Source organism: Oryza brachyantha, chromosome 10 (assembly GCF_000231095.2).
Source record: "Oryza brachyantha chromosome 10, ObraRS2, whole genome shotgun sequence".
NCBI classification, from domain to species: domain Eukaryota; kingdom Viridiplantae; phylum Streptophyta; class Magnoliopsida; order Poales; family Poaceae; genus Oryza; species Oryza brachyantha.
In genome coordinates, this window is record NC_023172.2 from 1,200,822 (window position 1) to 1,254,925 (window position 54,104).

The window sequence follows — 54,104 nt, forward strand, 5'->3', positions numbered from 1 at the left end:
TTATAACGCATCAGAGAAACCAGAAAATCCGTGAGGTGCTCCTGCCCTATTTTTCAGTTGAGGGCTTTTACAGTGCATTGGAGGTACCGGAGAGACACCTTTGCCTATAATGAACTAGACTAGAGAAAACCCTGCGTACGTGTGTTGCCATGACATAACTAAGCATGAGCTGTAAACTGGATTTGCTTTGTTGTTAAACGATTTGACAATGTAAACCATCCGTATATTATCGAATGCTAAAAATATCAAGATAGAATATCTTGGTAAGAGACCAAAAGGAATAAATAATTGAGATGATGTGTTAAAAATTCTAGGAATAAATATGATGGTGTGCATAGCAAGAAAACAGACAGTTTGCACCATAAATGAATGATCCAAAGGCACAAACAATTAGAATGATTTGGATTCATTAACTATGTACCGTATAATGTTGCCAAGTGGATTAACAAATTTTAAAACTGAATCATAAATGAAATATGGTAAGAAACAACTTTATTTCTTATTACATCGAACAAACAGAGGCAATCGACACATCGTCCGGGTCACCGGCACGGCCATGTAGATGCGCTATTATGGTTGTGCTGGATGCAATACCCACACACCAAGTTTTTAATACAGTTCGAGAGGACCACCGGACGCTGTCATATTGTCCAGTATATATGTAGCCAATTGATAGACATAAAATAAACCTGCAAAAAGGGTTCCAACAACATTTTCGGTTATAACAATATCATCTCGTCGTAAGCAAGTAGCTCATCATAACAAGTTTACTACTACAAAACCGGTCATTATGTGACGGGCCTAAAACCAAATTTTATGAACAACAACGGTCTGGTTAGTGATAAGTGATCGCTGATGAGGAAGACTCATCAGTGACAGGCCAAAGGTCATCACCGAGGAGCCTTATTTTTTAATAGGCCAGAAATAAACCCGTCCCTGATAGCATATCCATAACGGGCACAAATTCTGGCATGTTAAAGAAGACAATAGAACCTCTCAGGACCCATCATCGATAACTCATCCATGACGGGCATATATTATGGCCCTTCACAGGTGATAAAAAAACACAAAAATAATTTGAGTAAAATTAATCTTTGATGGGCCCATATTGTAGCTCGTCACGGATGATTCATCTGTGACGGGTGCTTATTACGGCCATTCAAGGATGATGAAATACACACATATATATATGTGTGTGTGTGTGTATATATATGTGTGTATTTCATCATCCGTGAATGGCCGTAATATATATACACACATACACATATGCATTCACATAAATATATCGAATCACAATCACATAAATTGTTATCATGCTGACGTTGAAACTAAAGAGTCTGACTCTTTTGAAGCCGTCACGTCCATAAATTACATCAATTTCCAAACAATAACATGTATTGAACCTTGGTCCAGGACCAACCCAAATACATACTATATCAAATTAATACATATCCATTATCTTAATTAAACAAATAAAATAAATAGTCTTAACGATGTAGCGGAGAAAAAAAACTATAATGCAGCTAAGAGAAGCACAGCTGCTGCACAACCCAGCACTTTAGCATAGCAACCCGCGTAATCTTCGAGCGTTTCCTCGTCACATGTAGCTTTGGCTTTTGGCACTACGAGAAACTATTTATTCCGTGATGAAATTTGATGAAATTTTCGTGATGTATTTAGAGATCGTCACGGATATGCAATTATAGATACAGGACCCATACTATCGTGACAGTTTATCGATTTCGTCATGAACCGGCCTAAAACCTGCGATGTTATAGCAATTTCATCGCGATATACAAATATAATATTAAAAACTGATAATATGAGAAAAAAAATTGGAATAGAAATAGGAAACAAATATAATATTAAAAAAATAATATGAGAAAAAACAAAATTAGCAATAGAAATAGAAAAAGGCAAAAAACATGGCAGAACACAGACCCGAACAGCAGACCTCTAGATACGATTTAGAAGCGCAGACGCTACACATGAATTAATTTGTGGCATCATAGCGTTTTTTATTTCGGAATTGCTATATGACATTTCTTATTATTTTTTGGCCGCCTCGTCACGGCCCACCCGCCAGGTCACCCGCCTCACGCCCTCCCTGCAGCTCCCCGATTGAGCCAGCGGTGGCGGCGGCGGTTGCTGCTCCCCTGCACGGCGGCGACGGTGGCGGATAGTGCTCCCATGCGTGGGGGCTGCTGCTCCCTGCACGCGGCTACGGTTCCCAGGCATCGGGTTTCGGGACTGCTCCTATGCAGCGGCGTCGACGGCTGCTTCTCCCCTACGGTTGTTTCTTCTTCACCCAGCAACACCACTCCTACTGCTCTAATGGCAGGCATATGCTCTTCTTTTCTCTCTCTCATCATAGTAACGTGCAAATGCCAAACCATTATGTATCAACCTTGTAGATTAATAACTGATTAGGTCAAGCTTCAAGTTTATTCATTTAGTGGCACCAAACATCAGATTGTGCTTGTTCAAATGCCTGACATAGAATGATATCTTTTTGTTTCATTACTTTCTGAAACAGTTCACCAAAGTTCAGATTTATTCATTTAGTGGCACTGAACTATGATGAAAATATTGTTGTTGAACTCTTATGTATAACCTGTGAAATATTGTGTCTATTAACACTCCCTCCGTTTCAAATTACTTGTCGTTTTAGGTTTGTCCTAAGTCAAACATTTTAATCTTTGACCACTAATTATAACAGCTCATATGGTTTGATATTATATTGTTGACAATTTTAGATTCACTGTGAGAAGTACTTTCATAATATATAATTAACATGGTATTAAACTACACAGAATTCTAGAAATTAATGGTCAAAGATTAACATGCTTGACTTAGGACAAACCCAAAATGACAAGTAATTTGAAACGGAGGTATTAGCTGAAATGCTGTCAAAATTTTCAGTTTTTTTTGGAAACCGCTAAATGCTTAGCTGCAGCTATAGCCGGCTATAGCTTCTCTTAGCTGTTGGAGAGCCCAACAGCTAAAAGGCTTAGCCCGCTATTTAGAACTTTGATTTTTCATCTAATCATCTGCACTTTTTCGAATGCTGGAAACTTTTGGCTGAAATGAAACCTTTCTCAGTTTTGACTACAATTTCTAGAAGTTGTGCTGACATCCGGGCTGTATTAGCAGATCTATTTTTACAAGGGAGATAATTGGCATCACATTGTTTTTATTGAGTATGTTCATTTTTTGTTTTCCAACTCTTGTAACTCGTTTATTGCCTTCTAATTCTCTGAATGCAGCCTTTATATTACATTGCCACAACTATGAGTATTGCATAAGCTGTGTCGACCTTGGCATCCTAATTAAGGATTATTGCTCCACGTATTTCCTGTTTACTGTTAAACAAAATCATAGATTTTAACTGATCTGTGTACAACTGGAACTTATAAACATGAAAAGTGAAAAAGTTAATTCTATGGGAACAAACATCCTGTTACACAGAAAAAGTTTCTTACAAAATATTCTTACAAAAAAAACATTTCGCTCAGTATGATTTGCGATTGGTACAGAATTTGTCCCATTTTGTCCAGGCATAACGCATCAAATATGATGTGAGTCATCAAACCCCTCAATTAGAAACTCAAGAATTTTATATGATAGGTATCTTATAGTCCTCAATTTTCCATACATGACAGTGCGAGAACTACTTCGTAACAAGCTAATTATGCCCAAACATTATAGTTGATATGCACTTCGAAATAAAATAGCAGCAAATCTGCAAGTAGATAAGCTTATCACCTATATTCTCTCCAACTGGGAGCACAAAATATCTGCAAGAATAATGTTGGAGTAGCAAAAATCATTTCAGGTTATCTGTATACAGTATTTGTATAGTATCTTATGCAGAATAGAAGCACTGAGGCACATAAGTTGCCACAGGATTAACCACCATGTGGCAGGAAAAAAATACAGACCTGCTGCTATCAATAACAGGTTCCACCGGATGTGGTTCGTCCTCTCTAAGATTTGTTTCTTCTATTTGTACCTGAACATATTAATTTCACCATTCTAATCCATATTATACAGCAAGAACTTTACACTGTTCCCATCTTGTTTATACAGCACAAAGTTTGCACTGTAACACATAAAATTATTAGCAGATAGAAGATGTGATTTATTCAGTGTAAAACATGTGGGAACAGCTGCACTGTTTGAGGTGGTCTTACTATATGCTTAACATGCTTAAACCCAACATGCCTTGGAACAGTATAAAGAAATGGTACGTTTTCTAATCTTTACCATTATCAAAAAATCAATGTATTATCCAAACATACCCTGAAATGTGTCTAAGGAATCAACATTGGTGATCGCATGAGCACTAACCAACAGCACTCTTTCTGACGGCCTCGAGGATGAGCTTGTCGCACCCAGGCTCTATCCATTTGGTGATGAAAGACGGCAGGTTCAGGCGCGGGCTGCTCTCCAGCAGCAGCTCGTCGTGGACGATCTGGTACGCCGCGTCCTTGGATATCGACTTCTCCCCGAGCTCGTACCTCGGCACCGGCTACTGCACGTACCTCGACGCGAACATGGCCGCCGCCGCCTCGCTGGCATCGCCGAGCTCCTTGACGTGCATCAGAACCATACCCGTGGCTCCTCTTGATGTCTTCCTGAAACGCACACACGACGAGATTTAGGCCCTGGCACCTGACGACACGACGGGAGAGTAGGAAAAAAAATATACATGTTACCTACACATGGCTTAGCGATTCTACAATATTATTGATCTAGATTTAAGTGTATTATTACTATCAATCAGGTTGCTATCACCGCACAAAACTCATGTTGCTCTTAACCAAGAGTAGATCACCTGTCTTTATATTTTATCTAGAAATAATAAAAAAAATCTACCAAGGTCAGCAATGCAACATTTGTACCGCTAGCTAGCTAGGCTTAACATGTCGTGAGCACGAGTTTGTACATTCTTGTTTCTTGATTCCTGTTGCCGCTTTGTTCAATTAGTTAAGATTGTCACCCTCATCTTTTCGCATCTACTTATACTTAAGGTCATCTAACTAGCGGCATTGTAGTATTCTAATTATGTGTAACATTTTTTGTATTTAAACTATTTATGTTGTTATATTTGCACATTTCTAACTTGTTAAATTAATCGTTTGTTGATGTTATAAGATATTATTTCTATATATGTATTGTATTTTAACTAAATTAGTGTTATTTACAGCGTTCGAAAACTTTGGTAAATGATGTTGACTTGTGGACTACCAACGAAAAATTCTTTGATTAGCCACCGCGTTCGTCAATCCAAACACACATCTAGGGACATCGTACTTGAGCCAAGGCTTTGCTTTTGGATGTCTACTGGGTTGGGCTGGCTCAGCCGTTGAGATGGCCTGCTTTGCTTGGGAGCTTAGCTGCACTAGATGCTGAGCTAGTTAATTAATTAGGGGAAAAGGAAGCGAGAGTTGGGTTTGGTTGGTTCAGCCCGGCCACTAACAATGAAGTTCTGGAATTGGATTTATTTTTTAGAAAATACTTTGACTTACCCAGAAGTATTTAGCACGTCATGTTTTGGACACACAAGGCAATTGATTATGTTCAACACGTTTTAGATCCTTACGATAGCACCAAGTTTAAACAGATCGAACTTCTCATTCAGAAAGCTACTGGGGTCCATTAGTACTTGTTGAAAATTTTAGACGTCTAAATGTCTTTTGAATTATTCGGAATCTTAAAAACATAACAGAGCTATGCCCATAGAAATCTGTTTTGGACCTGGGCCTTATAATTAAGTATAGTGATCTTATAATATTAGGGATGATCTCACACCTCAGATAACTCATAAAGAGGTAGCCTCGTTGAAAATATGGTTTGAATTTTTTTTTGGATTAAACAGTTTCTTGTGTAACCACAATAACTTCATGTGCTACACATTCATCTACAATTAATATTGTGTTCTTTCTTAATTCTTTTTGTGAACTCTTCTATTATTTGCATGGGCAAAACTTTTGTAGTGAGATCGATCGTAAGCATGGTCAATAATAATTGAGAAAATTCTCTATGTAGCCCTAAAAATTTACTCAATCTGTTTGATACTCTTGAATTTACCTTATTCATAACGTACCCTTGAGTTTTTATTTTGATCCCCTCCGTACCAGTTTCGCTAGTTGGCCGTTAACTATTTTTAAAATGACTATATTATCCCTCTGGTACATATGTGTTACGTACTTGATAAATTTTCATATGAAAAATTAACTTATACTAAACTAAAAGGATATAACCATTTAATACCAAACTTGAAATATAAAAGTTAATGTTTTGAAGTTTTTTAAATTATTATTAAATTCATAAATTAGTTTCACCATAAAATTGAGAACTAAAACTATATGTTATTTAGGTTTAAATTTTTGTGAAGATGTATGAAATTCATCAAATTTGATTTGAAGTTTATTTAAAAATTTTAAATATGTTTTTTAGTTTGTGATGAAATAATTCCATCCCCTTTGTCTTTCACAATAAATAATTTACATATCCAACATTTCTACCTTTTAGCAATATACCGAGGACAATAAAGTCATTTGTAAAATAACTAACGGTGAAGCTAATAGTCAACTAACCGAATGTGCATGTAAAAGATCCAAATAAAAACTCAAGGATATATAAAAGATCAAGCAAATCTCAGGGGTGTAAATCTCAGGGGTGTAGAAGTGGTTGGAAGAAATTAGAGGGACATACAAAGAATTAGCCCATAATAGTTCTAGATGTAATAGTACGGTGTAGCTACTGCTATGGAACGACTGGCCAATCGCAAGTATCACAGTATAAACATTTTCATATCACCAAAACAAACCATCGGAAAATGTACACTTAATTTCGCATCAGCACAAATAAACAAATAAATACTTGTAGAAATCATAGTAGCGGCTGGCCTTTTACGTTGACTATAGGACCGCGAACTCATGGATCGACCTCGTGCTTAGCTTGCGTGTGTATATATGCGGGTGTACATATGGGTCACGCGGACTCGTGGTTGTTAGTTTATTTATAAATCGATGAGTAAGTGTGAGAGGAACCTGATCTCTCTAGGAGCGTTTGACTTGTCGATGTTGTCATGTTGATATGTTCTATGCTCACTGGTTTTCTACTCGGCCGCCTTAGGCGGCACTTCTTCCCAGCCAATAATACCTCGTTCATCGTATGCTTCCTAAACGATTAAACAATGTGTTTTTAAAAAAACAATGTCGATATAAAAGTTGTCTAAAAAATTCAGATTAATATGTTTTTTATTTTTATAACCGATAATAAATCAATTATATATTTTTTCACGTGGGCTATATAATAATCCGAGTGGTCTCAATTGAGGAAAGGATTTTGATTACTCGATTGCATATTCATTGCTTTCTTCAATACCACCTATATAGTCATGAAAATTTTAATGAGATATATTAATATGCGATATATCAGTCAATAAACATGAAAGTTCACATATTAATGCTTCTTTTCATATTTTTTATTTTTTAATAAATGCTACCTCTATTTCAAAATATAAGACTTTCTAGTATTATCTATATTTATATGGATGTATAGTGTATTTAGACATATATATAAGAGAAAAACTAACAAATGTAATTGATAAACACTTAATTCTAAGAAATGTCATTGACGAATGCAAGTTCTACAAAATATCATCGTACAAACAAATTTGTCTAACAAATCCTATTGTCGTTAGGGTTCCGTCAAGTGTTATAGTATGAACGGTAAATTTAATGGCAAAAATAGATGGAACCCTAACGGCGATGATATTTCTTAGACAAAGTCTTGTTGGATAACATTTTGTAGAACTCGTACTCGTCAATAACATTTTTTAGACTTAGATATTTGTCAATGTTATTTTTTAGATTTTTTTCTATATAAACAATATATGTTGATATATCGATGAATATAGACTTTTTACCGCACGAAAAAGAACAAGTATTTAGGTAATATGCAATAAGAAAATGGACGAAAAACCACGAGGGATGAGTAATTAAAAAACCATCGAGCACGAGTAGTAGTACCACCGCATGCTTGCACATGCATGCAGCGATCTAGGAGATCGATCGCGCCGCGCGATATCTGGCGGCCACATGATCCAATCCAAGAAACGCGCGCGCAATTCATATCTCACTTCTCACCACCTCTCTCCTGCAAGCTAGTTCCGATACAACGGCATAAAATATCATTGCTCGTTGACACTGCACCGGCCGTCACACTTACCCAACGCGTACGACCAATAAACAAATTGAAGCGAGGGCGGCGAGGGCTACAAGGTGCGCCCCTCTAGCTCGATCACCTGCCGTCGATCGATCTCTTGCCGGTGAGAGAGAGGGATGGCGGCGGCGGCGGTGGCGGAGCCGTCGATGACGCTGCTCGAGTTCCTCCGCACGCGGACCCCCGCCAGGGGCCCCAAGCTCGGCATTGGCGAAGGTCAGCTCCCTTCCTACCTACCTGCCGCCATTGCGATCTCAGATAATCTCCCCCTCTTCCTAGTTTAGTCTGTTCGTCCTTGTTCTTTTGTTCGATCGGATAATTCTTGAGCTGGAATAATAGATGCACACACCCTCTATTTTAAATAACTAATATCAAAACTATTCATTCATTCTTAAACATATATTGGTATCTCGTATTCTTTGCGCAAGAAGTTTAGCACGTCTATAAGCAAAAACTCAAAACTTATGTACATCATATTCTAACCATTTAAGAGTGATTAATGGTCAAACCGAAAGCATAGCAGTTATTACGCTGTCGGATATTTTAAAATAGAAGAGTAAATTAATATTATATACTTTATAAATGCATGTAAACTTCGTACGTCTTTCATGTATTTAACAATCAACAAATATAAAGTTTCTTTCGATTACAATGGAGAACATACATATGCAGTACACTGTACTCGTACAAACCGTTAATACGCATCCTAAACCGTGAGTCGGATATTAACAAATATCACTAGCATTAAGTCTTAATTTTTGTTTATTTCTATTAAAATAATTTATAAACTTAGATTACTATCAGTGACAGCGCACCTCTCAATCCTGAAGGGAATCATTCCAACCTTTCCGCCTCCGATTTGTACCTTTTTGTTTGTTTTTTTTTTGTTGCTTTATTAAGTAGGAGTATTAGGTAGCAGACTCTCACATGTGGACAAACATGCAACGAATGCAACTAGAACAATTCCGAATGCCTCCAACGTGTCTCATTAATTTCTATCGATACAGATAATATATACGTGCAGTGATATTGCTGTCATGCATACATAATATGCTGATTACTTCTTCTTAGATGTCCATTTATAAGTAATGAAAAATGAAGATATCCTTATTAAATTAGAGATGTTTATGGGTGGGAGGATATATGGGTAAATGGGGAGAACTTTGAAGTAGAGGTGGTATATACAAGTCACAGTGGGTCTTACGACCGTTTAGTTCGCGAAAAGAAAATTTTTTGGCGTCACATCGGACGTTTTACAGAATGTTGTAAAGGGTTTTCGGATATGAATGAAAACATAAATTTTCGGATATGAATGAAAAAACAAATTTCATAGCTCACCTAAAAACTACGAGAATAATCTTTTGAGCTTAATTTTCGTTGTTAGCACACGTGGGGTACTGTAACGCTTATGGCTAATCATACACTAATTAAGCTCAAAAGATTTATCTCACGATTTCTCATATAACTGTGTAATAACGCTTATGCCTTATTTGCCGATGAGCGCGAATCTTCGGGAAGCTTCCTAAGCTCTCCTTCCTCTGCCCTGGTCTAGTTACGGTCATTTCCCCGTCACAACCTCCCTTTCTCCTCCATCTTCGGCAGGCGGCAGCTTACCTCTAGCGAGAGTGGGAAGGGGTCCGGTTTCCCCACTCTCCTTTTTTTAAGTTAGGTTGGTACTTGGTACACCCTTTTTGTCAGGTTTTCTTGTGATCATCCTTGTCCCATAATATTAGTAATCCTTATCCCATAATATCAGTAGTACTCTGAATTACCATGCTTGATTATTTGCAATTCTGAATATATGAATATTATGATAAGTTATATTTTAGGACGAAAAGATTCGTACAAGCAGTGACAATAACACCTCTGTATATCTTTGCGCTTCTGCTTGGGTTTATAAGACAAAATTTAAATTTTTGACTTTAATTTAGAGTTGATTTTAAGATTTTTTTTCACTGAAGTATTATATTCAGACTTGGTTTTTAGCCATTTAGATGGCTAAGAATACGTATATAAAAATTTTATTTACAAATTATTTTTTATTTCAAATATGTCATCAAACAATGCCCTCCTAGATGTGGTTGTTTTTTAAAGTAAATTTTGTGAGACTACGTGTATTATGACCTAAGTTGCACCACACCTTATAGGTTTTAGCACATGGCATATAGCTTTAGACCTAGAAATAATGGTCGAAGAGTTTCACATGACCGTACTTAACCAATTTAACTAAGTGTTATAGCAAAACAAAATTACTATACATACGATTATTTTCGAATGATTAGCATTAGCATACGAGCCGACGGGACAGACGAATAGCATGATCACTTGAGGCAGTTCACGGCGAGCTCCTGCCTCACGCTGCTGGGCAGCCTCCACCACTGCGCGGTCACCACCAGCGAGGGCATCGGCAACTCCAGGGATGGCTTCCACCCGGTCCAGCGCCGCCTCTCCGGCTTCCACGCCTCGCAGTGCGGCTTCTGCACCCCGGGCATGTGCGTCTCCATCTTCTCCGCGCTCGCCGCGGCCGACGGAATTGCCTCGCCCTCGCCCTCCTCCTGCGCACCGCCGCTGGGGTTCTCCAGGCTCACCGCCGCCGAGGCCGACAGGGCCGTCTCCGGCAACCTGTGCCGCTGCACCGGCTACAGGCCCATCGTCGACGCCTGCAAGAGCTTCGCCGCCGACGTCGACCTCGAGGATCTCGGCCTCAACTCCTTCTGGAACAAAGGCGCCGCCGGCGGACGCGCTCACGTCAGCAAGCTGCCGGCCTACTCCTCCTCCAGTGGCGCCGCCGTTGCCACCTTCCCGGAGTTCCTCAAGTACGAGATTAAGTCATCCGCTGGCGCTCCGGCCGTGCCGGTTACCGGCGGCGGAGGAGGTTGGTTCCATCCTAGGAGCATCGAAGAGTTCCACATGTTGTCTGCCTCCAACCTGTTCGACGAAATGTCCGCGAAGATCGTGGCATCAAACACTGGCTCCGGAGTGTACAAGGATCAGGACCTCCATGACAAGTACATCAATGTCTCGCAGATTCCAGAGCTTTCAGCCATCCACAGAAGCAGCAAGGGCGTCGAGATTGGAGCAGCCGTGTCGATCTCCAAGGCCATCGAGATACTACTCTCATATGAACGAGGCGCGGTGGTGTTCTGAAAGATCACCAATCACCTGAGCAAGGTGGCCACGCCGTTCGTCAGGAACACGGCGACCATAGGAGGCAACATCGTCATGGCACGGAGGTTGTCGTTCCCGTCAGACATTGCAACTGTTCTCCTCGCTGCAGGATCAACTGTCACCATCCAGCAGGTGGCTTCCAAGAGTGTGTGCCTCACTCTGGAGGAGTTCCTGAAGCAGCCTCCATGTGATTCCAGGACTTTGGTCATCAGCATCTCTATCCCAGATGGGGTTCAGACGACGGCATCGCCTTCGAGACGTTCCGTGCAGCTTCTCGTCCATTTGGGAATGCTGTCTCATATGTCAATTCTGCATTCCTGGCAAGGAGTTCGGTGGATGCGGTATCAGGGAACCGTCTTGTTGAGGACGTTTTCCTGGCATTTGGTGCATTCGGGTCCAAACACGCCATCAGAGCTAGGAAGGTTGAGGAGTACTTGAAAGGAAAATTGGTCAGTGCACCTGTGATACTTGAAGCAGTTCATCTGCTTAGAGGTGTTGTATCACTAGCAGATGGCACGACACATCCTAAATACAGAGTCAGCCTAGCCATCAGTTTCCTGTTCAGATTCCTGTCTTCCCTTGCTAATGGCTTGGATGAGCCTGAAAATGCTGATAGTGTTCCCAATAATTCATGTACCACTAATGGAGCCACCAGCGGTAAAACTGAGTCGAAGGTTGACAGCTCCGATTTACCAATAAAGTCAAGGGAAGAGATGGTCTTTTCTGATGAATACAAACCTGTCGGAAAACCAATCGAGAAAGCTGGCCCATTGCTCCAAGCTTCTGGTATATATACTCTTTCTTTCTTGTTACGATATATGCACAATTTTGTAATATTAGTTTTGCTTTAACTTTTTTTTGAATGAAGGAAATTTGCTTAGTTTCTTTGAACTACTGTAGTCTAAAATTTTGCAACCTATGTCTAGAACTCCTTGGAGTTTGATTACCTGAAATCCTGAACTTGTCATTCAGGTGAGGCAGTGTACGTTGATGATATCCCTGCTCCAAAGGATTGCCTCTATGGGGCATTTATCTACAGCACACACCCTCGCGCTCACATAAAAGGTGTAAACTTCAGATCATCTTTGGCTTCACAGAAGGTTATCACAGTTATCACTGCAAAGGACATTCCTACCGGTGGTGAAAATGTTGGATCCTGCTTCCTCCCGATGCTAGGAGATGAAGCACTTTTCGCTGATCCAGTTTCTGAATTTGCTGGTCAAAATTTCGGCGTTGTGGTACTTACATCTAAACCACCTGAACTTTTTTTTCAGATGAGCCAAAACTAGTTAGTAATATTTGCGAATATTCAGATTTTTTTTATAATATATTGAATCTTACCATGTCTTGTTCCCTTGCTGTTATTCAGATTGCTGAGACACAGAAGTACGCCTATATGGCAGCGAAGCAAGCTGTCATTGAATATAGTACTGAAAATCTTCAGCCACCAATTCTGACAGTAGAAGATGCTGTCCAGAATAACAGCTACTTTGAAGTTCCCTCATTTTTAACTCCTATGCCAATTGGTGGCTTCAACCAAGCCATGTCTGAAGCTGATCACAAGATCATAGGTGGAGAGGTAGTACTTTTTCTCCAAACATGCTAAAGCTCTAATTTTGCATCTCTATATATTAGAACAATTTCGCTGTGCATCACGATCAACTGAGCAGTAGGTGCTTAGAAAGAAAGGATTGTATGGTGTCAGTTACTGACAATTCTAGGAAAAATACTTACACCTTGTTTGTTTTTTGGCACGTACAGGTGAAACTTGTATCCCAGTACTATTTCTACATTTGAGACACAAGCAGCATTGGCTATCCCTGATGAAGATAACTGTATAACAATCTACTGCTCGACGCAAATGCCTGAGCTTACTCAACATATTGTTGCAAGTTGCCTCGGCATTGCATATCATAATGTCCGTATTATCACGAGAAGAGTTGGAGGCTTTGGTGGAAAGGCAATGAAAGCAATACATGTAAGCATTTGACTGACCAACCCTTTGCATTTGCAGAAAAATTATATTCTTAAACCAGTGGAATTTCCCGTCTAGTGGAGTTAGTACATGTTTTATTGCCGTAAGCTATTTTACAAGAGAGTAAAATGCTCGTACGTTGTTACGAAACTAAAAGTATTGCTTCAGCACTTAGAGAACATATTTTGAATTCCCCAGCTAATTAGATATTTTCAGTTGAGTTTTAAGAAGAGAATAGTGAGTGGTCCCACATGTTTGAATGTGAGAAGTCGGTGCGGTGTTGGGCGGTGGACGGTAGATTCACTGCCATCTGCCACTACTACTCGTCTCCTCTCTTTTAGAGTAGTATACATGAACCAACCATTATTGATGGGCAACTGAGATCTCTGTTTTGCTATCAGAACAGAGATTTTAACTGCTGATGTTGCGCTAGACTTAGATCTGAGTATTTCCAATGCAGAACTTCTAGACATAAGTTTGACCAGAAGAACTATTGTTTGACAGGTTGCAACTGCTTGCGCTGTCGCAGTATTCAAGCTGCGGCGCCCTGTTCGAATGTACCTCGATCGCAAGACGGACATGATAATGACGGGAGGGCAGCATCCGATGAAGGTGAAGTATTCCGTTGGATTCAAGTCCGATGGCAGGATCACGGCCCTGCACCTTGATCTCAAAATCAATGCCGGTATATCAATGGACTTCAGCCCAGTGATGCCATCCGCCATTGTTGGTGCTCTGAAGAAGTACAACTGGGGCGCTCTCGTGTTTGACATCAAGGTCTGCAAGACGAACGTCTCGTCCAGGTCGGCGATGCGAGCTCCCGGCGACGCGCAGGGCTCGTTCATCGCCGAGGCCATTGTCGAGCACGTCGCGTCTGCACTCTCGTTGGACACGAACGATATCAGGAGGAAGAACCTCCATGACTTTGAGAGCCTCAAGCTGTTCTTCGGGGATAGCACCGGTGAGGCTTCAACGTACAGCCTCGTCACCATCTTCGACAAGCTAGCCTCGTCGCCGGAGTACCAAAGGAGGGTCGCCATGGTGGAGCAATTCAACGGCAGCAACAGGTGGAAGAAGCGGGGCATTTCTTGCGTGCCGATCACCTACCAGGTGAGTCTCCGGCCAACTCCGGGGAAGGTCTCCATCTTGAACGACGGCTCCATCGCCGTCGAGGTCGGTGGCGTCGAGATCGGGCAGGACCTGTGGACCAAAGTGAGGCAGATGACCGCTTTCGCGCTGGGCCAGCTGTGCCAAGATGACGGCGGCGGCGAGGGCCTCCTCGACAAGGTCCGTGTCATCCAGGCCGACACCCTGAGCATGATCCAGGGAGGCTGGACCGCCGGGAGCACCACCTCCGAGGCCAGCTGCGAGGCTGTTCGGAAGTCATGCGCCGCGCTGGTCGAGAGGCTAGTGCCCATCAAGGAGAGAGCTGGCAACGTACCATGGAAATCCTTGATTGCCCAGGTGAGCTAGAAAATAAAAATCTCATTTTTCAAGTAGTAAACTGAAAGCATAAGTGGCGGGCAGATCGTATTTTCTGAAACATTACTGTTGTTAGTCTGTCTGACGCTCTGACAGCGTTGTGAATTGATCTTCGCTTTCAGGCAAGCATGGCTAGCGTGAAACTGACGGAGCACGCGTACTGGACTCCTGACCCGACGTCCACTAGCTACTTGAACTATGGAGCAGCCATCAGTGAGGTACATTTTTTAAAATAAAATTTTCGTATGACCGTCTAGATCACATCAAAAACCAAGAGTATGTACCATCAAGGGTTTAAAAGGGTTTCCGTACATTACTGCACTACAGACCTTGATCCAAATTACACCAGCAGCTCTGAAAGTGTATTTTGCTAATCAGAAATCTACATATCTATGAACTGTATTCTCCAGGTGGAAGTCGATGTATGACTGTGGGCAACCACCATCCTGAGGAGCGACATCGTTTATTACTGTGGGCAGAGCCTGAATCCTGCTGTGGACTTGGGCCAGGTCAGTCAGTCAATTATTTTCGCTTTTGCTTAATGTTATAAGTCAAAATTTAAACTTTCGACCTAAAATTTAAAGTTGATTTTAGAGTTTTTTCAATATCATTTATTTTTTAGACTTTTAATTTTATATCGCTAAAAATACATATATAAAATTTTTATTCATAAATTATTCTTGGTTTGCAAATATGCTGTTTCTCACTTGATATCAATCTGCTGCTACTACTAATTGGAATACGTTTGAAGCATTAATTAATTGGCTCTATGCATGTGTCAATATAAATGCAATCTGCTAGTTAGCTAAAATTTTGGTGGTCGATCCTCGATCGATCAGGTGGAGGGCGCGTTTGTGCAAGGAATCGGCTTCTTGACGAATGAGGAGTACGCGACCAACTCCGACGGGCTCGTCATCCACGACGGCACAATGACGTACAAGATCCCCACCGTCGACACCATCCCCAAGCAGTTCAACGTCGAGCTCATCAACAGCGCCCGCCATCACAGCCGCGTCCTCTCCTCCAAAGGTATACTATCGTCTCGATGTCTCCTCCCTTTGCTAGCTCTCGCCCCCATCAAGAACAACACTACTGAAAGTTATAGCTTTTCAATATGCATCGCAGCGTCCGGTGAGCCGCCGCTGCTGCTGGCGTCGTCGGTGCACTGCGTGATGAGGAAGGCGATCAGGGCGGCGCGGAAAGAGTTCGCCGCCGCAGCCGGCGGCACTGGGCTGGCGGGCGGCCCAGAGCTGTCGTCGTTCCAGATGGACGTGCCGGCGACGATGCCGGTCGTCAAGGAGCTCTGCGGCCTCGACGTCGTCGAGAGGTATCTCGAGAGGTACACCGCGAAAGCCTAGAGATGGCTCCGTTGGCTTGGCTTGTAAGCGCTCGCGTGTTCATGCGAAATACTACCTTTTGTTTGTAAATGGACATCATTGTTGATATTTGTATAACGTTTCACCATTAATTTTATTAAAAAAATATGTAAATACTGGTTATTTTTCTGACTCAGTTTAATTTCTATATTTGTATAAAAGAGGAGACGGGGTGACAGTGAGGGATGAATCTGCTATTCACCCATACACTAACTTAAAAAATGAATGTCTCACATGTTAACCACCACCACTTGCTCTATTTTTTCTGTGAGGAATAAAAGGACTACTAAATTAATGTGTCCAAACACCACTAACAAATATATGCATCAATTAAATGATAATATATGTTAGAATTGATTTTATAACATGTTAATGATAATATATGTAGAAAAACTATTACCATTAAAATACTTTAGTATTGTTTATATTTTTACATATTACAGCAATTTTTGAACGAGAAGAGTAATTAATTACTATATAAAAAGTAAAGGCCTTGTATATTTTAAACGGAGGAAGCAAGTTTTGGAGAAAATATATTTTTTTTCAGTTTTGACTATATACCAAGATCATATATATTACCTCTGTCCCTAAATGTTTAACGACGTTGACTTTTTTATGCACGTTTGACTATTCGTCTTATTCAAAAAATTACATAATTATTAATTATTTTTACATCATTTCATTTATTGTTAAGTATACTTTTATGCATATATACAGCTTTACATATTTTAAATTTTTTTTAATAAGAAGAATGGTCAAACGTGCATAAAAAAATCAACGTCGTCAAACATTTAGAGACGGAGGGAGCAGTAAACCAACAAATTCCAAGTTGGACTTGGCCAAACCAAGACCTAGCCAGCGATGCCATCACCTTCTGGTTGATAGCCTATGCTACCAAACACCAGGAAGCTACCGTGTGCCACAAACTCACGGTATAATGCTGAAAATACTAGGGAACGACGTTACGTAGAGAAAACTCCAGGGAACGATCAGTCGGTAGCCTCACACCATTGCCTTGTGATAGCTATGTGAGAAAGCACATGTAAACTCGGGATGATGGGAAACTTACCGAGTGAAATCTCGGCAAAAAAAAGAGACGCGGCATTCCGCCTCCAGTAAATGGCACAAGCCAACGGAAAGAAATGTTACCGAGAGCGAGAGACACATGGCGAGGAAGGAGACAAGTACCAAGAGAGCAAGAGACACACGGCAAGGAAGCAAACAGGTACCGAGAGTTTTTAGTAGATGCACACTCACCACCATTGTGCACCTGGCTTTTGTATAATATACATACATACAAGATGATGCTATAGTAATACGAGGCAATTAAGAAATAGATAGGTACACATTATTTCGTACAACCATGACTGGCACGCAAACAAATTGACACCACAGAATAATCACGTGAACATTACCCGCCGATTCTCTCAGTGTTAATAACAAAATGGTATGATAATACAATACAAATGGATCTACAACATACCGGAGACACATGATGCAATAGAATCAGTTCTTACAACCTCTCTCCTAGTGAGGCAATATAATCCTATTTGACTAACCAAACGTGTGCACTGGCAGCTCAAATGAACTTTAGTGTCCTTTGCCGCATCATATACCTGAGATCGACATTTTACAAAAAAAATTAACTGCCAAATAATATTACTGGAAAATGAATCTTTATAGAAAGTATGTTAACTACTAAAAATGAAAATACAATACATGCTAGTTTATGAAAGGTCAATACTTGTGGGTAATTTATAAAAAATGTATTTATTTGCAAATGCATGTTATAACAAACATGAAGTGTAGAATTCAACTTAAAAGTAGTTGTCCATACCTTAGAAATATTCATCAAATAAGATATCCCTGGTGGCAGGACATTCCTCAGATTCATTACATGAGTCCATACATTAAGATTCATCACCGTCGTTGTCGTCGTCATCATCATCTTGAATAGATGATCGAGTGAGAAGCTCCAAGTCTTTGTTATTGCAGATGTCTTTAGTATCCCTGCTAGTGGAAGCCTCCTCAGAATCATTGAATTCTTGACCAAGATCAATTATAAAACTGCCATATAGGCCATCTTCCTGGAAATAGTGGACATCATTGTTGTTGGGGACAAAATCATAATCTTGATCAGTGGGCACTTCTAATCTCCCAACTGGCTGCACTTTATAAACAACTCACCAGTTCGTAAGGTCTTGCACAGATTTGCATGGGTATGGCATGTAATACACTTGTGATGCTTGATGAGCTATAACAAATGGCTGAAACTTTGGAAGGACCGATGCATGAGCAACTTCAACAAGACCAAATCTTGGCGTGTACCTCACTTGGCTTGGGTCAAACCAATGGCAATTGAAGAGCACAAGTGTGAGAGGTTTGCTGCCATCAAAGCTGATTTCTATTATTTCTTTTATGTAACCATAGTACTCAGTACTATCAGTACCATCTCCTTCTCCTATAGTCATCAAACCACTGTTTATTGTAGTTGCATTTGGCCTCTCCTGCTCATACTTATGTGTTCGGAATCGATAACCATTCATATCATACATATTATATAACAAGACTCGAGTGTGGCATCCTCTAGCCACTTGCTTCAAATCATCACTCATAGACTCGTCTATCGTACTCTAGATGTGAAATAAAAGGAAATAACGTCTCAATAAATTGGTGGACAATGCTGAATACATAAACTATGAAAATGTTGAAGAATATATTTTAGAAGAACATAATTATTATTAGATTGTGAATATAGATGCAATTAAGAGTTGTTGTAATGCTAACAAATCAAAACTGAAACTAATAATTTAGATCCATGAGAGATTCAGTTTAGAGTATTTGCAGTATAACTTTATTCTTTTGATGGGGATGATTACTTAGATTGGTGCCATAAATATTCATGAAATCCTTTACATATTGTTCAAGCAACATACAGTATATGTACACATGCATGATCTTATAACAACCTGAGATAGGTCATAGGTAGATTTCCTAATGATGTAAAACAATATGCAGGGCTAAAGATATCTTTATCTGTTTAATTGATGTAGTAATTAGGTTCATAGTCACTATTTACTTGAGTTAAAATAAAGTATGGGTAAAGAAATTACTTGCTCATAGAACCAAGATACAAAATTAGGACGACATCTCCCGGCACCATTCTGTAAGATATTTTCTTGTTGTTGCCTAGTTGGGACTCCTTGTGCAGTCCACTCCTTATCTATAAATTTCATGCAAGATAAAAAAAAAGTGAACCAAAAGGTAAAATTATATGCTTTATGAACTATATGCAATCCATATAAACTTTATACCTAATGTAGTCATCCACTTCAGGAAGGTTCGTAAGTACATAAAGCATGGTAGCATCTCACTCTTCGCCAGTTAAATGTCTAGAGACTCCTCGGCTAGTAGAATCCTCCTTGATAGAGAAGAGACTAAGGGAACAATTAGCGGACTGGGTAGTGACATTGTATTGAGGAATAGGATTATGAATCGTCTGCACTAGATCAGCAAAGTATATAGATGTGAAGTTTGAGATTTCATCCAGTATGTAGACCTCTTCTATGGATGCTTCAACACGAGCTCGGTTTCTAACTTTGCTCTTAAGATATTTTTGGCCTCTTTCAATGGGGTAGTTCGAATTGTACAGGTCCACCCATCCTAGCTTCATATGGTAAGTGAATCATCAAGTGCTGCATTGGATTGAAAAATCCAGTTGGAAAGATCTTTTCTAATTTGCAGACCAAAACAATTACTTGAGTCTGCATGTTTTCCATCTCTTTGGGATCAAACTGTTTTGCACAAAGTTTGCGATAAAAGAAGCTTACCTCTGCTAGCACTTCCCATACATGAGTTGGCATGTAGCCACAAACATTACTGGCAAGAGACGTTCCATCATTATGTGGTAATCATGACTTTTTAACCCATTGAGCCACATGTTTTTTAAATTCACTCCTCTCCTTAAGTTTGATCCATACCCATCAGGAAATTTCAATGTTCGAAACCACTCAAATACTTCCTTCTTTTGATTTCTATTCAAGCAAAAGTCGGCTCTTGGCTTTACCCATTGACCATATGGTTGTTTTTGGATGAGGTTCAACTCAGGCCTATTGCAAAGTGCTACTTGGTCAAGGCGCGAGCCTTGATATTGTCCTTTGTTTTGTCTGGAATATCAAAGCAAGTATTAAATATTGCCTCAGCAACATTCTTCTCATTGTGCATGACATCAATGTTATGAGGAATTAGTAGTTTGTGAAAGTAAGGGAGTCTCCACAAGCTAGATATATGTGTCCAATGGTGAGTTTTGCCATAGTCTACATATCCATTTCCATTAGTAGCAGAGACAAGGCTATCTAACCGAGCACGAATCTCTTGACCAGAGAGATGATGAGGTGGTTCATTAGTAACAACAGTGTTTGTCGTAAAAGAGCTTGAATCACTTCTAGAACTATGATCAGTTGGGAGGAACTGACGATGACAATCAAAGAATGAGTACTTTCCCCCAAATTTCAGCCTTTTTCCTTGGAGTGACTCCATACAGATTGGACATGGCATCTTTCCATGCACACACCAACCACAGAATATGCCATAAGCTGGAAGGTCATGGATAGAATAAAGGAAGGCGGCTCGCATGGTAAAATTTGTCGTGGTGGCACAATCATATGGCAATACACCATGCTGCCAAGCATTCATGAGTTCATCAACCAGGGGCTCCATGAATACACTGATATGTTTACTAGGATAGTTCGGCCCAGGAATTATCAAACTAAGGAACATGTTATGCTGCTGCATACAAATACCAGGTGGAAGGTTCAAGGGAATGACAAACATAGGCCAACAACTGTATGAAGCCTTGCGATGGGAGGTTGTTTTATGGGCAGGAAAGCCTTGCCCTGTGCGTGGCAACACTCTCGCAGAGCTGAGTGTTGAGAGGGGGAGGAGGGGGCAGTGGGGAGACTGTGTGCTGAAGGGAGATGCGTGGCGCGGAGGCGGCCTCGACGGGGAGCAGCGCGGCAGTGGCGGTGCGCAAATCAGGCGGCACCGTCGATGGACGCAGCACAGCGGTGCCATATCGGCAGCAACATAGATGGTGGCGGCATGGCGGGGAGATGGGGGACATGCGAACAAAGATTGGGAATGAGATTCGTGACCTAGCCAAGAGAAATTTTGGGTGCCCGGCAAATATTTGGTGCGCGCGGTTTCTGCCATTAGAGATCAAATAGATAATTTTGTTATTGGATATGGTAAAACAGCCGTTGTTCACTTGGCTAGAGCTCGGGGTCACTAACCAAGAGGTCGTGGGTTCGAACCCAGCCTGGTAAGTTTTCTTTTAGAAATTTCGATCGTATTTTTTATTCATTTATTCTCTTTTTTTTGTCGACTTTTTTCTTTCTTTAACACTTCCTCATTGGATATGGTAAAACGGAATGATTCCTACGAGTTGTCAAAGAGGATACCTCACCGGTACTACTTATAATACCATATCAGTGCGGTACTATCTAATACTCAATTGATACTAGCTAATACTACAGTGGTATAGCACTGCAGCTAGAGATGGCAATGGAGCCCGTTACCTGAAACCTGTAAAGTTTTTACTCTATTAGGAGGCAAGTACGTTTTAAAAAATGTATCTGCGGATCTATTAACAGGCAAAAACTTCACCCAATGGGTATGATGGGTGCAGGTACATTCTTTTGATACCCGAACCCATTAACCCGCGGGTTCAAACTACCCATGGGCCAGCCTAATAATGTGACATGGCCTAAGGCCCACTACTTAGAGACCCTAGGTATAAAAGAAATTTTACATATTACTGTGACAAACTCAATCTTGGCGGCAGCTTCTCCCTCTTGACCGTCGGCGGTGGGTGGCGGGACCACGACTTCTCCCTCTCCCAGGCGGCTGGTGGTGGACCGGCGGCTTCTCCGATCTCCCTCTTAGGCCGGCGGCGGCGCCTCCCTCTCCCTGGTGGCCCACTACCACACATGCATGAAATGGGTATGTGTACCCAACAGGTACCCGTCATCCGTACGGGTGCGGATACGGGTATAAGATAATTTTGTATCCGCTAGCGGGCATGGGTATTTTAATGGGCAAATTTAATTTCAATGGGTACCGATATAGGGTGTGTGAACCCGTTGGGTACATACTCGTTGCCTTCTCTAGCTGCAGGGTTGCAATCTATATTAGTTCCCATCGTGCAAGCGGTGATGGTGGTGCCATGTGTAGGCTGCAATAGTCTATACCTTTCTACAAATTTGGATGGTGTTCCGTCGTTTATCATTTCTCTAAAAACAATCAATGGGACTCCGGCTCAAAAAACTTGGTTGAAATGACATAACAAGTTTTAGTGAGACTCTATCTTGTTTTGTTGTAGAAAAACCACCCATCTTATTTCATTTATTTATGATATCAAGGATAATTTACTATTATGTAATATAAACTTTCCAATGCAACGTATGCTTCTCAAATTAATTTTATATCAACCATAATTTATCATTTATGGCTCGACATGTAATTTATTTTAAAAATTAATTTTAATTTATATAATTAAAATTAACTTGACTCAATGCAACGGACATACATTTTTTCTACTCTAATCTAATAGAAATGTATGGTGTCTTTTGCCAAGTACGGTAGTGGTTGCCTTACATTCCAACCACTGTTCAGTTTTGTTCAGCTATATATCTCAAAATTTATTTGCATGGATTTCCAAAATCTTAAGGTTAGATTGGGATTATATGGACACATTTTTAAATAATTAGAATGACAACATCAACATTACCAGTTTTTTTCCCAAATCGTGCAAGCATTGCATGTGATGTCAGGCATTCGATGCAACCTATGAAATGATATCATCCATTTAGGTTTGCATACACAGGTATTCTCTCCTGCAGCTTCTACAATAATATAACTTACAGTTCACAAGTTGCAGTGTATGCCAGCATATATGACCAAAAGTACCGAACTTCCAATTCACAAGTTACAGTGAATACCCACATATGACCTACAGTACATAAGGCAACAGACAGCCAACCTAAGGCAGCAGACACAGCCAACAGCTACTAGAGTTCCATATAAACTTAAGTTCAGGTAAGACTTAGTGAAGTATACCTAGGTGATTAACTAGAAAAGACTACTTAGTATGACAGCCACAACCAACAGCTGACCAACTTCATGGCTATGACCATCGAGGTCAGTTTAGTTACAAAACACATCCATGGTTTCAGGCATGTATAACTAGTCGATTCTTTTCAGCTATACAAAACACTCCTAATATTCTTCAGATCTTGTCTGCTGCGGTGTGCTAAATGTTCACAATTGCACCGGAGACAGCACCAGCCCCAACATGTTCAGGGCCTGAGTTTCCAGTCCAAGCCACACCAGATAAAGTCTGCGTCATGGTTCAAACCAAATGATTAATATTAGTCATCTCAAAAGTTATATGGCTAACAATTACTTCCTGCACAGGTAGACCATGTACCAAATACTTACTAGGAGAGTCAACATGACAGGTAAGGGAGCTAAGACTGAAGGTAACAGGTCTATGTTCAGCTTACTTTGTATCGCCTGCAATCCATTTCACATATACACTACTTAGTGCAACCAACCTAAAATAATGGAAACACTGCTATAGCTGATTCAACTCCACCAAATAAAATAACACCACTTACTCTTAAAGCAGCTTCAAAATATGTTGATTTCCGTTGAAACGCTATCTTTTCCAACTCCCTCTCCTTGTGCTCGAGCTCCCTCTCCTTCCGCTCCTGCTCCTTCTCTTTTGCCCTCTCTTCACGCTCACGATCCTTCTCCTGTTCCCTCTCCTTCTCACGGTCCCTCTCTTCACGCTCTCTTTCCCTGGCCTCACGCTCCTGTTGTAGCTGCCGCAAAAGGTCTTCAATCTGATTTGTGTTGTCCTGATCTGTCCTAGATCTTCTACGAGGCCGTGGATCATCAGGTGAACAGTCACCGAGGACTGTTGTTGAGTCAATGAATCCATCCTCGATCATGAAACGTCCATGCTTTTTTCCACCACCAGCCATGTGAACAGCCACTGGATCAATAGGAGAGGTACGCCAATCACTGTCTGGCCCATGCAACTGAACATAAGCTGCACGGTAGGCCTCCTGTTACAATCAGATCACATTTTGCATTAAGTTCAAGTGTACAAATGATGAATTAACTCCTAAGTGTTCATCATATTATTCATGTCTGATAAATTTGGCATTCCTGGTCAACTTACATAGTTGATAAGTAATATAAAATTGTCATACGTATGCATCTGTACACAAAATTTTCAAGTCTGTCAACTAATTCCAAAATAATAACATGCTTTGCAACATTCCCAAATGTTTATTGATAGATATTCAGGCATAAGTGTTTTGACGACCATAATTGAAAACACAGTCATGAGAGAGATAAAAAAGTACTAACTGATTTGGGACAAAACAAAATATTCAACACTTACAAGCTTTTCAGCTACATGAGTGTCCTAGCTGAATTGCCCATCAGCTTGATTTTCCTTCCTTCCTTCTGCATAGGCCTCTAGTACAGCCACCGGTCTCTTTTTCTTCATCTCCTATATGACATGGGTACAATATATATTATGTCAAATTCTGTTGGGACATGGGCATAATACATATTATGTTAGATTCTGCTGGAACAAGATCTGCCACATATTTCAACATATGCACACACACAAAATTCTATCGAAAATGGCTCAAGTTAGCACTGCCTTGGCGGTGAGATGGCCCTCTTATCCCTGCATATCCTATGAGCATGAGATAGCCTGCCATTCTGGATTACACAACCGTAATTGAATCAATTGTCTCCATGCATTTTTTGACTTCATTTATTATCAACGATCACTAATATCACTAATATCAACGATTACACCACCGTACCTATAGGAGAAGCAGAAACATTTATTAATTAAAAATTTGTTCAGTAGATGACAATAAATTATCACCGATCACTAATATCACCTTTAGGTACTCCTTCTCTATTAGATAAGTCCTGCATGCAATTGACCGAGAAGTTTTCATCTTTAAGAATTTCCTTTGGTAATTCAGCACGGCCAGGATGCGAGTTTCATAAAATAGGACCTGAAAGAGCCCCCTGACACCATTGTGGATGTTGTTCTGTTCCCTCTGCCCACCTGAAGTAAAGCTGCAGCTATGGAAAGTTAAAGGGCCAACTTGACATAACAAACTATGGTCTTTATATACTTTAGCTTATTGACATTTCATTGTCCGAACATGCCAAACTAAAAACACATGGAAGGTAAAATAAAATGTCTGATGTTCTTCAAATTGGAAAATTTGGTTTTCAAAAACAAACCTAGAAATCTTCCTCAACCTGATGGAGACGGCTTGGTAAGCGTATTTGATTGGCTTCCGGACTATCTGGCGCTACCCTGTAATGTTTTCAGGTCCATGCTGGCTCATCGTTACCTTTAAATTTGACAATGCCAGGGAACCATTGTTTAAGAAGTATTGTCAAGATGCTATTGGGTACCCGAATCTTAGTACGACTTCTCTTCCATTGACTGCATATAAACAAACATGTCAATCGACCCTTCTTATTCAACGGGATGGAAAATAACAAAATTTTACCTATCTCCTACAGGAGTAAGCACAGGTTTGTCATCCTCTCGGGTAGGACGTGGTGGCACCCATGTGGGACCACAAAACTAACATTCCTCATCTATTTCTTCCTCTGCCAAAATCTCCTCATCCAAATCAGAAGAATGATTAGGTTGGTGTGAATCTAAGGACCCTGTTTTGCATCTCGGCAAGGTAGCACCACTCACTGCCTGATCTGAACAATTGGAAGCCTCACCACATCCTAAGCTCAATCGCCGCATATTCTTATGAAATTAATATGAAACAGGTCAAATGACATTACATACTACATAGAAGAGACATGCCATACTAAAATGTAGAAACAAGGTTAGGAACAACATAGCATTGTAGATTGTCACACAATATGACACTAACATTACATCTCCATTCAACCAGTAAACAACAATCTAAACAAGTAGGGATGTGGCAAACTCTCAGCCGAACCAATAAATACCCATCACCATGTACAGAAATATGAACACGCATTATTCAAACACTACAAAACTATCACCCACATCATTTTGTAGTTACCAGGTTATTTTTCTTTTTAGAAAGTAATGTCATGTATTTCATATAGTACTTGATGCCACCACATACCTAAAATTTCTGGATTTAGACAAGAAAAATTGAGGTGTATTTTTCAAAATCAACAGCTATCTTTGTACGATGCAAGAACCACAACCAAATGGCATACACATACCCAGATTTCTAGTTGCTTGCAGCTGTGTTTTCAGCCTGATGCCATTGGTGACTTACTGCATAGCTAGACGATGATGCACGTACTTGATGAACGCGAGCACTCCAAAGTGGGCGGCAAGGGACACTCCGGCAGCCGTGTCGGCCACGCGGATTATGAGGCCTGGCGTTGCGCCCGCCGGCGCCGGCCGCGCTGCGCGACGGGACCTGGTCACACGTGTGACAAGTGGAGAGGGCAAGAGGGGAGAAGTCAGTGGCGGCGGGGATGGGAAACGATACGTCGATAATAAGCAAGGTTTTATAGCATGGGTCGTGGTGGGCTGTTCCCGATAGCAAAAAGGAATAAAACACTCGAGAACCTCCTGTTACAAGCGCGCGAACGAAAATCATGGCGCGCCATCTGCGCGCGGAGGCAGAAATCACCACGCGCTACGCCAAAAAATTCACGTCAACAGTGTTGTCCATAACGGCAACCCAAAAAAATCTATCTCCGTCATGGGAGGATTGGTGGGTCCCATGGTTACCTAGTGTTTTGGTATAGAACATGGTATTTTTTTGTATCCCGAGTTTTTTTCTACGTAATACTCGGTATGTTCTAAATGTTACCGTGTAGAACATGAGCCTCTCGGTATTTTGCCGTGTGCCACCAGGTACTGTAGGTAATAGGTTTAAGCACTGGGTAACTCCACGATCTCTGGTAGTGCTAGCCGATGTTACGGTGCAAAGTTAGGGAAACTTCATGAAATTAAGTGGTTGTGTCATAAAGCGAAAAAATCACACTTAAGATTTATATTTTTTATATTGGTTGCATATGTGTGTGAGAGGGGCAATAGTCATTTTAGAAAAATTAACAGTCAACTAACGAAACAGGAATATAAAAGATGAGACGAAATTTAGGTGGATAGTAGGGATTAAGGAAAAGCTCATGGCCACATAAGAAATCTTCTCTAGTATTTAGTACCTTTCTCCAAAAGGACTTTATTTTTTGCTCACTTTGTTTGTTCTACAAATACATTATTTTTAATAAATTGTTCCGTTGATGTTTGGTAAACTAAGGGATTAATGCATTGAAATTTGAAAAAAAGGAGAAGACAGTTTTGTATAGGTGTGTGAGTTAGGCTAAAAATAAGGTCATTTTGGAATAGAGAGAGAGTATAAAAAACTTGTAAACTTATCTTTAGAATCGAGGTAATACTTAGTGAATCAATTTCTTCCTTTTTCATCTTCAGATAGTTATATTTGCCTTAACCTCAAATTGTAAGGGACATCATATCCCCAAAACACCCAACCTTTCGCGGCTGTGTATATGTATGAAACCAAATTATTGTTGTCAGTTACGTTCATATCCGCTAGATAACGGGAACTGTGACACACTTTAATCCACAATGCATTTTTTTGTAGCGTGGAAAACTCTCCTGCGAAAATTCAACTGCCGAAGTATATTTAAACAAAGCAATTAACTAGCCAATTTAATATACATTTATGTAGTTGATTCCGGTGCCCACATCATGCAAAAATTAAGACACTAAATAACATAACATATTATGAACAAGTGCGATGGAATGATTAATATTTGATTACTTTTGTAAATAACATAGCGTCGGCTAGATTTTGTGGTTAATATATAATATGCTAGCTAGGGCAACTAATTCCTCACAAAAAAAGAAAATAATGCGATGGACTATATGAATACTTCATCTTTATCTTTTTGTTCTTGCGCTATCTAGTATATATATATATATTAGCAATTTTACGATGCTTAAGAAGGTAAGAGAACACATTACTCACAACACACGCACACTCTCCCCAAGAACAAAGCCGTTACAAACGGCTGGAATATTCGCTCCAACAAGGAGTCGAATCCAGGACCTTTGGTGCTACTAAAGTCCTTGTAACCACTAGACTACATGCCTTTTCGCGATTGCCAGCAAGCCTTTTTGATCATTAATTTGTTAGTTCTGCAAAATACTCCCTTTGACACCGATCTCACTACGGATGGAGAAGGGCCGCTTGAACACAATATTTTTTGGACAATTAGTTCTAAAGGCAAAATGGGGCCATATATTTAGGGGGAAAATGGCCAAAACATGTTTTCTTCATTATTATATAACAGAAACATCATGCATGCACATGCTCAACATATCATCCAAAAACCAATTTGCTTGTGTTTGTAGAGTTGTACCATGATTCGGTGTTGATCTCTAGTTCCAAATTAAGTCTACTACAACCTTCGTTACCTTCGTCCCAAAATAACTTTATTTTTTCTTTAAAAAATAAAGTAAAAAATAAATATATTTAAGGATGGAGTGAATCTACTAATTAAGCAACCAATCATCAACCCAATTTGAGCCATGGAAAAAACAAATAAAAGAACAAAAAGATGAGATGGGAGGGGATGAATCCATTTTCCATTGCCTATGCTGTAGCTCATAATCGAAACTTTTAATGTTATGATAAATCACAGTTAGTGTTTTCAATTCCTTTTGTTTCGTACTAACATATTATTGCAATGTTTGTATAGTGGCTACAATCTCTATGATACAGTGCAGAAACTTTAATTTGTTTTATCTAAATCTTCAGATCCAAGAACACATGACTTCGGAACTTCAGATTAGTTGCATAGGTCTCCCTCTCTATGTTTTTTTTCCTACAATGAAATCTAGCCATATTATGAATTTATTGATATTTTGATTTTCCAGATCACGGATAGAAATCTAAATCTTAGGGACAAGAGGATTCAAGAACTAAAATACTGACATGGCTGCATCCTTCTTGCTGGTGCATTTACACTTAAAGCCTTAGACGAATCCATAGCAGTTACCTTTTATTACTATAGTTTAGATATTAATCTCTAAATCTAATCTATGTAAACATAAATGTATAATCACCAGAAAATACGTCAAACTTAAAATTTTAAAAGTATATGAGTGTTTGAGCCGAATTCTTGCACATCGCATTCGTTTTGCATTGCAACAAAATAAGCATACAATTGATAGATAGACTGGTTGATGTTGTTTTAATTTGATCTTTTCTTTTTTCGTGCTTTCTACCTCTGCTAATGTTTTATCCTCTGTACTCCCCATGTCTTAAATCAGAAGCCTCTTTATTATTGTAATAATGTCTGCAATTAACTGATGCTCACACAACTATTTTTTTAATCTTCTCATCTGCACCGTTTGCCTCTATTCCATTATAATTTTGAAAAAAATGTTCACGATCGCGAAATTCGGTCCTGTATCTTTGGAGTTCTTTTTGTCAAATGTAGTGGGCAGTCATCAGAATAGTTACATATAATTAAATATCTTCCTATTTTTGAGGTATTTCTATGGTTCATTGTCTAACATCTTGAATTGAATATAGTTTTCGCAAAAAGCAATTCTGCTAAAAACGTGCGGGGTATGACCTAGTTTTACTGAATATAACAGGGCTTGCAGTTGTGTTGCTAGCAGATAAATGATTGCAGAAATAGATCATTGGTTCACAAAACAACAAAACATATAGTCTCACAACAACGTGCTCACTAAACAAAATTAATTGTCTCGAGCACATTTCACAAATTATCCAGAACTCAATTGATTAAATGATAAACCATGTATCTTTATTCAGATCTGATCTAAATTCTGCCAGAAAACCAAAATATTGAAGCTCAATCTCCCCACTCCCATCAGATTATCCGTACTTGGTACCTGTCAAATAAAAAAAAACTTCTAGCTTGTCACTATATTCTGCTTAAAGGTAATTACTTGCATTACAAAATACTGAAATTTTGCATATATATATGACACACCATGAAAAGTTACAGGTCTAATTACTTGCCCAATTTTTTTCTGAATGCAACAATGTACATATTTTGGGTTTGCTAACTATATACTGTGAAGACATAAAATTTCACAGTGATATATCCAAAAAATCACACGTCAATCTGTTATTGCTTCAGGTATGAATGAAACATGAGCTATATATCAAGGTAAACATTTTTGTCTGTTTGAGGTATATATGTAAAATGAAACAGTGCTACAGTAATGTAGCCATTTTCATAGATGCTACGATACATTAGGCACTGTGTAGTCAGCAAACCCATCGATAGGCTAATAAGCCTCAATCGTCAAATGTTTGCAGTATTCCTAATTGATGACAATGAAGATATATATAATCAGGTCAGGTGTTGCCCAAGGTTTTATGCCATAACTTAATCATTCAAACAATATTCCACTAAGATTATTAAGGAGAGTTTTGCCAAATGAAGAACTAATTAATAAACTTTGGTGGTTAAATGCACCCATTTTTCAACGTATATGCAAGACATACAGATAGTATAGAAGTACTCATGTACAGTATGACAGTAACTAGCTACCTTTTCCATATCAAATTACTTATAAGGTGGTCCCTTTCCCTGTAAGTAATAATTAATATGCATAGAACATACCAAGTAACAACAAGAGACCGAATTATTACACTCCCCAATAGTATTAATATTTACGAAATTATATGAATTAAAGCCTGGCAAAACTCGAAAAATAAAACAAACCGTAGTAAGCATTTTTACAGAAAGGAAGTATGCATGGGAAACACCATGGAAAGCAATTGAAGGTTTACTTGCGGGAAAATTATTTTCTGAGTTATGCATTTTGGGGATGCTAGCTAGCTATATACGGAAGAGTTATAACAGCAAGATTCCTTTCAGAAACAAATAAAATATAAGATTGCAAACATAAACTTAATTGCATTACTATTTCTGAAAATATTAATGTTACTTAGGTGTTTATTACGGTGTAAATGTTAGAAATACGACAGGCAAATAAACGATGAACACAGTAGATCAATCACAGAAGACACGAAATTTAACGTGGAAAGCCCTCCTAAAGTAGGAGAGAAAAAAATCACGGACGCCAGCCAATAAAATATCTTTACTATTTTGATATGAGGTTACAACGCTGCACGCCTACTTACAAGAGCAAAATATCTTGGCTTCGGCCCAAGCCTCCCGGTGACGGGCCTCCGCTTCGCTCCGTCGAAGTCGGCCTCTCATACTAGGGATTTGCATCATAACTCATCAGTAAAAATGAAAACCATTCGGCTAGCTAAACCTAACAACGTCACCACTCACCATCTGTCTACTGTCCAGCATCACCTGAAGCATCAGTTCGTCCCCCTGTAGGAGGATGAACAAGGTCAGGGCAAAATAACAAATCTAAGAACATTTCAAACGCATGATACCAATTAATTTCGATAGATGAACCTAGTTTATTCCATACACATCCCAATTAGTAAATGACTGTAAAAGTTTGAAACCTGATCCTGATGTACCCTTGTTCTTCCGATCAGGGAATGTTGGTTCACCGAAGACTGTTTTCCCAGCTGCAATTGTCGTTAACATCGATCAATTATTTATGAAATACAAAATTGCAGAACATTTATTTGAGAGTGCAGAATGGTAAATATAGAGCTTAGAAAGATTGATGTGTAAAACATCAAAGACGTCAACCTTTCTTCTAACTCAAAATCATTACATTACATTGTTGGTTTTGTATGTAGGCGTGCTTTGCAGTTTGCACCAGTTCTAAGTGCTGTTTGTCATTTTTCTGGTTGCTGAAAATGATAATTTTCCAAAGAAAAAACACGCTTTCTATGGTTCCTAATAAGTATGAAGAACATCGATCCTCTCTAGTTTATATATGTGGTATATATACCTGAGGTGTAGAAGCTGGTGTAGGGAAAAACATGGCTGTAATTGGCACTAGCAGCCACTCTCCGGGTGCGTTTTGTCTCAACATCAATCGTATACACTCCCCTTCCAGCGGCATGCAGTAAAACTGCATTTGCCTCCGCGATGAACCCGATCACGTCTACGTTTGGGCTAATCATCGAGATCAACGAATTGTTCTCCTTGTCAAAATCTTCATGAGACAATGGATCACTCGATCCAAGGCACTGACTGCCACTGGCCTCGTTATCGTGCCGCATTGTTCGTTGAATCCCTCTATTCTCGTCGTCGTCGTCGTCATCATCATCATCATCAGAGATGGTATCATCGTCGTCATCATCATCATCATCTTCTTCAGAATCATCTGCAAGTCCACAGGTTGCAAGAACATTGACATTGGATGGGAAGAAGTGGTCGATCGAAATCACGTTTTGGATACTCCACACCCTTTCGCCGACGAGGGCATCGCCAGAGATATCCATGTGGAAGAAGATGATGTGCGAGCCCAGCACACCGGTGAATCCTAGCTTCCCATCCTTGGTCGGGAACAGCATGAATTCCGACAAGTCCACCGGCGTCCGAATCAACGCGAGCTGTTTCGTGTTGAGATTGAATTGAAGGACGGCGCTGGATTCGCCGACCAGCCAGTGGACGGCGCCGGCGACGAACGCGCTCGGCATGAAATCGAAGTCGCAGGTGCCTCTCATGGAGTACACCTCGCTCCACTCCTTCGTCGCCGAGCTCCACACCCTCACGCAGATGCGGTCAAGGTTCCACTCGTCCGGACAGAAGCATGGCAGATCGGTGAACGCGACGACCACATGGAACGCCGCCCAGTGGCAGTCGTCGTCGCCGGCGCCGGCGTGTACTTCGCAGCCGCAGATGAGGGAGGCGCCGCAGCTATCGTTGCTGGTGAAGTAGCACCTCGGCGTGGGGATCACGTCCTGGCTGCGAGTGAGAGGGTCCCAGACCAGGAGCTGGCCGTCCTCGCCGTCGTCGAGGAGCACGCGGCCGTGGCGCGCGTCGTGGACGAACGGCCGGCGTTTCCCTGTCCCTGCCGGCGGGGACATGCCCGCCACGCCGCCCGCCGCCGTGCTGGTGAAGAACGGGCAGGAGAAGCCCTGCCTGTTGCAGAAGAAGCCAAGGAGGGGAGGGACGCCGCCGTGCGCGCCGCGGAACGCGCGGAGGAAGCTGCCGTCGCCGCCGCTGTTGCCGAGGATCTGTCGGCGCCAGTTCCTGGCGACGGCGGCGGCCACCGCCAGGTACCGCGGCGGCGATGGGAGGCGGAGCAGGATGCTCTGCAAAGCATCATTGGGCAGGTCAGACAGCTGCAACTCCTTCTCCTGCTGCTGCTGCTCCTGCTCGCCGCCGTCGACATCGACACAGACAACTCTTTCGGCGGCCATGGTACTACTGATCTCAGGGGATCGAGAACGAACTCCGACGAGATCGATAGAAAGTGAGGAAGAAGTGAAGGGCACAAATCGATCGTAACAAAGAGGACAAGGGTTGCAGTGAGGGATGCCGTGACGGCATGGCGAGAGAGTACACGAGCAGCATGCGTGCGTGCGTTCGTTCGCCATGGCAGGCAGGAAGCAGCGGAGATTGACACGGCGGACGACACGCGGTGCGGAAAATCTGACGCCGAAAGCACCAGCTAGCTAGCGGCAGTACGTCCTCCTGGCCCTTGCCGAGGATGACGACGACGACGGCAAGCTAGCTATCCACGGCATGCGATGACGCAGCTAGCTTCGATCGTTCACTTTGTTTTTTTGTTTTTTCTGCACTTCAATTTTCTCAGCTCGCCTCGCAGCCAGTATGCTTTTACGTGTGACTGACTTTGCCTTTCAGCCAGAACTGGGGATTTCTTGCTGGAATTTCTGCCAAATTATGCCTGATTTGATTTTTGTTTCAGTTAGAGATATACAATGCTAATTAAAGTTCTGGCGTGTTTTGTGTTCGCTAAATTACAGTATATATGATATCGAGTCATCGAGTTGGGATTTGACAGGGAGATCAGCTTTGCGTTTAGAGTTAATTGATTGCCAAGTAATTAATAAGCTAGCCTGCCACGAGCTAAAACTTAATTGTGTGATCTTATACCAACTATCTGAATATTTTAAAAGTTCAGCAGCTGATGATCATAGTTATTGGAGCGGTAAACAGTACTTGCTCGTACCAAGCAAAGTGATTGCACGTCCCACGAAAATATACATATGAAATTTTATACTGGAAAATATGGTAACTCGAGATACGTTAAAAAATAATAAAAAGCTCATTAATTAGCTATACATACGAAATACATTATACTTCTCGAACGAGCTTTTTTCTATCCTTGAGGAGGTACCACTGTTTTATATGTAAAATTTGGTATCTCTACGTACCTTTGATGCTAGAAGGTACCAAATTTTACATAAAAAATAATGGTTCCTGCTCAATGATGGTAAAATTGCTCTTCTCAAACAGTAGATACTACCAAGTTAATTTTTGCATCATTCATGCAGGATTTTCAATGCTACCAGCTAAGCCGTGTTACTGCAGAAACCAACATTGCCGAACCATTATAAAGAACTGACCCCAAAATGTGTGAATTTTCTGTTGTGCCATAAATAATTATCCATTTAATTAATTTAAATATATTTATAAAATATGAGATATTGCAATATTTTTGTGAGGAAGATATTTCCATTTTTCAATACTTATGTATTAATTGCTTACGAAAATTGCTAGAATTTCTTAGCCTGACTTCCGTTAACTGGTAACTACAATAATCCAAGAATATATCAGGTTCAAATCAACATAGAAAATGTGCATCTTCAGAGACCAAATTGAGTACCATCTGTCACCTATTGCAAGATTTCATACACTTGAACTTAAGGCTAACAATTAAGATTCACTATATGCATCCAGATTCCATATTTTATGCATAACACATTGAATACATAAGGTCTTGACTTGAGTTAAAAAGATATATTGGCTGGTCAAAGAGATGCGGTACATATATAGGGAAAAGACCGGCCATTTCTTATAAGGACAAATTTAACAATGCAGGAAATTTGTACATGATATTCAGATGGTCGACAGGTAAATGATCATACACATACAAAATACCATCTGAACATAGAATTATTTTTATAACAATAAACAGAAAATGGAAAAGGATATAAAATAAAATCTATCTGAGTATATATAGCAGGGCATGCCTGAGGATAGTTAGGAAAAGTAACACATAATGGTATTCAAGTTATGTTTTGAGATGAATTACATTTGACAATAAATCATTCATGTATAATTAGTACTCAACATCACATGGATTTTTCATCTAGAGCTTGTCATGTGACCAACTATGTTTATGAGTCAAGGAACATATTTTCTTAACTTGGTTAGGGCTATGTGTAAGTAATACTGTGCCAATAAAAGATACATTCATTAATTTATAAATATTCATACGAATACATTGGTAATAAAAGATACATTCAGTGTAACTCTTTGACATCAAGATATCGTATTAATTGTGTAGTGTCAGTAATTAAACAGATTAGTAACATGTGCACTAGAAAATAGAAGGTGTGACCAATTACTAAAGTACGAAAACACATATTTAAGAACCTATAATAATCTTTTGCATCGAACAAAATAACATTAGGTACAAAGCATCTGCAGTTTGTAGAATTCGTACTGTCATGCATATGCATAAAATTCTACTGTATCAGCAGTTGAATATATTATAGTTACTTGCATCACATAGATGCTGTCAAGGTTCCACTCTCCAGGTATAAGCATGCAGTACAACAAAAATGCCTTCTAAATACTTTTTTTCTAATACCATAGAGGCATTTTTCAAATTTTAGGCATTTTTAAAAATGACTCGTTAATGCCTTCTAGTCAATTTCTTTTACATGAAGAGAAATTTAATAAATTGTGTTTATATCTCGTGGCACTTTCTTAGAGGTACTTTTAAAATCTTATAAAAGAGTAGAGGCATTTTCTAGAGACATTAGATTGTACCACAAACATAGCAAACCATTGGGAAAAGGGGAGAGAAAATATGATTCTTTCCTACAATGCACTAACCATCTCAAGCTCATATACTATTTGTTTAGTTTGTGCCATGTGTTACCAGTATCCAGTTGTTTAGAACATATTAACCTACTAACAAGTGCCTCTAGGGAGATTAAAATGCCTCTTAAATGTGAGAAAAAAATTTATTGCAAATAAGATGCCTCAAAAATACAAATATAACTAAATGTGCTAAAAGTGTCTCTGGAACAAAAATGTTCTAGGCATTTTTGGAGCTTCTCTACAAAGTGTCTCTAGACTACACAATTCCTATTTTTAAAAGGCAATTTGAGTTTTATATCTTAAAAAAGTGTCTGTACGTAAGATCTTTGTTGTAGTGAGGAAAAATCATGTAACACGGCGATGACACAGAACTGCATTGAGTGGAAGTCAATACCACTATAACCGGCACCAACATGCATGTTTATAGCCACAGATTAGGGTCGTGCCATATCTAGTCATTTTTGAAGTAGCTCCATGTTTTGTGTGGTTTCACTGCCTAGATAGCTAGTAAATTAAGAAAAAGAAATACTATTTTTTGTGGTTTGTAATAGTAAAGAACATGCTCATTGGCTTATGTATGAGGTAAATCTCTAGTGTAGAAACTAATACGGGGAAAACATGCCCGTAGTTGGCACTAGTAGACACTCTTTGGACCTTTTTTTTGTCTCAACATCAATAAAGTACAGCCCCTACCATCTGCATGTAGTAGAACTACATTTTCTTACGCAACAAATCCGTTCACATTTACCTTGGCACTAATTACCAAAATTAATTCATTTTTCTCGTGGTCAGAATCTTCGTGGGGCCAAGATTCATGTGGGGATTGACTACCACTAGCTAAGAAAATGTGTTTAATTACTCATTAGTCATTATTATTGAATTTTTGAAAAGAGTGGGATGCTCGAGATATAAACAAGCTACTGTCAAATGGTGAGTTTGTTTGTCTTGTGGTTGAAATGTATGATGCATTGCATGCTACATAAATGTATTACATAACACAACCTTATAATGAACATGGAAATATGTTGCACGAAAATACTCTATTTGTTGAACATATATATTTCACAACAAGCAGATGCTCTCATATGGTCTGTCTTGCATCTCGTTGTCAATCAAGAAGCCCATTCATTCCAGCTATCTGCAAACAATAAAATTGATTTTGCTTCCATAACAAACCTAATCACCTTTACATTAATGTCGGGTTGCATGTTGTGATAATCATTCTCATTGTCCGATTCCCAATTAGACGAAACACCCCACTCCACTATGGCGAATGACTATTGTTTTCCCCATTACTATATGATATTTGTAGAACTACACACACATAACCAAAAATTGAGTGTGGATTCTCTATGAAACCAATCATGTGGCATAATCATCATATATTTATATACTTTGTAATCAACGTTAGTCACACACGATCGTGTGTTACTAATGTGACTACCCTCCTCTATGGGAGCAAGCTTTTGTGTGCCAACATAAAAGAAACATATACTCCTTAATTATGAAACTTTGAGCCCTAATCAAATTCATAACATTCATTTTAAACTCATGATAGGAAAAGTTTTGACACATATATAGCATCAAGGTGATCATTGGTGTTCATCTAACATAGCCATCATTACACCCACACCAACTCCGCTATAGTGACTAACTGCCAGTTTGTCCAACGTTGTATGGTGCTAGAAGAACTGAACCAACCACAACACTAACTATTGTTGTTGAATGAAGTAACATATAGTCAACCATTAATGGTGAAATGAAGCTACCACTGCTCCAATATTCACAAGGTCAAAGAAATGGTTGATTGGAATAAAAATAAGTATGTTAATTACAATTTTTCTTGGTGGAAACATCACTAGCAATATCTATATGAAATTGCAATGGTATAGCTTAGATTTCTATCGAACGCTAGCTGTGAATATGAAAAGTCCCCAAAAATCTAGAGTCACGGTATAATTAGTGTGATAGATTTTGTGTATAGGGATTGAATTGGATGATGCTTGAGACCTCCCAAACTAGCCAATATGATCAGCATGACAATCAACAACTCATGAAAATGCATTTATACATTATGTGAATTAGATCATTCTTCCAAAATAAGGTTAAAGTCATGGATATCCAACTAAGTTTTTGTTGGTGTAAGTTCATGGATCTTTATATTGAATTGTAAAATGGCAAATATCTCCCTTTCTAGCTAGCTAGTATTCTAGATCAAGAATATCCAAAAGAAAATTTGTTAGACAATATGTGAATTGCATAATTACCAAACATGGGTGTGAATTCCTAGATATCTAGGGTGGTATGTGTATGTTTTATCTCTTGTAATCATTGGATTGGATGATGACGGATATTTTTCCCTTAAATTCCAAATAATGTTGACACTCATGCATGTCCCGAGAAAATGTGTTTCCATATTAAGAAAATTACCAGGGTTAATTATAGACTTCTTCAAGAAAAGGTGAAATTATAGCTTTTCACATGGTTGTCAATCCATGTCAGTTTGTCTATTTTGAGGTTGAATTTGACAATGCCAAAGATCATATGCCATCTTAGCCTATGGGTAGTGTAAGCATCTCAAGAAATCATTTTTACATATTATTCAAATAGAGTTTTCTCAGAAGCAGGGCAGATTTACATATATCAAATGGAGTGTCAATCGGTGAATATTCATGTGTTTTGAGGCTAAATTGGAGGCTGGTAGAAAGCTCTGCAACCTGCCATAGGTTAGAGTTAATGTCTCAAGAAAAAAATGTATTTAAGTACACACTAGGTGAATTAGAGAATTTTCAAAAATGGATATAGTACCATATATCGGCCAATGATCTCTGAAACTTTTGTGTCCTATGATTGCATTGGAGATGCTAGATCATTGCCATATCCAAATTATGAAATCAATTGATTATAATGGCCAAATCCATGGAGGCCATAGGGGCATCCATACCCTAAGGAGCATATAGAAGCCACCTCACTTATGTTTTGTCCTTGTTTCATATAAAATGGTTAACACAAAAGTTCTATTGGTTGGAGCATAATAAAATCTTATATGTTGGCCCAAACTTATTTAATGTACTACTAACCCAAACACATGAAAACACTAGGGGCACATAGGCCCAAACCTTCAGTAGCATAATGCTTTCATGATAGGTGATCAACACAATTACATCACGCCACCTACATACACTAATACAACATGGGTTGTGGTTTTGATACCCATTTACAATTTTGTGCACGTTTCATGTAAAAGAACTAACTCATAATAAAGTTGATGCATAAAGGATCGTATGTTGGTTTGGCTAATCCCACCTCACATAAACACTTGGGTTCCACAGACCAAAAATAAAAACAAGAACATGAGCCAAACTAATGGGCCTAATATGTTGGGTTATTACTGGAGTGGGTCAATAGTGGCTCTGAGCTGATTGATTTGATGCTATAAACCACTTTCCTTGACCTCATCTAATACACCACAAACCATCTCCCCTAGCTTGACAGTATCTGGTGGCAGCATAACCGACTTGATCTTGTGACAACCATGGCAATGATAGGGTTCTATGGGAAATGGCAGCAGCAATGATCACCTGTGACAACCAGTTGTTGCTGCATGTGATGACGATGAGTACTGGTCACATGTTGCTCCTGGTGAATGTGACGTTGATCTCTTTGATTATCATTGCCAGCTTCCGCCAATGCATTTGGACATAACTAGTTAGTAAATCTGTCGCACATGGTTCTTCCCAATCTATTTGTGAAGAACTGTTTATATGTTATCGGCTTGAATGGGCGCTTGTATGTACGTACAATGTTAGGTTTACAAACATTCAACACCAGGTATCATACTCGAGGATGATTGGCTTGCACTTATACATACTTTAATAGCATATCATGTATAAGCTTTTCATTTTTGAAGGTATGACAAGTCTGTGAACTAATAATTGTACTCCCTCTACCCCCTCCATAGAAAAATGTAAGGTATATTTTAATGTGTTAGAAGAAAATTTTTACCAACAATAACACTATTAGGACATAATTGTTTGACAAAAATAATATTATGGGATTTGTATTCAAAGTTACTTATGATTTTACTTCTACATACCATAAATGATTTGAAAGCACTTGTCTATGGTGCTAGAAGTGACGCCTCAACTTCTAGAGTGTAGTGACAGCATCCACCGACGAGGGGTGCCGTTGGTGAGCTGGATCTGTGAGGCCGGAGGTGTAGTGGTTTTTGTTCGATGTGATGGGCAATGCATTGACCATTTTGGTCTATCTCCCTCTCGCCACGGACTAGCAGCGCCCCTTTCTATTTGGGGATGGGTGGTCTATATAAGTTCTCGAAGCTTTGGTGGATTTGGTGTGGAGACAACGGCCAGGTTGTCCGACTGGTGGTTAATTACCATTGCAACTCCTTTCGGAAACATATTCCTTCCCTAAGGAGCTACACCCTTCTCAAGACTGGCCCTTTCCAGTTATGTGGAGCGCTCCTGGGAAATTGCATGACTCAAATCAATGCTAGTTGATGGAGTTTGTCGGTGGTCGCCATGGCAGTGAGATTCATATCAGGCCGATGAGAAGATGAGGGAAGTTGGAGCTCTATGTCAGGAGCGACAACCTCGACAATAATTACTTAGGTCTCTTTTGTTTTGCCTTGTGACGGTTGTGGCGACATGTGTGCCTTCTTTGTCTTCGTGCTCGTAATCACTCTGTGTCTCTTCCTTAAGGGTGTTACTGAAGTTGGAGTTACCATCGAGGTGATTTGCTAGGCAACAACAACACTTTTCCGTTTGTGTTGGACTGCATTGTGAGAGTTGTTGTGGAGGATAGGTTGTGAAAGCACTAGGTGAAGGCCTCGTTCAGTCTCTAACCGATGTGGATGTCAACGCCCATGGCCACTAGTTTCCTCCTTGGGGGCATCGTCGTAATGTTTTTTCACTCTCCTTCAAGTGAAAACATAGTTATGGTATTCTAGACATGCAACAACATTGCCTCAATGTTGCTTAGCTCCTTGGAGGCAATGCTTGGGTGTTGGTGTCATCTCTAGCATATGGGTTTGGCCCTTTGTTTACTTTCAGCTCTGTTGTCCCCTTTCACGCCATCTTTCCTTTAATTTTTATATGTTTTACTCCTTTCTAACACATTCCAAGAGACCGCCGTCATTATGCTCAAATAATATCCTAGAGGGCCATAGTTATTTAAACAATTAGTTGAGCCACCGGAACTTTAAACTACCATCTCAACCTTTCCTATACTCACTAGGGATAGGACGTATATTGATAGACTTTGCAATATCCCCACTAGGGATAGGGACAAACATTGATAGGTTTCGCAATATCCCCACTAGGGACAGGGATATGGCAAGGACCTGCTTCAACGGGGCTGAGGCAGGACCAAATTTACCCCCAGGGATTCGTGGTGGGGACCCCAATTTATTTGTGTGCAGGCCCCTAGGTTTGTCAAAAATGTGAAAGTGCAAAACATCTTGGGCCATTACACATTTTGATTCATTCATACTAAATTTATTGGGCCTTGTCCCGATTTAAATAGTAAACCCTAGATGGAAACGTTTCCTTAGTTCCTTCATTCCCTCTCTGTCTCTCACTACTTAGCCGACTCCGTGTCTCTGCCCGCACAGTCGTACCTGGACTCGGCGCCGCTGCCCTTGCGGGCCACCACCCAGGCACGACACCACCAGCCTGCTGCATTCGTTATTCCCATCGTTCCATGCGCCATTCTGCTGAGGCGCGCCGCCTCCGCCTTCCCCACCGACCCGTGCCACCCCGCGTAGGTACAGCCGCCCTGAACACCCTGTTAAGGGATGGGGCCGGAGATCACATTCGTCCCATGTTTGTTTTTTTGTCCGAAGCCAAGGATTTAGTTCAAGACTAGGGCCAGGGCCTTTCCTGTCATACCCGGCCCCAACCTGCCCCGCTTTGAAGCCTGGATATGTGGGGAGAATATAAGGAATTTCATATGCTTTTGTTATCTTCTCCTATGGTCCCATTAGTTAGATAACTTAGATGAGCTTGTTATGTCCTTGCATTTTATGCGGAAACATTTTTTGGAAAATAATAAGATTTCAGAAAAGTCATGTATAATTAATCTAGGAAAACATTGTTTGTTATCCTATATATTGCGTTGTGAAACCCAGCCACAGGAAATTCAGTCATATTTTATCTTTGCAGTGTAGCGGTACATTGTGAAGTATTCCAAAAACATACATTTGTAATAATTTAAGTTTTTAAGGCATGCTTAAACTAATTATTCTGAAATAAAAAATGGTGCACACTGCATAAGTTATAGATAAGGGAAATTTACTACGTTGCTAGTCCTTCTCTCAAAAGAACATTGAAAGAGCCATCATGTTGCACATAAATATAGTGGATGAAACTTCTGCCAAATGGTTTGTGCCTAATTTATAATCTGATATTAAGTTATTATCTACCTCGCCAGTGTGTTTTAACTATTGGTGACCTTGTATGCATGTTGTGCTGACCGGTACTTCATGATGGAGTAATCATATATAAAATCAAAGAGTATACTACAGAATATAATTAATATAATTTGATTGTATCATATTAATTCAGGTGTCTTTTTTGATGCCTGAAAAACTTTGTAGATTAGTGAAATGTCATGAGCGATAATTTCCATGATGGCCAGCTTCTATGCGTACCACAGTTTTATATGTAAAAAGGTACAATTGTGGAAACAAATACTGAAGCACGCATATTAATTACGGTAAGATGTTTCTTATGTATACTAGTAACTAAAACAAGTAACTTTAAACCATCCAGTTTAAACGAGTTTTTCAGCAATTTATGCCAGCCCGCTGAGCTTAGCCGAAACTCAATTATTCCCTTTATTCTATCCGCACCATTACCACCTGCCATGAAAAAGAAGAGGTACAAGATTAAGGGCTTGATTGGGATCAATTATTACTAAAAAAACATTCATCAGTGCTGGTTCATAACATTCATCAGTGAATTTATCTAGAGTATTAGTTTTATGTTCGCTTATTTATACGTAGCATTTGTCAGAATTGTATGTTAGTATGGATGGACATTTTCATAGTAAAAAGAAAAGTTGAAAATAAATAGTACTGGTACTTGCAATATAATGAGATTATGTTGATATGTATGTCGAACCCTAGTCACATCCTCACTGTTTGGGGATAATTATAAATCTATTAGCTAGTCCACCGACACAATATATCGTTGATACAAAGGTTAGAGCTAAATAATTATAATAATATGCATTTTACTTAACGACAACATGTAAAAAAATCTAGATATAAATATATTGAAACATTTAAATTCTGAGTTATGGCATTTTAAACTAATCCAAAGAATGAATGAAACAAAAATATCTGAAAGTGACCACTGTTGTTCTATATTAATCCCCCGCGTGGTCCTAAAATAATTTCATCCCTCTAGTTTGAAGTAGAAAGATAATTCATTTTGGGACAGAGGAAGTAATGTGTACCAAAGTGTTGAGATTTGAAGACTACTAGTAATATCCTAACTATTTATTCCAAGAGCTTGGTCAATAATTAAATAACTAATGGAAGACAGCAGTGAAATATATAGGAAAAGCAGGATCTAGGTAATGTATTTATCATAATATTGGTAAAGAATTATTATTTTTTCTATCAGCAAATATAATTAATTAATTACTTGCTTCCAACAGGAGTACTGTCACAGCTGCTCCTGCAACTAGTGTGTATACAATTGTCAACAGCAACGGAGAAAGCTAGTATTCGATCGGTTATGAGCTAGCTTCTTGTTGTTATTTCAGATTGAAATATGCTAAAGAAAGTATTAATTATCTTCAAGTAAATATATAAATGCTAGCTAGGCATCATCGCAACGACGACAGAACACAAGAAACAAATGACTCTCATCATTATTTAGCTAGACTGAAAAACAAATATCTTGATCGTCCTATGTAATTTATGTAACAGAGACAACTATTGTCTTTAATTTATCATATCAGTCAATTATGACAATAATATCCCTATTCAAAATGGAAAATAATGCCATTCAATTAACCAAAATAACACTGGGACAAAAGATCATGTATCAATTGACCTATAAAAATGTGTATAAGAATGTTGGCTATGAAAATTTGAAAAGCCACCTCGTGTACATGAACTGCTTGCTCTGAGCACAGCTTTACTTTGTATTACATAGACGGATAGATAAAAAAAGGACATGTTATGTGCATAGATACTCGGGAAAATAGAGCTGAACTAAACAACACATATCAAGAAAACCAAACAGGAAATCAAAAAATTGTTCACATGGATATAAAATAGGTTTGATGGGGTACCATCAATCTCCACTCTATATTTGCAATAGTAAACTTTTATAGCATAATTAATATTTGTGTTTGTAATACTAATTCGCAGTTGTACAACTTTGTATAGAGATGAATTTAAAAGTAGAATTGGATTTGATGCAGCTCTTGCTTTTGGTTTCGTCAATGCAATGGAGTATTTTGAGGCACTTACAAGTACATGAAATGCCTAGATGCAGCCATGAAAACCTACTAGTAACATAGCTAATGAGATGGCTCCATGCATGTGCTCTGGCTCTTGCTTTATAAGGATTCATCTGATTCTGCTTTTCTGGATCCCACATAGGCACTACAGAACTGTCTATATGTAAACCCAAGATATATCTTTCTATTATATTAATGTTCGCATCTAGAATTATATCTGACCCAATAGTTTGGTGAAAAGTACTTGCTGTGTTCGGCTATTCCCTCCACTCACAAGTAAATTAATGATGTATGGACAATAATACTTTCTCCAAATACATTTGAACTACTGTAATTTCGGTCTAATGCAGTTGGAAACAGGCAAAGTGTAATATTCTAAGCATATTTTTCAAGAAAAATACACAAACAGATATAAATCTAAATGTGTCTGTCAAAATCTGAATATTTAAACATAGGTGCTTATCTTAATTAATCCAAGCAGTTTGATGGAGCAAGTAACTTACTTTCGAGAACGAGTATAATTACATAATCATTGTCGCACTGGAAGCTGAAAATAACAGATAAGCTCTGTAATAAGTTTCATGCTCCATATTTATAACTATGATGATTGAAAAACATGACATCGAAATTAACAAAATACAGACTTTAGTTAGAGTTGAGAGAAGTGATGGCAGACAAATAGGTAAATAGTAAATCACAAAGCATGCAGTTAATTAAACCTTTACAGATTATATGAGGATAACAATGATACTCACATCACGCGATACCTCTCTATGGGGGCCCCTTTCGATTTTAATGGGAGTTTTGGATGCCCATATCAACATTATTCAAGCTCCTATACCGTGCAATTTGTATAAAAAATATTTTGATATAGAAGTTCATCATTTAAACATTCTAATTAATATTTGCATTTCTATTTAGTTCAACCTATTTAATGTACTACATCTTCAATAGTGACTTAGGTATATACATCTCCTAGGATGGATGATAAAACGAAAAGTACTTGCAAGAACACTTTGCAGATACTGACTATTTTATTTGACACAAATAAGGCTATAAATAAGGTTCAATTATTCACAGAGCTTTTCAAACTGAAATTCGAGTGTCAAATTACACTTAATCATGCCTATATGACCCATGCTTTTGCACATATAAAACTGATTAATCCAGTATGAGAATGTACCTGCAGGAAGAAAGAAGGTTTTGTAGGGGTAAACAAGGTCCATCCCCCTGCAGACAGCCCCAATCACCTTGTGGTACTTCATGGAGTCAAGCTGCACTGCAAACACCCCAACCATGGTCCAGATGTAACCCACATTTTTGTCCTCGTCAAGCGCCATCATCCACACCAGCGGGTGCTTCGCCGTCGGCGTCGGCGGCGGCGCCGCGAACCGAGCGTTGCGGAGGGGAAGCAAGGCGTCGAGCCTCACGATCTTGCGCAGGTCCCAGGTGGAGGCGCCATGGGTGAAATTCCGGAGCGTCCACATCTGGAGGATGTACCCTGACACGGCGGCGAGGCCCACCCCGCCGCCCTTGGGGACGACGATGTTGAGGCTGGCCTCGTGGACGTCATCGAAGGCGTCGGCCGGCACCAGGATCTCGTGCAGCTCGTGCGTCTCGAGGTTGAAGGAGATGATGCCGTGGGAGACGAGGTGCCAGTAGAGGACTTGGCCAATGAGCACGCTTGGCCGGCCGTCGACCACCGACGACATCTCGGCCGTCGCGACCTTGGTCCACCGGAATGCCGCCGAGTTGTAGATGAAGACGGTCGAGCGCTTGCTGGCGGCGTTGCAGGACACGAACACGACGCGGAACAGGTGAGTGCTGAGCTCGTCGTGGCCGCTGTCGGCGGTGACCACGGCGGCGTTGCTGAAGCACGACGGCTTGTACACCGGCGCCGGCGGCGCCGGGAAGTACTGGCGGCGACCGCGCATGGGTTCCAGCACGAGGAGACGCAGCCGGTCGGGGCTGAGGAGCAGGACGCGGCCGCCGCGGCAGCCGAGGATGTTCCACTGGGCGTCGCCAGGGGAGAGCGGCCCACGGGGAGGACGACCCACCGGGCCGGCCCGGCGGCGGAAGTAGCCTGACCCATCCACGCCGACAGGGACGAAGCGGTCATCCCCATGGTTGTGGTTATGGAAGAGCCCGACCAGCTGAGGCGCGCCGCCGTGGATGCCGCGGAACCGGGCGAGGAACCGCCGGCCGGTGACCACGCGGCGGAACCGCCTGCTGACGAGCGAGACGCGGCGGAGGCAGTCCGGGTGCGGCGGCAGGCGGAGGAAGACCTCCTCGAGGACGTCGTCGGTGAGGTACGGCTCGTCCTGCGGCGAGCGGCGGCGGCGAGGCCAGCAGGGGCCGAAGCGGCTGGTCGCGGCGCCCATGGGGGAGACGAATTGGGGAAGAATCGATGGAGCAAGGTCCGCGTGGTGTTTAGGGCAGTGAAACCGAAGCTGCTGGCTCACACTATGCATGCTGTCTTAAATGCTTAGGACTTTCCAGAAATGCCCCTACCTGCACGGCTGCACCTGCACGTGTGTTTCCACATTTGTGCGTCCTTTGACGAAGAGTTTTCTTATATTTTTTTCTCCTATGCTGGTGTATGCATTCTATTGGCACTTGTATTTTTTTCATAATTTATACATACAAGTTTATCAACTTACATTATTAATATCAATTTTTAACTGTAATAGCTAGTTCTATCATTTACGTCATTAATCGCTATCATAAAAATTATATATTTTTTACCTTTCATCAAAAATCTTCAAAACAACATGGTCTCAGGGCTCCGTTTTTACAGCTGCTTATCAACCAAACTAATTTTAGAGTTCATCTTATGTTTTTTACATAATTTATTTTACGATATTTGCTTTTGATAACTTTATAAGTTCTCTATACGTAAATTATTTTAATTTGTAAATATAGGTTATTTCGGTTTTGCTTCCGAAAAACAAAACGCTGACTCACTGGAGATGAGCAGCGCCTCTGGAGACGCCGTCTTCTCGGGATTGGAGCCATCTACCTGCGTACGACCAAAATTGTTGGTAGGTCTGAATATCTCATGAATATATGGTACAAGTGCAGGATGATGTTTGTGCGTTCTTTGTCCAAGAGTTTTCTTATATTTTTTTGGCTTTTGTAAGCATGCTCTTCAGACTACTAACGCCGCGTTCATTTGGATAGGGATAAGTTAACTTACCCCGACGCGGAAAAAACACAGTGCTAGATTAATACATGATTAATTAATTATTAAAAAAAATAAAATATATTAATAAGATTTTTTAAAACAACTTTCCTATACAACATTTTTGCAAAAAGTACACCGTTTAGCAGTTCGGAAAGCGCGCGAGCAGAAAACAAGGGTGATAAGTTATCTAAGAGGAATGGACAAACGCGGCCTAAACCATACATATACTTTTTACATAGTTTATATATAGAAGTCATCATCTTACATTTTTAAGATTGTTTTTTAGCTCCATAGCAACTAGTTCCATCGTTGACACCATTAAATAGCTATACTAAAATCAGATATTTTTTCATCTTTGATCAAAAATCTCCAAAAGAACATGGCCTATGGTCGTTCCATTTTTACATCGCTTCTCAATCAAATTTTGAATTTTAAAATTTAATTCTAAAGTTGATCTTATGTCTTTTACATAGTTTAATTTACGACATCTGCCATATCACTTTACAAGTTCTATGTATAAATTATTTCAATTTGTAAATATAGGTTGTTTTGGTATTGCTTCCAAAAAACGAAACGATGACTCACAAGAGATGAGTATCGCCACTGGAGACGACGTCTTCTCGGGATCTATCTGCGTACGACCAAAATTGTTGGTAGGTCTCCTATTTCATGCATTGTACAAGTGCAGGATGAGTTGGAGTTGATGCCAATGATAGAGCTTGCAAAATAAAGGCTTTAATTTGAAAAGAGTTGAAAATATTTCTTTGGCTCTATTAATGCTCTTGCATCAATATCATGGAAATTATATGATATGGAATTCAATTGTGTCACTCACATTTCTTAGTAATTAACTCTTGTATTAGTATAAGTTTTAGGGTCAACTGAAGATAATGGTTTTAATTTTTTTCTAAAGAAATTCGCATTAGCCGAGAACCCTCTTCTTGAAATGGAAAAACAAACCTTGCATTAGAAAATGTCTCACTAACTACACATGTCTGCGTGCCTTTTTAATTAATTGATTGCGTGCACTGAAAAATTAAAAAAAAATCTTTGAAGACTATGACAGACAAATTAAATTGACTGAGATTCAAACAAGTTGAATTGCAACTAAGCTAACTAGATCCATGTATTTTCCTCATTCTGCAGCCTTAGTACGTATATTACTTGCGCATGCACTGGCATGGATATATAGTTCTATCCTAGCTTGAACAAGAAACATAAGTATATGTATAACCTTTTCGATCATATATATGGTACCAAACAAAAGAACTTATAAAAGAATATTGCAAAATATTTTCATATATATGTCAAAGGAAAGAGCTTGGTAGTTTCTACAATGATGTATAGCTGCAGCAAATTGATATATACGTATATCTATCGATTCGTGGGAATTTGTTTCAAATATAGATAAACAGTGCAAATCATCTCTGTTAACCGCATTTTAGATCAAATTTTAAATTATATTACCTTTTTCCCATGAAACAGACGTTTGTCACAAAAAAGGAACATTTTGTGTGCATTGCAACGTGAATGTTACAGGCTAATTAACAAAAAAATAATGAAATGTTAATTACAAACTCTTATATATATAAGTGTTCATTACAGACTTCAGTTCTGATTAAAATGTAGAAGCTCACCAGGTGCTCACATCATTGTATTGAGTTCTCCGTGAATAAAATAAATTGGTGCAGATTGAATATCATTCATAAGTGTTTGGTGCAACACGGTGTTTTGGCAGGCACAAACTAAATAATTCCATTTAATTAGTTGCAGAGATCAGCCGAGCACAAAATATTATAAAAAACTAAGACAATCTATTCTGTGTTTTTTCTAGTGTTTAATTTGTGTATACAACTGCCTAGGGCTCTGTTACCAATCTAAAAATGCATGTCTTACAATGATACAATCAGTTTATATTTGCCATCTGATGGGTAACTGATAATCATGTGTGGCCAATCTTAGTGGGGTGTCATTCTCATTTAATAAGGTGACACATCAGCAAAACATATGATGTGACAAAGAATTAAATAGGATAGAGAAGAATTGAGTTTCATCCTGATCCTGGTGACACTAGTGTCACACCATTTCCAATACACTAGTAACCGAAAGATGTAATTCCATGAATCCCATGTGGGACAGATGCTGAGCATGTGCCTCCTGTCGATTTTGCATTTATATACATTTACGAAAGACGAGATAGTTCACATGACACATTTGATCACAAGATATAAGGCTTAAATGTTGTAGCCTACCTATGAAACAACGCAATGAAACTTTGCATTCAGAGAAGTTGTTTCATTTCATTGAAAACCTGAGATGACAGTCTTTATAACAACACAATACAACTATACACTGAGGCTGACATAGGCCATGTTCGTTTGAGGGCAAGTAAGTTAACTTGCTCCGGCATGAAATTGTAGTAATAGATTAATACATGATTAATTAATTATTAAAAAATATAAAATAGATTAATATAATTTTTAAAACAACTTTTCTATAGAAATATTTTGCAAAAAGTACACCGTTTAGCAGTTCGGGAAGTGTGCGCACGGAAAACGAGGTGATAAGTTAACTTAGAGGGGTGGCCGAACGTGGCCCTAATAGGTTTCAGTATTATATTTAGCCATGCATTGAAGAAAAACATGTAAGATTAGAAAAATGAAGTCATGTGCAACAGATTATTAAGAGGATTATACTGGGGAATATCGATCGGTTGTGGTTTGGTACAATACACCAATTCCTGAAAAAATTATCATGTCGGTTCTCTAGAACCTGTAAAGATCAATATTGGAAAAACTGAAAAAGTGATAAGTTGCTGGTCCAAACAGTTGTCCATATAGCAGCAGCAGATTAAGTCGTTAATGCAGACCCACCTTCGATCTTCAAATACCCTTTGTTGAGTTTAGCTTCCTTGTAAATGACTGCTTGATTCAGGCACTCTGCAATCCAATCATTCAGGTTGTACTATTCAAATATGATAATTTGCTTATGTGCATGTAAATTGTTGTCTTAACAGATATATCTTGCCACAAGTCCCTCGTCTACATAGACATGAACTACTATCCTTCAAACCTCTATAGCACGTGAAAGTTCATGGAATAACTAAATAGCACATAAATGAAATCCTTTGGAAACTATAAATAACCTTATGCCAGGAAAATATGACTTTCTTTACATAATATTGTGTATTAATCTGAATGACGCCCATCTGAATGCAGATTATATATTAAACCGACTATAACAACACATTTATAGAAATTAACAATGATGTGACCATACGATGGATCAATCCCTGATGATAATTTTTAACTTCTTGTTCCTTTCTAGAATATAAGTGTTTCTAGAATTTGAATCTTGTATCAACATGTAATCACTATTCACAGTACAAGTACTTCATTAATCAATCACTTCCCATCCAAAATTTTCCCCATGTTATCCCCACCTACCCTCCCACCCCATTCATTCCTTATTTATTAAGGGATGCTATAGTCTTTTATTATCAATATTAATTCATGCTAAACAATATAGAAATGCTTATATTTTAGTACGGAGCTAGTATAATATCTCTACTACTTAAAAGCGAAGTCGTCCATCCTCCCCACCCCTCACGTCACGTAAAAATCATTGCTTCCCAAAAAACCAGAAAAAATCAAGTGATTTGTTTAAAACATTGTTTTTTTTTCTCCATAGGTCTTTGCAATCCACTATCAATTATATGGGTACGTTGTAATGCACCGGTATATTACTGGTAATGATTAAAGGTGCACTAGTATATATATATTCTCATTCATGAGGCTTGCAGCTGATTGCAAACGATGAGCACTCCGAGTATAAATATTCATGAGCAGGAAATATGCATACCAATCAAGATAATACATTGGATGTAGGTAATGTTAATAAATCAGTAGTACTATATTCTAACGACATTCTCTTTAAATTGGTTTAACATGAATTGTACAGATTGTGGTTGTAGAAACAACAAATAAAACGGATGGGTTGTAGGGCAAGGGCCCACATTTTGATGCAGCAATGAAACCATGATTGTTGGAAGTGCAAGGCTAATGAACCATAGAATTAGTTAATGTTGAATGCACTGGGAAAAATCAGCTGATTGGAGGGAAAGCTACTACAGTCAACAATCTCATAGCTAGAACTATGTAGCCCAGAAAAACTCTTTCTTCTCATGATCGGTTTCAAGTTAATCAACAAGAGAAGGATCTTAAGGAGATATTATATGTGATGCAAAATGCACCTAAAATATTGGTCTCACGCATCTGCTAGCCTTGGACCCTTTTTTGTTTAGGTTATACTAGAAAAAATATCCATGCGTTGCACCGGGTGAAGCTAATTTTAGTTTGTGTAAATTAAAATAAATTTTGAAAATAAGTTTTGAAAGAAAATTATGCGTAATAGTAATTAAATTATGGTCAACATACAGTTGATTTGAGAAACATACGTTATATCAGGAAGGCTTATAATTGAGAATGGTAAATTATGCTCAATATCATAAATTAATTAAATAAGATAAGTGCTTTTTCGACATCGAAGAAATATAGTGGCACATTGTCTCCTATTATGTCATTTTCAACCAAGTTCTTTAAGTCTTCTTTTAATTTTTAAAACTTTTATTGTTAGTTATATTTCTACTTGGGTTTTATTTTTAAAAAAATGGGTTCTCACTGGACTGATATTACTGACGTGTAAAAAAATAAATATGACTATGCTAAATTTGAACCTAGCACATCTAGGTCTATGATCAATGCTTTACCCATTGAGGTAAGAATATTTTTTACTAAGGTTGAGTGCAACAAACAACGGTTTTGGGCAGACAACTGCTAAAAAGAAAAGAAACAAAGCATTTTACTGACAGCTATAGAAATAATTACTTTAGCTACAATTTTAGATACTCCGCTCATTTCATTAAACATAAAATATGCTCCCAGCAAGGATCAAACGCACTACCACAATGCTACATGCTACAACCTACTCAAAGTAGACCACTCGGGCGGGCGTACAGTACGCACGATGTGGGTGATGCAACCCAACCAACCCACTCTGCCACTCTGGTTAGGCGGATGGATGGATGGACAGCTGAAAACATGATCGATTTTTATAATTATAGGTATAACAATTTTCAATCTAAATGCACAGTGGCTCCATATAGAAATTTTCAATCTTAAATAATGCATAATGATTACTACTGAGAACCTTTTTATTTCCAATGTTTTTACAAATCTCCTTATTTTCTCTTGTCCTTTTTAGTTTTTCGCTTCTTTCTTTCCTTTTCTATAATTTATTCTTGTTTTCTCCTCTCTTCTTTTTCCTTTTTATCCCCCGTACAGGCCATTCTTCTCCATATGCAATTCTAGAACAATGGACTGAATTCCGAATATTACTCTATTAATACGTCAGTTATGTGACACAAAAATATAACCATAAGAAAATAGTCTTGTATAAGAATCTGATAATATCATTTTTGTGTAATTAAAATTATGTCCTAACATGGTAATATTTGGTTAAACCTTTATCCGTACGAAATAAAATATATCCAGTATTTTGAAATAGAGGTATCCCTGGGATGAAGGGAAAAAATGAGATGTGTCGTCCGCTACTACGATTTTTCTTTAGAAACATGCTGCAACTAAAAAAAAGGAGGAAAAAAAAAAGAAAAATAGATGCGTCGACTGCAGCATTGCTAAAAGAAGAGAAAAAATAAGATGTGTCAACTGCAGCATTGCTCCATTGGACAACCCAAGACCTCTTGTTTGTAAAAAAATGTCCTATCCACTGGACTATCAAGTCGCTTGGAAATTTAATAGCGCCCGAGTGGCACTTGGTTGGTTGGGTCACGGCACAGTCCGAATCGGATGCAAATCAGATGGACGATGGAAACCTTGCTTGCTTTTATAATAGGTATAGAAATGTGAATGACGACCTCCCATAGTGGTCTGACACAAGAGCTACATTGAGCTGGTCAATTATATTTCAAGTGTCATATATACAGAGAGGACATAGCATACACCAAACAAAAATAAAACTATATAACTTTTTCAGTATGATTCTGATAATTATGGGGTGATTTTATCTGTTTGCAAATAAA

The 54,104-nt window shown here is 39.3% G+C and overlaps 2 protein-coding genes and 1 pseudogene across 2 annotated transcripts; 1 reads left to right on the top strand and 2 right to left on the bottom strand.

Annotated features, from left to right (window-relative positions):
* The first annotated feature begins 8,354 nt into the window (after window positions 1–8,354).
* On the top strand, window positions 8,355–16,356 carry LOC102699716 (annotated as a pseudogene).
* Window positions 16,357–23,167: 6,811 nt separating this feature from the next.
* LOC102699990 lies at window positions 23,168–33,668 on the bottom strand. Its single transcript, XM_040528218.1, has 6 exons — window positions 32,249–33,668; window positions 31,816–31,916; window positions 31,666–31,710; window positions 23,913–24,365; window positions 23,734–23,808; window positions 23,168–23,632 (listed from the first exon to the last, which is right to left on the bottom strand). Exons 1-6 carry the CDS (start codon window positions 33,666–33,668, stop codon window positions 23,546–23,548), a joined length of 2,181 nt encoding a protein of 726 aa, XP_040384152.1. The 3' UTR covers window positions 23,168–23,545.
* Window positions 33,669–45,890: 12,222 nt separating this feature from the next.
* On the bottom strand, window positions 45,891–47,201 carry LOC102700272. The gene has a single exon (XM_006662108.2). The coding sequence runs from the start codon at window positions 47,199–47,201 to the stop codon at window positions 45,891–45,893; it is 1,311 nt and encodes a 436-aa protein (XP_006662171.2).
* Window positions 47,202–54,104: the final 6,903 nt, after the last annotated feature.

What these genes read in the sequence shown, in the direction of transcription:
- LOC102699990 (XM_040528218.1), bottom strand. Translation starts at nt 33,668, where the DNA reads ATGGCCGCCGAAAGAGTTGTCTGTGTCGATGTCGACGGCGGCGAGCAG. An exon ending in CACCAGCTTCTACACCTCAG is followed by an intron (nt 31,917 to 32,248) that starts GTATATATACCA and finishes CGACAATTGCAG; the next exon opens with CTGGGAAAACAGTCTTCGGT. An exon ending in CTGTCATGTTGACTCTCCTA is followed by an intron (nt 23,633 to 23,733) that starts GTAAGTATTTGG and finishes ACCATGACGCAG; the next exon opens with ACTTTATCTGGTGTGGCTTG.
- LOC102700272 (XM_006662108.2), bottom strand. Translation starts at nt 47,201, where the DNA reads ATGGGCGCCGCGACCAGCCGCTTCGGCCCCTGCTGGCCTCGCCGCCGC.